We start from the raw sequence: 72,089 nt of genomic DNA on the forward strand, positions 1-72,089 counted from the left end.
TTAATTGCTAGGCAGTGTAAATAAAGGATAACAGTTGGTACATTTATAAGTATGTTTGTAGGGATATTCTAGCGAAAGTGTATGTTTCCAAACGTGCGACAGTTAGTTTTAGTTAGCTCCAACATAACACGACTTTCGTTGGATTTCAGAAAATTGGCGTTCTACGATCGAAAAAGAAATACGTCACAAGCAATTGTATCATCGATGGTCATCTACCTCGAATAGACATTTAGATTAAATTTCCTATAACTTGTACACCCTATCTTTGCAACCCTAAACAAGAAGAGACCTAAAAGCTATTTCAATCCAATAAGACACAATTCATTACCCATTCGATCTCTTGAACGACCCTCGAGCCTATTTTCAAGCACACGAAACCCAGCCTTTAACCATTATAAAAATGTTTCAATTCCGTAAAACGGCGCTCATTGCTCCGGAACTCAATTAATTTCGATACGCAGCGAGACATTCGTGGAACGCGGTGGTTCCGCCACCCCCATGGCCTAGTCGACCGCGGTTCGAACCACGGCGGTGCAAAAGACCTAAACACCGCAAACCCAAACGCTCACTAATTTTCTGTTTAGTCGTAAAATAAATTCTCGACGTTGGGGTCGGGTGGGATGGAAAGTAGGTGGGGGGAGAGGATAGCAACGAGTTCGAACCGTGGAGAATGCTCTCTCCACCGGCGTATTTTCCACCCTTGGTGTAAGGGTGAAGGTGCCGATGCCAGCATTTACCGGGGGCCAAGGCAAAATTTGGAAGCAGAAGTAATCGAATTTGTTGGCGTCGTTTAATGAGAGCCGCACAATAGTTGTGTCTGTATAATTGGTACACACCCCCGTCGCTACGAGACCCGAACCCACCCCCTCGGCCCTCCATAGCCTTTTCCGACACTCTAACTGCTCTACCGATGCAGCCGTCAGCGAACAGAGAAAGGGAAAAGGGGATCCTACGGCGTAACTATTTGGCTCGAGTACCTTCGCGAGAGACCGCATACAGTGGTTCTCGATATCTCCTCATACTCGATCCTCGTTACAGTAGATGTAGCGGATAAGCGTATCGTTTGACTGGTGATCTTGTACGTGTTTGTTTTTATTATAATTTCATTTTATATTATATAATTATGTTATATATTTACTATAATTTTGGAAATAAGTCATTTAATTCGTATACATTATGTGTAAATTAGCGTAGGATATTATTTACATACACACGATTTATAGAAATAGTGGAACTAGTAGCTACGACTGTCTGATCATTGTCGACTGAATGTTTTTATCTGAATGTGCACTTCAATTAGTAAGGAATATACTGTAAGAGAAAAGTCGTAGATGGATGAAATCAATGAAGTGCTATTATATGAACTGTATTCATTGAACTTTTCGTCTTTCCAGGAGTTCGAAGTTTTAAATGCAGTTCTACTGTAATTTATTAAATCGCAATATATGAAATTTACAATTCGTTTGGTTAAAATGATCGATCTTTCGTAGCAAGTGCGTATATAGTATAATAATACGTCGATTTAGATACATTTCTTTTCGTATTTGAATCTCGTGTTTCTTCGTCTGATCAAATGTTTCGATATTAAATTCCGTCCGAGGCATTTTATGTCAATAGATATACTTCTATACAAAAAAACTGCCACAAAATGATATTTCCGAATTATTTGTATTATCTTCAAATATGCTTATACACTATCTTTGTTTCAAACCTAATTCATCCTACACAAATACCAAATAGAAGCCCATAAATTCTCGATGCTCCATTTCAAATTCTCTTCAACGATCGTTGAATCCTGATCGTGGTTCGCACGCATCAGCGTCGAGCAAAGCAACGGAATACCCTTTGCAGTCCAATGTCCGAGAACCCCTGTTTCGGCTATTTACCAATATAGTGATTAAATGTTCCATGAAATCACGAGTTCCACGTCATAACATTTTAAGAGTACTCCTCCCTTGGTCACGCGGTGGCCCTCTTTTACCAGGACAACGATGCATGTAGCTTTAATACCGGTGGCCGTGCGAGGTGCGTATAGGTATGCGACGTGGCACGCGTGAACACGCGTCTCTATACGAAACTTCGACAAGCTCCCAAGTACACTATCGTTCAAAAGTAGACACTCGGTTATTTTCAGTCACAAAGTACAGATAAACCGAACTTTATAATTATCGTAGTTACGATTGAAGTGTTTTTCAAAAGTCAATATGCAACAATAAATCTGGCGTTTATAGTTGTGAAATCTTGACAAGCTCTTTATTTTCAGATTCTTTAGTTGTTGAATTACAAATCAGATCACGAGGGTTCCCCTAAACTGATAGAAACTGCTGACTTTGACGCGAGCAATGATATTTAAATAATAAATATATGTAATAGCATGTATAATAAATAATAAAATATATTACTGTCCTGTTGATATTATAATAAGGTGATGTTTATAATTAATATTTGTTGTAATAATATTTCTGATTAATATTAATGAATTAATATTCATCATTCATTTGAGCATTTTGGTCATGTTCGACTGTTACTTTAAATTGAACAAAGTATTCAGATACTTATGAAGGGTAGTGTACTTATACACTGCATAGTAGCTGGATTCTCTTTGCCTACTGTTTAATTACAACATACTTAGTTGCACAATTGTCTCTTTTACTCTTTCCACGTTGCTTCTAGCTGGTTGGTCTGTCGCTTCCCTTTGACCGTGTCTCTTCTCTCTTCGGCCAGTATCTCGATACTAAAAATAACGAGGCTGGGACAGGGATCACGGTGTAGGACATTTCTGTTCATTTTTCCCGAGACGGTTCCGCTCCGAGAGAGGCGTAATGGTAATTAGTTTTTCGCGTATGCGCTCGGAACCAGACCGAACTCTGGTACCGTGTTCGTCGTTGGGTCGAGGTTCCTTTTCGAATGGCATCCAAGATGGTCTAATTACCCTGCGTTCACTTTTCATTTTCGTTTTTTGGAAATCACGCTTTATGCTGTCTCAGATGTAAGATGGATGTATTTTAAATGATACCAGTGGTATTTATTATAATTAATTACAATTTGTTAAATTCTTAAATACAAAAAATGATTGTTCCGCAAGAATGTTTAGAATTTTATTTGTTAATTTTACAATTTATTAATTTGAAAATGCGTTTATTAATTTCGTAGCTCCGTTATTTTTCATTTTTCTTGTCTTACAATAGTTATAATTATCAAATTTTCATTGACGTGTATGCCTTCATTTTCTTTTCTATCGTTTCTTCCCTCGTCGATCATTTTTATCTGTAATTATCTTCCTTACAAATTTCCCAATTTCGCAATATTCTCCTCGCGAGTCTGCTGAAATCACTCGAATCGCGTGCCCAATGTCTTAATATCCTACGTTCGTAGCAAAAGTTGGCGATTTAATATTAGAAGGGATAAAAACGTTTCGAAAAAGATTGGGAGGATTAGACATTTTTAGATCTGGTTTCCTTTCACAAATTTTTTAACCCTCTTCTCTCTTCACGCCTTTCTTCCTTCGACGAAAGAATGTCTGCGATGGTGGAGTATCGCTTACCCCGTTCACCGGCTCTAAAAGTGACAGAGAGTCAAAACACATCGGGTAAGTTGTTTTGCACTCACCTCCTTTTGCGTAGCGCGCGACAGCTGTATTTATACAAGACACTTCCGGCGAGACTCCAGCATGATAATTTCTTTTCCTTATTTCTGCCTTCTCGTACACGAACACCAAACAAGAAAAACAATAATTTAGCTGGCACGTGTACACAGAATTGGTCAGCTACTAATCCGGCTCGTCTTTCCCAATCAATGGGTAGAACGTTGATCTGAAACGTGAAATGAAACTTCCGGTTACCATCTATATATATATATGTATCGTGTAAAGAGGAAGGAAAGAGATTTAAGGGAGGATTAATCGAAAACCGAGATGTTACAAACAACTTTATCGAGGAAAACGAGTTTCAACCCTTAAATTCCTATTAACACTGGAACTACCGATAGTTAACACGAAGCTATTTCTATCAAAACCGGTGAAAATGACTGGTCTTTGAAAAATACGTAATAATAGAATATTTTTAAATTTATTGATTTATTACTTTCTTACAGAAGGAATTCCATTTTATGTGGTACATTTTTAGTATTATTAATCCATCTGCGACTATGATCCTTAAACGAGGGTTGACACATTTATAAAATTGTAGAACCAGACATTTTGACTGGCGTGGTATTTCTAGTATTAGCATCTAGCGATCTAGCGATCTAGCGATCTAGCGATCGATCCGGAATTTTCCTGGTAACCGATATCGTCATATCGAATGATACGCAGTAAAAATTTTAAAAACCTGTGGGAAGTCGTACAAAACGAGGAAACTGGTTAATTGAGGTTCGATAAACAGATTGCAGGACCCTTTTACACTTTGACAAGTACCAGTCATTGTGACTGGTATTGGTACAAGTAGCCTTGATACAAAATTATTTTCGATTTGAATACATAAAAAACAAAATAAAATTCATTATATTATTCTTTTAGTTATCGTTACGAAAGTCATTACATTATTGCGGAAAAAGAATATAACATGAAGTAGGAATTTTGAAATAAAATTGTAGAACCAATCAATTTGATTGATGTGGTAGTTCTAGTGTTAAGAAGATTATGATGTAACGCAGGAAGTTCTGTTCATTTGTATCTCTATCGATACAAAAATCAAAAGTTGCGAAAGTCATTACATTATTGCGGAAAAAATATAACATGAAGTAGGAATTTTGAAATAAAATTGTAGAACCAATCAATTTGACTGATGTGGTAGTGTAGTGTTAAGAAGATAACGACGCAGGAAGTTTTGTTCATTTGTATCTCTATCGATACAAAAATCAGACTCATAGATTTCACGAATTTGTAAGAAATGAATGAAACTAAAAGTGCCATCGGTGAATTAATATTCGAACGAATACTAAATTTCTCATTAGAATGCACTAAAATATGTACATAAACTACTAATTTTATTGCACTGCATGTGCCTATGGAAATCGAAGAGTTAATACCGTAGTCTATCGGTAAACAATGTTCAGTGAATTTGAAATGTATACTTTTATTAATGCGGATTTTTATCCATTTATGCGAAAATGTACGCAGCGCATATAACGCGCTAGAATATAAAAAGGCATGAAAAGTAAAGTAGTCGTTATGATATTTTAATGGATAAAACAAATTTTCACCCAAATTCTGCTGTTTTGTTTAATTGCATTTATGAAACCCCACAGCCTGTTTGTTAGGCTTGAAAAATATCATTTTCCTCCTGTTTCCATTATCATTCAATTAACTGACGAGACGACAATTTTCACAATAATATCGCGATGTTAATGCGAATCCACGAGTGCCAATCGATTGTACGAGAAACACTGTTTTGATTTTCGCAACGTTCGCAATTGAATTGATAATTTTTGCATTAAATGCCGGGCGCGGTTTAAACGAGAGGAAAATCGCGCGCACACAGTTTGCGAAGTAGAGCGATAATTCAACTCAGATTCAACTATAAATAATTATTGCCTGGCTCGTGATAATTTCCCGTTAATTTAACTACGCTTTTTCTGTCGTTCGTTCGTGTTAAATACGGATGCCACGGGCAAGTACTTGAGCCACATAAATGACAGCGTTGATTAAAACGTATGTACACAGAAACGAATTGAAGTTACTATTCGTTTTATCTTCGCGCGCGATTAAGCTGTTCGCATAAGTATCTCCTCTGCGCGATACTTCGAAACAACACAATTAGTATAATGAGTTAGTACTAGTCCTCTAATTTACAAATCCCCCAGTTTCCTACTTCACTAATCCCGCGTCCTCGCATTTCGTGAATTCTCGACTCGTCAAATATTTCACTTTTCCTGCTTCTTCGCCTTTATATATTGTAATTTCATCTCGTTTCTTCGACCGTTTCTCTTTTGCATTGGTCTAAGTTATAAACTGTTAGATGTCTAACACTCTTGACGATTCTTTATTTCCTGACTTTATTGATTGTCTATGTTAATTAAATTCACGGTTCCAAGGATCTATAAATTTCCGGCTGTCTAATATTTTATTCCTTAAAACTTTCCAATTTTCTCTATTAATTTAATTTTCAACCCCACCGATTTCTACATTTCTATAACACACGACGAATATTTTAATTTTGTATTTAAAGAATTTCCGCTTTCTAGCGCGCAATTTTACCACTCTTTAAATTTATATTACAGAAATTTGAGAAAATATTATATAAATAACAATCAGGATGTCTAGGAGTGACTTCCAGCGAAATAAATGCATGATTTTCTAGCAAATAACTCGCACCTGGTCTAGCTGACGAAATGATCTAGCCAGCACACGGTTTGCCAACTTCGATATCAATCTTATTACGCGTCCCTACTTAACTTTCAAATTTGTCTGCTTCTTTAGCTACATCCTGCTTAATATATCCGTTAATCCCGCTGTACGTTGAACAAGGAAAACAAATGTTCGCGAGTATCCGGAAACGTGGTCGATTTGTAGTTGTTGGATATCGTTGACTGACGATATGTAAGATTGTCCAGCAGACAGTGTAATTATTTAACCAGAAGCAAAGTCTTGTTTAATATCGGATATACATTTTTTTTTTTTCACTAAATCATGGTTTTACGAAATTCGATCTTTTACAATATGTACTGCTGCCCTTCAAATTTCCAACTATAAGTTGCGATCAGTTAAACTGCAATTCAGTTATCATATGCATGTGCTGACGTTTGAGCTAAATTTCGCTCGTTTCAATCGGTTTGCCAGTAAATCTTCGTAGGGGCTTGCTCGATCGATATTGCTATATATCACAGCGAATGAGTAGGTGTGGAGGGCCGAAATGTCGTTAGATTATACCAAAGATGTTTATTGGACGTGGGCCAACCTTCGAGATTCTCAGTCGCTTCCTGCGCAGATCGCAACGGTGCGATGCCAACAGTCAACGTGACGATGAGACAAGTGTGAAAGCTCGACCGTTTTGCGGCCTCTATCGCTTGAAGTACCAAAAATTCGCCAAGCGTACAACACGTCCGACCAGAACCTGGCATTTTGTAGCTCTATTCTTTCAATTTTACTGGACTTCCGTATTTGTTTAGTCTCCGTTCGAAAATTTCACCAGGCAATTTCCCTTTTGTTTCGTTACTTATTAGAGTCTTGGACTTAGGAAATGGACGCTTTATGATCGATTCTGTTTCTTAGTTTCCCATTCTTCGATCTTTTCACCGTTGGTAACTTGTATAGGATAAAAGAACGAGCACGAAAATTGTTGCTTATGACAGACACAATGAATGTTATCATCGAGCAGCTGCAGATACCAATTTAAGTAATCAAAGGGTTTCGTTTTGGAATTATCTCGTGCCATATTACTCTCTCTTATTAAACACGACATGGTACCACGACAGAATAATTTGCTTATAATTCTCAATGAGAATTGATTGTAAAATACATATAAATAAAAAAAAATATTCCTCTCGATAAATCTACCTATTCCTCTGTTCTATCCTCGTCTTTCTCGATCACAGTCTAATCTATTTATTCACGGGCCAATTTTGTTGTTAAACTAGGAATTTTTATGTCTTCAGGGGAAATTTCGAGGTGCGAAAATGCAAGCAACGCATGTAATATGCAAAGATGTAAAAAATATTCAAAATAGAATGTTCATTATAATATTTAATACATGAAATAACATTTCTATAGTTACGTCCATAAAAATATAAAAGTCTATAAAAATCCTCGATCTGTCAGACATAACCATAACACCATCTCGTAACAGTTTTAAACATCAAAATAAATTATTTCATCACCTATAACTATTTCCACCATACTTTACGCCAACTTTATATCCTTTCCCTCTAGAAATATCGTTTTGTATCTTTCTGACTTTCAGCCGATGCCCAACGATCCCTCAAGACTGTTTGACGAGGAATTTTTCCTTTCGGTTGCCAAACAGCGGAATCCAAGACACATCAGCCCCATTGGAGCATGTACGTGCAGACGAGCGAACAGACAGAGTTGTTAATTAATATCGCTATAAATTAAAATGTATTATGCAAGTTAGGCGGTCTCGTCCGCAGGCTCTTCGGGACTCGCGGTGTCTCGGCTGCGGCCGTGCTCGAGGAACCGAGTTTTACGCGGTGTGCGAGCTTCCACGGGCGAAGGGAGGACGATGGAAAGGGCGAACGAGCGAAGGCTGAGGCAACGGGACGCGGAAGAGGGCGGCGCGGCGTGGCAACCGGCGGGCAAACAACAAGAGGTTTTCGTAGCCGGCTAACGGCAGAGTTTCCTCATAAACTCTTAGGGAAGTTCGCAGACAAACACAGAAATATTTTGTAATGGAAACACGTCCCTGAGAAATTAAATATGGCAATGAAGAAGATGAAGTTGCGTTTGTAGCCGAGTGCTACGAGGAGACGACTGCCGGCGAATCCAGAAGCGTATTACGTGCGACGAACAGTCATTAATTGCTACCGTTTTCGAACGTCGTGAATGTCAGTCACCTGATCTTATCCTCTTTCGATCTATTGGGCTGGCAACTAATTGATTGCGGACTTTGTCATTAGGTGGTATTGACAAAATCCGCAATCACTTAATTGCCAACCCAATAGATAGAAAGTTATCGCGTTGCTCATTCGTCCAAAGTATGGAGGATCTGTGTTATTCAAATGCGACTCCATTTCACTGTGTAAATCATCGATATTAGGAGAAATTGAATTTGCATTATTTGCTTCAAATTCAAGGAAGTGATCGTTAAAGAAAGGTACGTTTCAAATTTGCTACGAATTATAAGAGAAATTGCTAAATTCAAATTCAAATCATTTTTTTTAATCTAATCGTTCCTGCTTATCATTAAGAAACTTCTTAAGTTTCGGGTGATTTCTTGTTTGAATTTGCAAAATTTGAATATAAAAATTTAAGGACCTTGGTGGAACTGGAAGTCTAGCAAATACAAGACAGAGCAGATCCACTGTCAAGACCGAATATTGCGAACAGAACGTCACGCGAAATAATATTAACTCACACGTAATACGTATTAACAATAATGATTGCCCGAAATTCCTGAAGCATCTGGTCACGCGTTCAAGGAACATTCGCGCTATTAATCGTGCCAAGTTGCCAGTGCATCCCACGAACATTATATGCCGGTACGTTCGACGGATTATTTATGTTATTTATTTGCGGACAGTTCTCTATTTAATCGTACTACAGTTTTCGATAATCTCAGTTGGCTCTGGTTCCCGAATCTCCAAAACAACTTAGTTACAAGTTACAACTGGCCGATTGCGCAAGCAATCATGCGAATTAAAGAGATCGATCGCTGAAGTTCCGTTTGGTGGAAATACTTTGAAAATTACAGAGAGAGAACACGACAAGTGATATTTCACATTTTTTCCAACATAGTTTTATAATTCGATAAGTTGTTACTTAATTTGACATACGTTATCAAGATTGTCGTTTTATTTGATTTTATGACTGCACGCCTATTTATTCACATGTTTCACGACGCGAAAAATACTGCTTGTCGTAATAGTAAAATATTGGAGAAATTAAAATATTATTTAACAATTACGAAAGTATTTGAAAACTCGCGAAAGTACTTGAAAGCTTAGCGTAGAAAACTTTAATGTCCATATGGTGGATATTATCTGAAACATTTTGAAATTTCGTTAACACTGTAATAAGATTAGATTGTCAGGATTATATTGGTAAAATTTGAATGCCTATAAATGAGACTTATTGCAAACGTATATGTAGTGAAAAATTATTATACAGTACGAACAGTCATCTCATCGTATCATAAGCGTCGCGAATATGATTTTACTGGATACTCAGGTTTATTAATGTAATGAATAATTCACTATTCGAATACATTTGTGATAGTTGCGAACTTTATCAATGTTAATCGCGATAGTGGAGCGTCAGAAAAGTGCTAATGAAATCTCAAAATGCTTCGTATAACACACGTAATATATTCATGAGACGTGTCCAGAAGTGTTCAAATACTTTCGTGAGTCTTTGCATTTTTAGCTATTTTATATCGAAACGTTCCCCTTTTATTATAAAATGACAGTAAAATAAAAAGATCAACAAAAATCGTGTACCTTTTTCTTGCGATTTTTTCTTTCTTTGGGAATTCTACGAGGGCCAGCGGCCGATCGCTGCCACATTGGGGCGGAATTAGAAGCGAAAAGCTGGTCGTTGAACGGCAGAGGAAATCGAACGAGCGGAACGTTTGATAAGCGCGCAAATTGGCCGGGACAGATGACGGATTTCGATAGTTAGAAACGGCTGCTCGTTAAAACTAATGGCAGCAGCGGATTTAGAACTTGGCAGTGTTAATCATCAATTATATCGACCTTATTGCGGCTAGCCCACAGCATGTGACGTGCGTGACAATCGTTGGAACGAAACGGCCGCCACGTGTTTTCGCATCACGCTTTGAATCGATCGCGATTCGCTCAAAATAATTGTCGCGCCCCTGTCTCGCTTTAATTAATCATTAACCTACCTCGACCCCGGAGAATCCTTCCTTCCGATTTAATTAGTTATTCGTTAATTTCGTCTACGACGAATTTGTTACAATTCCCCTGTAAATGCATTATTCTCCGGTTCGTTCGGTTGTCTTATTTTTACACGTTCTGCAGTCGCATTTTCATCCCCTCTTGAGCGTCTGCAACGGAAGAACCGAATTGTTCGTCGTCCGTTTTATTAGAAATTCGATTGCGTTTATAGTTAGCAGCTTGAATAGATGTCGGAATAAAATATTGAAATTTTAATTGCACCGACTGAACAATAATGGAAGTTTAGTATTATTTTATTAAATTAGAACAAAAGCTATCGTAAGAATATACAACACGTTTATTTTCTTATATATATTCCAACTGTAACTTGCATCACAAAACTTTGAAAACAAGGGAATACATAATTTTTAAAGAACGATAAAGAATGTATAAAATGTAAAGATATTACAATTTGTCATTAAAGATCAAAGGTATGTTCCTTTTAAAGAAGAAAGTATCAAAAGCGTATCCACTAATTAATAGCAAAGGTTAAGAACATTAGAACTTATGAAACTTCTGGTTCCTCGATTGTCACCAGATTTTTCGTCGGTCTAATTATTGTCCCCGGGGCAACTACAACCCTCGATATGCCAGCCATAGTCGAACTACAGCAATCAACGAGATCGCAATTTCTCCCCGTTCTCTTCAGGAGAACCTCGAGGACTTAGCAAGTAGTTAGTCCTCCGACTTTGTCCGCCCAACCCCCAAAGAAACGTACTACGCATTCTGAACCTCATCCAGCAAACATCCAGCTGGATCGCGTGTCCTTTTTCTCGAGACACGAAGTGATACGAAATCATTACAAAGATTGCGATGTCAAAGCATCTTAAGTTCAAATTATTTCAATTAGACTTTTTATTCATTAGTCATTTTTAGAATCGTCGATTACATATTTCTGTCTTCGCACTTTGATTGAGATTTCTTTCGGACATTCCAATTATCGCAATTTAATTATTTTCGATTGTTTACATATACTGAGTATTATAATTACATAATTCCTAATTTTATAAATATATCTACCACCATACGTATTCTCAAACCTCCCAATTTTCCCCCCTTCAGATTCCGCAATTTTAATTTCTTAAATATCGAATATCCTATTTACCCAAATTTCAATTTTCCAAATATTTATATTTTTCCCTCTTAATTTGATATCATTCTCTATATCTCTTTTTCCTCTTATTTTTCACTTCTTCCATACATTCTGAAGAAACTAATTCTTCAATACATCTCTCCCTATTACATTTATTTACCGCTTTCCCTACCATTTCCGCGCTCGACTTTTCTCGTCCGCACTTACCTTAATTTTTCAATCTACGGTCGGTTCGTCGGTCGAATTTTAGCGTTTCTCGAGTATCTTTTAATTCGCTGGCCCTCCATTTTCGAGCACCAGAGCGCCAATTCGAATTCCTAGCCAGCAATCTCTATGATAAAACGGTCAAAGATCGCGCGATAAATTTTTTGCGCGCGTGTTCCGCGAAATACGAAGTTGGAAAAAGGGTGCGCGCACTTCTGGCTCATCCCCGTTCCGTGCCAGCAGCGGTCGATTCATATCGTCCGTCGCAATAGCGCGGAAAACACTTCCGGGAACCATCGTAGACCATCCACCGAGCGGAGCACTTAAACTCCAGGCGCGACCAGCGTGGAGAACCTGACGGATAACGAGCGCCCAGAGATTAATCGGCGGTCACGGATTCTAAATTCTGCCACGCGGTTAAACCGCGATGATCGCCGCGAACTGCGTGTAACTTCGATCATCTCTTTTATTCGGCTCTGCCCTTCAACGACTAAATAATTTTTTTCGTCTAAATAAACGTCTAAATAAATTTTTCACTTCCTCGTAGATCGATAGAATTGTAGCGTGATAACGTGAAAATACATATAGCGCTCGAATATAGCCGACAAGATTAATTTAGATATCATTTTGTTAAGCTGCAAAGTAAATGAATATATAATTGACGTGCTTGTTAAGCAGAAAGCAAATCTCCAGCAGCTATTGTTTATTATAAAAGAGTACGTGATTGTTAAACATGATGTATGAATGTAAAAGAAGCATAATATCATCATCATATTTTCTTTAGAATTTGTGAAACTGCTAAATCTCTGGTTTTTGAGAATTTTTACATCGATATCGATCGATAAGCGGCTCCAATACACCATTATAGTGGATCTTCTGCTATCAAAAGGTTTGCTTCATAGATTTATTTATATTAGGTTGTACCAAAAGTTTCTTCCGTTTCATAAGTGAAATAATAGATGCACAACATTTTTTATTTTATATTATTTTATGCATTTATGTACGATCCATTTTGTAGTAATAGAATAAAGTGGATCAAACATAATTCAATAAAATAATGTAAAACAAAAAATGTTGTGCATCTGCCACTTCCTTATAAAACGAAAGGAACTTTTCGGACAACCTAATACAATATAGTCCTCGTCTCTTTCCCACACACACCTATATAACCATGATATATGTATACGTGCACGGACTGTTTTCTGTTTAACCGAATATTTTATCTTATTTATCTTGAAAAAGATATATCAGCTACGTGTTACCTGTTTTATCGTAAAAGGGTTTAAGCGTTCTCGCTATACATAGGAGAACAATTTGAGCGTAAAATGGTTAAAGACAGCGAAGTTACTTCTGAAAAATCAAAAAATACGCAACATCCCCAGCAAATAACTATCTGCAATGGAAAAAGAAACAAATGAACGTGCATGAAAATAACTATGCAAGTGAATCGTTGCTAGACCAAACGATCGTTGACGCTTCGCGATAAACCGGTGAAATTATTCGACAAAAGAGAAAAAGGAAGTTTCACGGCACACCGAATATAACCGCGGGACGGTTGTCATTTTATCGATATCAACAAAGAGGAGCTGGCCGTCGTAGAAAACGCTTCTGGCATCTATACGGCTAGCTATGGTGCAAGGGGAAGGCACTTAAAGTCAAGTAACTCGACCAGCGTGGAGAACTCGACGGATAACGAGCAGTCGGAGATTGATCGTATTGCGGGCGCGAATTCGAAATTCCGCCAGGGCCGTGCTTTATTCGCTGAGAATTTCGCTATGTTGCCCGGCATTTCGACTCGGATCGGCCAGAGAAAACGGCAATGCATGCCGACACACGCGTCCGCCATTTATATTTCCCAAGTCACACGCGCGATTCCGATTTCAAATCAGAAATTCCTCTCGTTCTACCGATTCATACATTCTTAGCTTCTTACTTGTTTTTCTGGTTTTCTCATTCTTCGTGATTTCCACGGCTGAACCTTAATACTAGAACTACCGATAGTTAACACGAAGCTATTTCTATCAAAACCGGTGAAAATGACTGGTCTTTGAAAAATACGTAATAATAGAATATTTTTAAATTTATTGATTTATTACTTTCTTACAGAAGGAATTCCATTTTATGTGGTACATTTTTAGTATTATTAATCCATCTGCGACTATGATCCCTAAACGAGGGTTGATACGATTATAAAATTGTAAAACCAGTCATTTTGACTGGTGTGGTATTCTACTATTAGCATCTAGCGATCGGTCCGGAATTTTCCTGATAACCGATATCGTCATATCGAATGATACGCAGTAAAAATTTTAAAAACCTGTGGGAAGTCGTACAAAACGAGGAAACTGGTTAATTGAGGTTCGATAAACAGATTGCAGGACCCTTTTACACTTTGACAAGTACCAGTCATTGTGAGTGGTATCGGTACAAGTAGCCTTGATACAAAATTATTTTCAGTTTGAATATATAGAAAACAAAATAAAATTCGTTATATTATTCTTTTAGTTATCGTTTCGAAAGGCATCACATCATTGTGGAAAAAGAATATAACATGAAGTAGAAATTTTAAAATAAAATTGTAGAACCAATCAATTTGACTGCTGTGACATTTGTAGTGTTAAAGCTTCGAATCTACAAGTCGAAAAGTTTCAACTTCGTACTCTGTTAATCGCAGAAGACGAGCCTTTAAAGTTCTCCTTGAAAACTTTGAAAAACACTTTTAGATACCTTTCAAGTATATGTACTATGTGTGTTATACGAAACATTTCGAAATTCCATTAACACTGTTACGAGATTCCACTATTATGGTTATACTGGTAAAGCTTGAAATCCAAGTGAAAATATATAGATATAGAAGTTGCAAGGTATTTAGTACAAATATATATTTTACAGAGATCCGAAGTTTTCAACTTGTTTGAACTTATCGTATGTTCATGAATCATATCTTGAACATTTACATTTTTACATTTACAAACTTGTCACTCGATTTACTTTTTCAAGAAACATCTTGCAATTTCTATATACATTTTCAGTTTTCAATTCTGACCAATATAATCATGGTAATCGTGTTTCATGGAAGTGGCAATGAAATTTCTAAGTGTTTCATGTGTATAACACATACGATATGAACATAAAAGTTAACAATATTAATGTGGTCAAATACCTTCGTGAGCCAACGTAGATGACTGTACGGAGGAAGATAGTATACACGGCGGATGATTCAGCGCGTGTAATTTCCCGGTGAACGATTGACGCGGACCGCGTGGACGGCATATATCGCGCGGCACCGCGCGCCGCGACGATTTCGGTAAAATGTGTGACGGTCGAAGCGACGGGCAAAGCCTCCTTTGACTTCTCTGCCGTGACCATAAACCTCTGATTTACGCCGTTTCGAGGCGAGCATGGGTGCCGTTCGGCAAACCACGCGTGAGATCGACCTGTCGCGAAAATCGGATTACCGACTTTTTACTTTGTCTCGTTTCTACGCGCGCGAAACCAGACGCGCAGAACCGCACAACAATGCGCTTTGCGCGCGCCAAATTGATGCGGATACGCGAACTCGCGTTTCCATCTTCGTCTTCCTTTTTCTTTTGTCCCTTTGTCTTTGCATACTGCAGCTCTGTTCAAGCGAATTTCGGAACGCGATGGATTCGTAAAAAGAGAAAATTAGTTTGAACGTCGCGAATATCGAAGTTCGTATTTTGCATTTAAAACACGAGGTTCGATAACTTCTGGTCCGTGGGGGCAAAGTATTGGCGATGCTACTTTTCAACTTTTATCTTGGACACTTTCTCTGATATTTTTAAGTTCACCGAATTCTTGTATACGACACTGATGCTTTATAGTATTTGGTTGTCCAGAAAGTTTCTTTCGCTTTATAAGGAAATAATAGACGCACAATGTTTTTTGTTTTATATTAGCTCATTGAATTATGCACGAACATAACAATACAAATATAACGAAATGGATCATACGTAATTCAATAAAATAATATAAAATAGAAATTGTTGTTCATCTATTATTACCTTATGAAGCGAAAGAAACTTTTCGGACAACTCAATATTTCGATGACATTAGTATCTATAAAGTTTTTATTTTTCCGTATTCGTTAGACTTTGGTTTTTCTTCTTTTAACTATTGAGTTGATTAATTAGTTCTTTTCATACCATTAATTATCACTTTTTAAGTTGCACTGTCGCTCTTATCGTTAATGTCGATCCATTAGTTAAAGATTTTTACGATGATGTATCAGTACATCGGAATAAAAGATGGTCTCTATGCAAACATATATCTTGTACTTAAACGAATTAAAGACAATTTTTACATTCGTTGAAAAGTATCTGGCTTTCTTTGAATAACTTTAACCTCGTTCTATACGTTTCATGCGCGCCATAGACGTTAAATAATTCATATAACACGTGCAACACCTTGGAAAGTGTAGCAACATATAAGTATTTATCCGACGTTTCTTTTTCATTTATCTAAATTTATTCCCCGGTTTGCACTCTGCGTATGTAGTAATAAACACATTAGCAAGTAATCAACAACAATCATTGCGATACTATGCGAAAAGAAACATTAGGTTTCTTCAATGAGGCCATTTATATACATCTATCAAAACCAATCTTAAATTCGAAGAAGGAGAAACAGGAATGAGACAGAATAAACTCGAATGATAAAAATGTAACAATTACTAGACCAGAAAGTTATTTTTAATTTCAACACGCAACCTCTTCAGTTGTTATCCGGGAAACGAACTTGTCACTCGCATCTCACTTTTTATCTTGTCGCATCACTTTACTTACATTTTATATTACACTGTATGGTAATTATATTAAAATCTAATTCTTCTTTGTTAACGCCGAAATCCGCATACTGTGTCTTTCATGGGCCAAGTAAGATTCTCTGTACAGGGTGTTAATAATTTTGTCAAAGAAAATTTAATATTCTGCTAAACAGTTAACCACGATTATTTAAAAAAAGAAAAACAATTTCTTAAAATTCTCATTTCAATGTTATGGAAAATTCACACAACTTTGATATCGACGTAGTAAAGAATTCCTTCAGAGTTTTGCTAAACATTGGTAACTAACTTATTCATCCATTTCGAAGTTTCCGTACTATAGGTGTCTATGGAAATCGAAGGGTTGAATATGCAAGCATATTCGAAGTGATTCGAAGTTTTAGCCGCAGCGCACTAAATTAATTATGCTGTGAATTAATTACGAAACTAGAGGAATGATACTTTTAACGGTTGAGGTACGTGATTAAATCGAAATTTTCAAAACCTTAACTTTTCATCGCTATGATTCTCGGATTTCCATATGTAAGACGATTCAAAGTGTTTCAGTGCCTATCCACCACGTAAATATCCAAGCAAACGTTCACGCTTCGAGACATCCTGGCGATCGACCACGAAAAATCGAGGCGATCGCTCTCGATCGTTTGGATCGCGGCTTCCTGAACTTGGTTTGGTTCGTTCGGTTGGTTCACCGTGTATTTATAGTTTAATTTGTGGCCTAGGGCCACGTTGAGGGTCGCGGGTATATTTACTTGGCCGGCCTGGCTTTAGGAGCCTCGAAATCCGTTCGCTCCCGGTCTTCCTCGCCACGGTGGCCGAACGAAAGAATTTTTATGAGCACGTTAAACGAGCAGCCGAATGTATCTCTGTAGGTCCACGGCCTGCCGCGGTACGATCGGTTTATCGTTCACCGAACGATCGGACGTTCCCCTTTCTTCGCTCTCGCGCGACGCTTTCGCGCGACTCATCGAGGAACGACCGAGCTTCCCGATCCTCCCCACCGACCAACTTTCTAATTTTGGCCATGCAAACGAAATTTTAAAGATCAGTTTCGCCAGTTTCGCACCGTATACTATATTGTGCAAGTGATGCTCTTTAATCCTTTCGATGACAATTGTGACGCGATTTTCATATCATCTCTGTTTTGCAATCGTCGTATAGTGGAAGAAGAGACGCGGAGACGGTTTAAATACAAGTATTTCTGTAGAAATCAGTAGCAAATATGCCTTGCGCAATTGTTTAAAGCGTTAATTGTGCAGGCCATAAAAGAAAAATCAAGTTTCATTATTTTCTTTTATCGTTCCGATAGACAGATTTCGAAATCCTTAGTTCGGTATCTTTTACACTTTTCATTTCTAGTTTAAATTATTTATGACGGCTTATTTGTACGTATCGTTACGTACAACTATGTATCGACAATGTGCTAGGGCGATGTTTATCGTTATACTTAAAGACTAATTTCTGGTCTACGATAAGAGGAAATTTTCCGTTTTCAAAATTTGCTTCCTGAACTCGCCATACGTGAAGTATTACGCAATACATAATTGGTGGTAAAAGATTAAATTATGAATTTAGTTGAACCTCAATTAATGCTTTATCATCACTGTGCAACGATACCGGTAAATATTAAGGAGAAAATTGGAAATTTCAAGAAGTACTCGTAAAGCAATTTAAAGAATACAGTGGGAGGAAGTGAAAAAGAAAAAAAGAAACGTGGGACGAGTTCGGAGAAATAAGAATATGTAGAAACAGTTCAATCCGTGCGTTCACGGTAACTTACGTTCCGTTCAATTCCGTGATGTTAACTTCCTTGGAGGATCACAAATTTATCATTATTCCTAACCAGGAAGGAATTAAGTTTTCCGTCGACGGCGACCATTAAAACGTCGGTATTCTTTTATAAAATACGGAGAGCAATTACACTTATCTGTTTGCAATTAATTACGAGCAAACCAAATCGAAAAACAGCACACACGAATTAATATCACGTAACGATAGTGCGCCGCATTAAAATTAATCAGCAATTGTTCTTAATGGGCGCGAAGGGGAAGGTTTGTAAGGCGTCTCTTAGCCTCTGGTTCGTTTACGTGAATCAAGGATCCGTGGATCTTGCATGTTTACCACAATTTATTTGTTAATAATTACACGAGTCCTCTTACTCTATTTTCTATCTTGATTTTTTTCTTCATTCCAACAAAATCGCGCGTAAGCAAGCAATCTTGTTTGTATTGCATATGCGCATACAGGGTGCTCTATAATTAGTGGTATCAAAACTAAATTGAAAATATGAAAGAAAATGTTTTTACAAAGAGCTTAGTTTTTTGAGAGAATTTATTTTATAATTTAAAATTTATTTCAATTTATTTCAATTTATTTGAGCTATATTAAAAATAAATCTTGAAAATTTATTCTGCACTTAATTATTGCACTATGTCTCACGTTAATTGGTCTTGCTGTAGATCGATATCTCTATTTATATTTATCTCAAGCGTATGGTTAATGGACACCTAACAGCCGATAAAACATAATCTCTGAACACTCGTGAGTGATAAATGTTATTTTATGAATGAAAAAATATTTTCAATAATTTTCTATCTCATTCTATGTTGTCTAATATCCAATACACAAACATAAATACTTAGAGATATCAGTCTTCAATTCCATTAAATTATCACGTAATTAATTTATCAGGCAAACATTCAAAGTGAATTTTCTAAAAAAAAAAAAAAAAAAAACACAGACTCGTATAAAAAGATCGTATTCCATTCTGTCGACTTATTTTTTCCTATAGGAGGAACCTGTTCTAGCTATACGACACCCAGTATATCTATACACACATAATGTGTATATAGTTCGCGTGCAAAAACACGGATAATTTGTGGCCACGATTATGCAACGTTGCTCGCGAGCCTGCGTGCTCCGCTTTTCTGCTCTGCTCTTCGTTCCGCGTCGAGTGATTTCGGTTCGTACATCGCCGTATCGCAAATTTGTATCGTGCACCGAGATTTGTTCGTACCGAGAGCGACGAGCCAGGCAGAAACGGCCAGGCGAATCTTGTCTGATGTTTCCTTGCTTCGAGCCGGGATTAATCGCCGCTTCTAAAATCAGCCCCCGGCGTTTATCCTTTTCTTCGTCTTTTTTTCTTCCGTGAAACAAGGAACACCGAATCTGTTTTAATTTTTCGAATTTTGGATGAAGGGATGAGGGAAGAAAGTTGCGCATCTGTATATTTATAGGGAACGATTTATCGCTTTCGATTACTTATAGCGGACGTTTTCAGTATTTTTCTTTTACATCATTCTCTGAATCATCGTCAACGTGGCGTTCTTGTTACTAGCTAACATCACGTGACTCACAGTTTCATTAAATAACTGCTTACTAATGAATTTGTAATTTGTACTTAATTTCTTAGATACTCGTATTACGTAAAACAGATATCGTTCGAAGTTTTTACTAGTCTTTCGTCAGCCACTTCTTACGTCTCTTTGACGTAAATGGTGAATAGAAAATGGATTCTCAGGAAAATTGAAGGAAAAGTAATCGTTTGCCAATCATAACGCTACAATTATTCGAAAGTTTCCAAACGAAGCTTAGTATAGGTTCATTTATGTTATGCGCCAAGACTGAAAAATATAACAAAACAATTCGAGCAAAGACACCGAATGCTTTCACAGATATTATCGACATTGTCAGACAAGAATAGCAATAGTCACTATTTAATAAGAAAAATCATTCTGCAAGAATATGTCACGACTCGGCAATGTCGTCGCGCTGGCGTAATTTTCCTATTGCAAAACTTAAGCGTACACCTTTGTGTGAAAATTCTACGACGCATAAAACTATCCATTACAAATACTCCATTCTATAAAACTCCTAGAACAGCAAAAGTTTCCATAATTGCGTTGTAATCGGAGCAGTGGAAGTCAGAAGATTTAACAGTCGGAATTCGCAAACTGTGTGTCCAATATGCCGCGTTTCGCACAGATCAATGCACCTGTCGACTCCCTCGCCAGACGCGCTGGTCCGCGAGAGAAAAAGAGAAGAGAGTGAAAAGACGGTGCAACGTACTGGCGCGTTTCTGGAAATCGGCTTTCCGCGGCGCGGCGGCCGGAAATAGAAAGAAGCCAGCCCTCTTCTGAGATCGAAGTGCAGGGAAAAAACGCGGGTCCCGTTTATTTTTACAATCGGCAGTAGATTGAATCGTTCGGCGGTCGTTCTTAGGGCTCTCGGGCGACGCCGACGAAGAGAAGAACGAGAGGCAGAAGAGAACGGAAGGAAAGAGAAGCATGTGCGATACACGCGGCTCGCTGTACGCCGCGTTTGCTTTTTTGTTCGTCTCCACCGCGAGATCTGTTTCTTCGTTCGCTGCTACCGACGTTGTTGCTTCGGCGAGCTCAGCCTTTTGCCTCGGAAAGCCGCGCGTTCTCTTTGAATGGATCGGCCGCGATCTTCCTCCTCTTTTCTCCTTTTTATTTCTTCTCTTTTTCTTCTTTTGCTTTCTTTATCCTGTCTTTTCTGCCAGCCCATCGCCGTCCATGGTTTTCCGGGCTCGATTTTCAACGCGGCGAGAAAACGTCGACGCGCACTGTTTAGCGCTGGCCTCGAGAAGATCAGACGCAATGAGGCTGATCTTGCGACGCACGGGAAAGTGCGGTTGCACTGCTTCCGCCATGCACGAGAAGGGGGTTGTTGCGCGATTCTTCGCGTACAAACGGAGCGTAACCGATGCCTCGATGGAGAAACGTCGTTTCGCTCTATCGTTTCTAACGTTTGTCACGGAAACGAGTTTGGAATGAAACTTATAGTGATCCTTCTGTAACTTGTACTTTACGAACGTGGGTTTCGTACTGCATTGTTTGGAAATTGTGGCAGTATGACACAGATAGAACACAGGTCTAGGAATTGGTAGAATCCTTGTATTGGGTTGTCCGAAAAGTTTCTTTCGTTTTATGAGCAAATAATAGACGCACAACGGTTTCTGTTTTATATTATTTTGTCGAATTACGTACGATCCATTTCGTTCTGTTGATATAAACACCGCGACATTTCACGGACTTGGTTTCACGTTTGTATGAAGGTGCACTGTTGTAAAAAACACGTTTACGAAAGAAAGACACTTTTTGGGCAACCTTATATAAGTCGAAACTGTAGGAAATTAAAACTAAGAGAGAAGAATCTTCCAAATGTAATAATTTTGTTATATAAGAGAAGAGTAATCGATCGATAAAGACTTCTCCGTCATTATAATATTTCTGTATGATACTTGTAACGAAAATGAGTAAACTTTTAAATCTTAGTTAACTTTTTTTTTAACGTCTGATATCAATTTACCGTCACAGTTATCGCGATAAAACTTCACAAAATAACATAAGCGCGTAACATACAACAGGCGTACACGCGTAACATTCACTTGCAAATTCAATAAATAACAGAATGCGAAAGTTGGAAAATTTCGAAATAAACGATATCAAAATAGCTGGAAATTAATGATCCGATAACTTATAAATTTCGAAATTTCACGGTACGGGAATTAATCGGATAATTAGCAACTATAAATCTACGGGACTCGTTGAGATAAAAACCACGAGAAACTTTGAGAGATGAAAAATTAGAAAGATGCTCGATCTTAATAGGAAATTTTCGACCGTACGATATATAGGATTAAATGTTGGCATTTATTCATGACGTCTGTCGACCAGCGTTACAATACTGAACATGTACAGTATCCACAGAACGTACAGTTTATTCGCGAGACATTACGAGCAGTCGTGTTATAGAAAGAGTTAAGAGAAGCAGCCAGGAATTGGTGGCGGAATCGTCGAGATTTAGAGGCGTGCATGTTGTTGATAATTAATTGTAGCGAGAGCGTCGTAGAACGATGCTTCGCGGCTCGTAACGTAACTGTTAATGGATATTATCCGTGATAGAACTATTCTAGTTTTCAGCCGAGTAATCCCGAAGTAAAGCGCAGATAGATCTAGCAGTTCCAAGTAACAGCGTAATAAGACAAGGTGGAATAGTCAAGTGGAGTAATCGAATAAGCTGGCTCTTTTAACTGATAATAAAAAACAGCGATAAAAGCGATGAAACGTTCGCGCGCATACGTCAAACTTGAGTTTCTAGAGCTACGTGTAAAAGACGTTCACGTTCAATTAATTATGAGAAACGCAGATATGTAAAATTTCAATGCCAATTACCGAATAAAGAAATCGTAACGTACAAAAATGTCGAGGAACAAAAAAGAACTGCGAAATCAATTACGTGAACGACGAATGATTAAAAACTTGGCGGCTGTGCGAGACTAAAATAGCAAACGTGGAGAGGGAAGAAATTAATTGATAAAAGATCGAACGATGAAAAATTTGAAAGCTCAAGAAAAACTGCGATATCGTACAATGACACAGATGCAGAAATTGTAAAATAGTGAAAATAAATTCTAAAGATCTAATGATTTCTTGCTACAAAGATATTTTCAACATTGAATATACGTGACTTATAGCAAATTTCCTTAATAAGTCGATCATTATTAATGGGACAAAGCTTAATAGATACTATTATACTGCGCAATTAAATGTTCAAAGAAATGACACTTTATACAAACCGAGATAATACATATCGTAAGAAGAGAGAGATTTCTAAATTCGTGAAAACGTTTCGAAAATTTGCTGACCGATCGAGAAAGCGGAGACTCCATTTTCAAGGAGCCACGTCACCTCGTTCGCGTCTAAACACATTCTCCCTTTCATCGTCGCCAGCAGCTGTACTTACGTCGTTTTCCCTCCGCTACTTCAAATTACCACTCAATTCCTGAGCAGCGTTCGGCCGCAAAATTCAAACAAACACAATCGGTTAAGTACATCGTCGCTTTGACGCACTACCGCTGTATCCCGTTCCAATAAAACGTTTACCGTATTACAACGTCAACCGCGGCGGTTCGCCGAGAGTCAGCGTGCTGTTTGCTTTGGCCGCGTCTCTTCATTTTCCTCGTACAGCCAGCACCAGCTTTTCGAGCGATTTCTTGCCGGTGATTGCTTTGACGGGCGGTATCGGTTGCCTGGAAATCGAACGATCGCTTGTAAAAGGCATAGAATCGTGGCTTTCAACGTTGATCCCTTCATTACGCACCATGAAGAGCTCTCTGTGCTCGCGTTTTCAGTATTTGACGCTAAAACTATTCACGAGAAAAGCACGAAACTCGTGCCAAAGAGATCAGAATGAAATGACGTGCAGATAATGTAGAGCAAGAAAAAGGGCTTCCATTTATCTTTTATACGGAAAATCATTCAAATTCCTAAGAATACACCGTTGAAAATCAGAAAATTTCTATGAGAAATTACGAATTAGTCGTATTCGATCCTGTGTTATTTTTTAACCCTAATACTTCTAAAAGCAACGTATAGACCTTTGATAAGTCGAACGTGAATTCGAAGGAAGGTGTATAATTTCTAAGAAGATCAATATTTAGAAAAACCACGAAGAAGACTAAGTTTGGATTTCTAATAATTTTGGTTGAATTTCTACTAATTTCCATGTGTCTTGCGATCATAGTACGCCTCGCTTCTTCAGATTCTATGGACTCGCTCATTAAATTTTTAACAATAGTTCAGCCTATTTGTGCCGTGATTGATGGTGAATGATCATGAAACGCGTTTTACGAGCTTCCTTTAAGGAGAAAGCTTCGGTGGCTGTATTAAATGAAGACATTAACATCAATTCAAACGCTATAACGCCTAATATATTGAGAAACTTGGTAAACACCAATTATCAGGTGATCTTCTGTTAATAACTAATTATTTCCTGTTTCAAAAACGTGCATAAAACTTTGCTAAATCGGACGAAATAACGGGAATCAGTTCGTTACGATTATTCTCATCTGTAGCGCACCAAACAGATGAGCAATATGCGTATTGTAAAATATGAAACGCATTTATTTGTTACAATAAAATTATATACGCATGTATATGTGGTATATATTGTTCGCGTGGTCCAATTAAAATTCAATGATTTGATTTTGAAAAGAAAAGTTGGTCTACGATTTTTGGGTAACTTACGAGAATTACCAAACGAAGATTACAAAAGCGGAAAAATCTCGCATTAAAGGAAATTCGCGATAGGATACCAACAATAAGTAAAATAACTCCGAACATTCGAACTGTCCATCTATGTGCATGATAATATTCATTTCCGACTTCATATTTATACAGAATCAAAAAGTTTCCAAGTATCAAATTTTAGTCAGACTTCCGCAGAGCAATAAGATGCACGAAATTACTAATCGCCGAAAGTAACACAGAACCTAGAAGGCTCCAAGAATTTTCTAATTACATTCCCACAAACCTATAAGATGCAAAAATTACACAGAACTTACACAGAAATTTTTCAAAATCTACCTTCTAAAATCACACTTCCGTAAAGTTGGAGGATCTAAAGATTGGTAATCATCGAACTTACATAAAACCACCAAATCCGCCAAGTACCAGACGCGTTTACTTTCTACGAATCAGCGATCGACGAATGTCTAAGATGGAAAAATGACTAATCGTGTTACAATCGGAAGTCAACGAACGCTGTCCTGACCCAAGAGAAGGTGAACGCGTGGGTGTAGCGTCGGAAAAAGAAGCTGCGGCCTCGTAGAGGGGCGAGGAGGCTGCAAAAGAGGTTCTCGTTGGTAGGTAGCGTGGTCTCTGCTCGTCGTCACGCTGTTAGCGCCGAGTTAATCGGGGCCGGAAATGAAGTGAGGGATAGAGGAATATTAATAACTGAATCTAATCAATTCCATGAAACGATGCTGGCCACCCCGCGCAGACTGAAAGAGCAAACCGTCCCTCGTTCTCTCTGTCTCTTTGTCTCTGTCTCTCTGTCTTGCCCTAACTCTATCCTCTCCTCCTCCTCCCCCTCTCCCTCCACCCTTCGGTATTTCCTCCTACGAGCTCCGGCAGCGATCTAATCAAATGCATCGCATTAAGCTAATTTAGTGGCGCTGCTAGCGTGGCGAACCGCTCTTTGCTCTGTCTCTGGCCTCCTCTCTCTTTCGTCGCCCCTGCAACGAGCTGCTTCGCGGTTTAACGCGAATTGTGCCGCTGACAAATTTTCAATTGCTGACACCGGCGCGCTCGCTAGCTACACGCCTTCGTTTTAGACACCAGACTCTGAGCAATATGTGACGTCGCCCGGCGACGTTCGTCACTGAACTCGGTTCAAACGCGGCAGATTTCCCGGAAAGTTTCCATTGTTCTTCTGAATCTACCTTCAGCGCGGATTCGTTATGAGTATCGTTAGGCTATGGTTCAAGCAGATGTGTGTTCCGAACACGTCAAAACGGTCATACACAGTAGCGGATAGGAGAAAGTTTAAAATCCGTGAAATTCTGTGGTATATGTTGGGTACATCTATTCATCGCTCTTATTAAATGTAAATCCTTTTTGTGAAATTACGGTGTCTTTTTCTGCTTCTTATGTTACGAACTTTCTTCCGTCCGTCGCTGTATATGTAATAAAATGTTGAGATGTTTCATTACGCGAAACAGCCTCTTAGAACACGCATCCACTGTAAAGTAACTACCGAACATAGGCTTACGAGTATTTGACAGCCACAGTATAGAATATCGAACAGACATTATGTATTGTGGCAGGAAGTCAAGATGGTTGTCTTTACAGGTACTCGAGATATTGATTAAGTACAAAAAGCAGTCAGACGTTTCTAGAACTTTGCACACGGTGAACGTACCGCAAGAATTTCTATTTAAGTCATTCGAAAGACACATTGATCAATTTCGTAAATTGAAAAGTACAGACAAGTTATGTCGCACAGTCTTGTAACTTTGCCTTAGGATCCATCATTATCTTGTCATCCTCTCGCGACTAATGAACCTACGGAAGTAAGTCATTTGTTTCTCAAGAATTAAATACTAAATGTAAGCTTGTGTAATAAACAGATGGCGGATATTTATGAAAATTCATATCTTTATAAATACGATTAAAAAAATGGAATAAATATTATAACGAGTACCGTATTTTGGATGTTTTATAAATCTTTGACTATTATGTGAATTATGTGAATTTTTGCACCTTTAAATTTCCCATAAGCGCATAAAATTCCGCAGTCTAACGACGAGATTAAGAAAATAGTAAAATGTACAGTTAATCAGTTTCACCTGAGATTCATTTGCTTGTGGCCGTAACAGAAATGGATTCTCTAATCGACCAGTGTTCTCGTCTCGAGTAGCGTATTTTATTTAAAGCGTTCGCCAAAGGAAAGCAGAGTCGTCAACGCGCCAATGTCTCCGCCGCACTTGCCCCAATATTTTCCATTTCACTTCGCGACTCGCATATACGAAAAAATTGGCGAGACGCGGGTGCACGTTCGATCGGACAGCGAGACGTTTATTTTCGTTCTCCCGAAATCTGACTTTTTCTTCGGCCGGTATAATGACACGGCTCGTTTCTCTCCGCTTGGCGAGGAGTTATCGGTTGGAATCGGCGCGCAAACGAACCTAAATCCCGCGACAGGTCGCGCGGCTCGCGGCCCCTAATTTCGGGGATAAAGAGCCGGGGAAAAATTGCGGGATCTATGCCGGCGATGGACGCGAGTAATCGCCGCCACATTTCACCGCGGCTTTGCGCGTTATTTATGCGGTCAAGCAGTTATGCCACTTTACAGCGATCGTCCGAAATAAGGCAACCGCGAGTTTTAAGACGCGACCTCGGGGCCACTGAGTTATTGGCCCCGGCTGCATTTCTACTCTTACTTTGTAACTTTGGATTTGTCAGCGAATCCCCCGCCACCTGCTTGCAAAGGCATTAGGCGCTGCGTGTAATTATCCTCCTTGCTGTATTATTTCACAATGTACGTTTCAACGTATTAATAACGCGCAATATTCACGTAGGAAATTATAAAATCCTTCAGTGAGATTCTTCAGTCAGAATCTTCAAACGAACCACTTACGAAAATATAAAGTCGTGGTCGTAACTGTTGCACGCCTTTTTCAATTTTACGGTGTACTTTTTACGTACGAAGATCACAGGTTCATTTTTGTTAATATTTCTGGACGTTCAAGAAAGTGATACATATTCAATTCTATAATTAACACAACTACCGATAGTCAACACAAAGCTATTTCTATCAAAACCAGTCAAAATGACTGGACTTTGAAAAATATGTAATAACAGAATATTTTCTATTTATTGATTTATTACTTTCTTAGAAAAGGAATTCCATATTATGTAGTACATTTTTAATATTATTAATCGATCTGAAACTATGATCCCTAAACGAGGGTATAAAATTGTAGAACCAGTCATTTTGACTGATGTGGTATTTATAGTGTTGGCATCTAGCGATCTAACGATCGATCTGGAATTTTCCTGATATCTGATATCATCATATCGAATGATACGCAGTAAAAATTGTAAAAACGTGTGGGAAGTTGTACAAAACGAGGAAACTGGTTAATTGCGAATCGATAAACAGTTTGCAGGGCCCTTTTACACTTTGACAAGTATCAATCATTTTGACTTCTGTTGGTATAAGTAACCTTGATACAAAATTATTTTGAATTTGAATACATAAAAAACAAAATAAAATTCATTATATTATTCTTTTAGTTATCGTTGCGAAAGTCATCACATCATTGTGGAAAAAAGTATAACATGAAGTAGGAATTTTAAAATAAAATTGTAAAACCAGTCAATTGGACTGGTATGGTAGTTCTTGTGTTAAAATAGATTAGGTATAGTACTAATATATGTAGAATTGAATAACGACATACTAAATTCTGAAATTGCACTTCTACAAGAGATTGAAAATGTGATTCGTTCTTTCGTTTATCGTCTTCGTGTTATATAGTGTCGTGTAACATTGTGCAGGAAATGATAAATCTAACGATGTAAGATCCTTTAAATAGAAGATTTTTTAGCTTTCCTCTTCCTGGCTTTTCGTCAGAGTCTTAAAACGAACCAGGATTACTGTCTAGACAGGGGAAATTATGATTCCCGGTATCTCGAAAGTGAAATTGGTCCGGTAATCAAAGAAGAATACCCAGAAGTTCACTTCTGCTGAAAGTGGATCAGTTAACAGAGAATGTGTTATAAAGGCGGATATCATTAATCGCGAAAATTTTCGATGTATAAGCGTATAATAAAATAATAATAGAATCTTGCAAATAAAAACTCATTTAACCCACATCTGCCCCTCGTTTTCATAATTTAATTCACCATTTTGTCATTTTACGATTAACACGAAGTTCCATAATCGAATCGACTTTTTAGAAAGCTTATTTTCTTTCCAGCAATCTGTTCTTTATCGCGAAGATTTGATTTAGAGTCAAATAAATTTTGCAAGTCCGAAATTATTTTCTATTTCATGCTACCATTACTTTCAGCTTAAATTAAGAGAAAATTATTGGAAACAAGCGAGACAAGGGATCGTCGTTGTTTCACAGAAAAAATCCACTGGGTCGATAATAAATTTTCCAAAGTGTACTGGCCGTTTAATGGCACCAGAAGAGCTTCTCAATCTTCGTTCAATCGGAGCAGAGACACGAAACTGATGGGTATCACACGGCGAGTCTTTAATTCATATTATAAGCTACTCGAGACTAGTTGAAATGACATTTACGAGCAAAACTCAAACGACGCGAACCTTCAGAGGTCTTTTACCTTCTACGTATGCGTGTTGCCGAACCATATTCGCAGATCAAAAGCCGATTCGTGGAAATTGCCAATGTGGAAATAAATTAATGCTATCGTGAATCATTCGGTAATTCTATTCGTCCTTTTACGTAGAGCTTAAATTTTCGATCATACTATTATCCATTCTTTCTTTATCCAATTCTATTAGTCATCCACAGAAATAAATCACCGAACTGTAATTATCAAATAACTATTGTACATTTCTATTCATTAGGTAACCATCTCTTACCTAATTTAAAATTTCAATACGTTTAGTCAGTGAAACTTGAGAAGAAATATGGAACTTAAATAAGAAAGCTTCTGATTTACAGGAACTTGCATAAAGCAATTTACTCATAAATTAACTGTATTACAAATAGTATGGTTTCTAGTTTCTTCTATAATATAAAATCGCTATAAATATCACGAACAACTTGAAAATGTTTATAAAAACCAAGTATCGATAGAACGTAAAAATAACCAATTCTAATAAATAGAACTAAATTCCAATAATTTCCCAAGAAATTAGAGACCAGGCTTGATATATCATTTTCAAGGAACTGTTAGGCCAATCACCGTAATTCTCGCGATTGCTACACGTTCTAACGAGTCTTTGAAAGAGCAACGCGATTTAGACACGTTCACGTGTTACAGTGGCATTGGAAAATTAGGCAGCTCGACGTTGGTGGCCAGAACCAGCGATTTTTCCAGCGCGAACGCTTAATATCGGCATATCGCGGGCCGTGTTCCTGTTGTAAATACATCGTCTATATTTACGGGACGTATATTTAGTGTGTATTCGCGTGCAACGGTGCCGCGAACGAAGACAAGGTGGGTGTGTCCGGGGAACTCACACGCTGCCCGCGAGACGATCAGTCATTTTGAAGCTTCAGCCCTCGTCAAAATTGTCGCGGATTCCTTCCTCCTGTCTAGCGTCTGTCGCGCTTCGAACGAGCTTCATTAACGGGGGGACAGGCAAACCGGGACGGACACGCCGCCCGAACTCTTTTCGCCTCCTCAAAGAAACCTTGGGGGCGTGTGAACTGCTAAATTGTTCGGGGAACTTACGCTCCGCATATGAACATTGGAGACCAGGGTAAACTGCAGATTTTGTTACGAATTTCTAGCGACATTTACAGAATTATACTTATGAATTGATTTTAGATTTTACGAATTTAAAATAAAATCAAGCATTCCTACTATCGATGGCTATTCGAATTAAAAAATGCCATTTAATACATACTTTAGGAATTATGTAAAAAAATTCGTATTTATATCTTTTAAATTTTATTTTGTTTCCTTATCACGCGCTTGCTATAACGTTGTATTAAGAGCAAGCAGTCTGTCTACAGTGATTATCATCTTTTATCTTTCCACACTTCAACGAGATTCTTCCTTTTCACGCATAGAGAGGAAATGAAATTTTATTTCACATTCAGATGATATACTAATTTAATTGCTTAATCTTTCCCTTAAAATTTCGAAAAAATTAATTTACCAAGATTTGGCAATACGATAACCGAGCTACTTATGCTACCATTCAATATCGTTTACGCAAATATTACCATGACCAGGATATTAAGCTAAATTGCGTTTCAAATCCGATTTCCTTAAAAAAGGAGCTTCGTCAGAAAGAATCTCATTCTGCTTGTTTCGCATACAACCCTACCATCCATACCACCCTTGCTATATCTATCATTCCGCTCCACAAAAGCCATTAAACAAAGCCAAATATCGATCGAGATATACTACAAAACATATCACTCTCAAAGACCTGTAATTCATTTGGCTCGCAAAAAGTTTTCCTTTTCTCAGACATTCGGTTGGTTCCATCGAACGCGCGAACAGCGAAAGAGCGGTGGATGTGTCTCAGGCCGAATCTGATAGCACTCGCAAGTCTATATTAAGACGATGGCACGCCATGAAAATAAGCCGGGTTAGTGCGGCGAAGTTGGCAGTGGCGGAGAGGGACGCATTAAACGAGATCGGTGTTTCCGACACAAAGACGGGTTCGCTTTGGCATAAGTCAAAATCTTCGGTATGCGAGCGGACACGCGTGGCCGCGACCTGACTTCTCAACCCCCGGGTTTATTTCCGAGTCAATTAGGCTCGTTTGTTTGGAAGGCCGCGGTCCACCCGAGCAATTACGGCTCCGTTAACGCCGCATTTCCTGTGGACAGGTGGCCGATCGGTACGGCAGCCCGGAACGCGACACAGGAATCGCAAATATCTCGAGACTTCCGGCCCTCTGTGACACAGCTCCTCGTCGACACGTTACGCGTCCAACGATCGAACTGTGCGACCGTGATACACTTCTCGTGAATCTGCTTAGATTTGATATACGCGTACGTAGAATGTCTTGCAGAAACAGGACTAGGGATATTTATTGGACGATTATAAATTGAAGGAAATATGATGGATAAGTTGATACTTATGTAAATTCATACGGCAATAAACGCAAGATAAGTAGAAATGTAAAACGCGTACGAGAAAGCAAGAAATCTTAAAAAGTCATTGGAAAGTTATTAAATTTTCTAAGAATTATTATCTAACGTTACAAATAATTTATGTATTTAATGTTGCGATACAAATTTCGCAAATGACTTTCAAGCTTTGTTTTAATAAGTTTACTGTTAACGTTACGCAAAGTTTGGTGAAATGGCACACTGCACGCAACAAACGGTAAATAATATTTTATAACGATATTACAGATCTTCAAAGGCATCAAGCGATTGATATAAAGCGCGTGAATCACTGTTGGCATGTAAAACCACTTCAACGATGCGTCAAATCCGTTTTCCACCTAGTTCCACATAAACTCTAAATCTGCCAAAATGCTGTTAATAGCCTCGTCTTCTAAAACTTTTATTCACAACCGCGATAAAATATTTTTCTTGATTTCGATATTTCCTATATATTTCCATTTACCTTGCACGTTTTAAACTTTTCGTTCTTTTTGCCATCCCAAGTACAGCAAGCAAATATACAAGCGAACCGGGCGAAATTCTTATCGCAACAAAGATACCATATAGTTTATTACCAGCAAGCTACGAATTTCCCAGCAGACTTTCTACCATTTTACAGGAAGTCGTGCCACAGTTTCGCCGGGCGTAAACGTCTCACTTTCTCCAGCGGGAATAAACGTCGGCACGGGGTGCGGCTTTCGACCGTCCGAATAATTCTGACCAATTAACCCTGCGAGCACAAAGAAGCACGAAAAGAAAAGCGAGGCCGACCTTGACGCGTACAAATGCGCCGATGAATAACCGAGTCATTTTATTTAGAGAACCGATCCGTCTTTTCGCGAGCAGGAACGAATCGGGAGACGGAAACTGGGGAAAAAGAAGCCGAGAAACGGTCTCTGCCCGGTTGCTCAGAATAGCAGCCTAGTCACCGTGGTTTTTCGCTACTTCGTCCGCTTCTTCGCGGTCGGTCGATGTCGGAATATGTCGACCAATTAATTCCCACCCTTTGATTCCGTACTGGGGCTCGCTATATAAATTCCTGCTTTTCTATTCCTTTTACGTGTACTTCTAGTCGGCTATTGAAACATTCGCTGTAACCAAGATTTTAAAAATTAATTATTATGACGATATAGTATTCTTTTTTTGAACGTGAAGATGCATGCAACAGCTGTGGATGTTTAACAAAAACAAAGACAGTTACATCGATATCGTTATTGAAATAATTCATGGAATCTTTGTATTGGCGCACAAGGTAGATCGATAGAAAGTATTGCATTATGAATGATTTTAACTTTGAAGAAGAAAGGGCTGATTCGATCAATATTTCGCGCAATAAGAACAGAAATAAATTGTGCGGTGAATAAGAAGCAAACGTATGGACTGTCTCCTTAAATTTTGTTCAAAATAACGAATATTCGAGAAGGTATTACGTTTATGACGTGTATAAATATAATATAACATATAAAAGTAATACTACAAAAGAACATATTGTACCTTGCAAGATATTATCGCATATCTCTAAAGGGTTAAAAATATATAATATCCTGCAACACCAGAAATATTTACCCAGTCGAAAATTAATTTTTCTATTTCTCAATATTCTGCCAGAAATTCTTCATCCTGTTAAGCTTACTGCTTCATTCAGGTGTTTCAGAATTTTCGCAATTTTCCACACATCCCTATGCAAAACCAATTGCCTCCAGTAGTTGCATTAATCGCGTATGCAAACATGCTAATTAACTCGTCTATAGATTACACTTCTATATTTGCTATATTTAAGAAAAATGTTAAAAATAAATAATTACGTGATTTTCTGATACTGCCGCACCATTTATGGCTCGTTATTATTACCAATCGCAATTATTTCTTCGTTTGATTATTCTTTTCGTATCAAAGGATGTCACTCGTACATAAATAAATAAATAATAATAATAATAACAAGATTCCACAACGACTCACGAAACAGCAACGACAACGGAACATAAAAATTCGGGGGTTAAGTCAACTGAGCAGCGCGTTGAAACGCTTGTCCACGAAGAAGAGGAATGCATTCCGCCCGCAGTAGGCGCATCGCCGGTAGCACTTTTGGCAAGTATTCAGCTCGCTATTTTTTCCGCGTGCACGGTTCGCGGGCTCCTCCGCGTGACGTCCTCGATTCGTCGAAGAGATTCATGGCCGCTGATCTCTCAGCGGCGATCTTCGAGACGAAGGTGACGGCTCGGCCGCGTTTCCGAGAGTTACGGAGACAACCAGGCTGATTTAAAGCGCGCTTAAGCGGGGAATAATGCAAGCCCTGCCAGACCGGCTGTTTATATTTATCGTTCCAATGAAGGGAAATTATGATCTTTTTTCGGGTCCCGTATTTTGTCTCGCGAACCCACGACCAAAGGGTGCTGCTAATTGATCATTGCCTCTTAGCATAAAGCTTCACGATGCGGTGTTTTCGGTTTCCGGGAAGATTTCGCGAAGATTTTGTGTTACCGCTTGATGTGCGTTAAATAGTTGAATTTAAATGAAGAATCTCGTGAACGCAGACTCTAATAGATTGAAATCTTCTTTTAAACGTATAGCAGTGTTTCTTAGCTATTTTACTAGTAGACAAATAACCTACAACCAGCTCTTTCGTATTTATGTGAGAACATATTTGTAATATGATAAGAAAAGTAGAATATTTAAGACAGTTTAATAGGTACTTTTAGTTAGACTTTCAAGAGACTAGTTTTCTTTTCTGGTTTTCTTTTATTTGTCGAAAATGAAGCCAACTAATAAAGTATCGCAATGTAGCCAGATAGAATAAAAGAAAGGTTAAAATTATTTATAGAAACCTATTATTTTTGTTATTTGTTACTAGTTTGTTTGTAGCTGCTATTTACGTTACTCGAATAGAAGCTACTTCTTAAGAGCCGAAGTCTGTTAACGCGGCGAAACAAATGACCCAGAACTCGCGGTGCTCGCGCTAAATACGCAGCGACTGCAATGAAATAACATCGCTCGTACGACATTTACGAGTCGGCTTTTCCGATTTTTCCCTACTAAAGGAACGTTATTCGAAATGTTAAATTTTATGTCAAAAAGTGGCCGACGATGTGTATTTTTTTACGTGCCGCCGCACACGTTCTAACTACCTGTACGTAACTGCTAACGTATACTGTTACGCCGCGGCTTCATACGGCGTTATGAATAAAATGTTAACTGTTAATTAAAATTGCAAACCGTGTTCTTTATGTTACATCGTATAATACCTAATATAATACTATTATGTAATATCTCGTGCGTGTAGAGATAACGTAGCGTTATATATCGTCGTACACAATGGAACGAGTGTGTTTGCAGCTCGAAGCTGTTTCGACGGGAAATTATCCCTTGAAAACGACGAAATTGGAACTAACCCATCGACGCTGAAATAGCTAATAAAAATGGCGGATGAATAGTAGGGGGGGAAAAAAAGAGGAGAACCGAAAATAGCAGTCGGAACTAATGTAAAATAAACTTGTACGTCTCCGAAAACGAAGATCGATAGTCGCGGGCGAAACAGCCACTGGGAAGCATGGTCGTTTTATCAAACTGGTCGGGACATAGAGCGGTTTTCATAACACAGAAATCGTCACATTCGAATTTGCCACTGGAGAACCTGTGAAGTAATTGCCCGGCCGGTTTCACGATGCTCGTAAACGTCCGAGTAGATCAAACCTTCATAGGTTGTCGCGCGCGTGTTTAGCTGGTTTTCTCTGGCGCAACTGCTACTCATGAAATTCCACTGCGACTATGACCTGTTAATGGCACGGCGGACACATGCAATAAAAAACGTCTGCTTAAAATATATCTACCAGCTTTGCTGAATTTTAGTTGCTTCATGACGTATTATATTATTATATATATATATATATATATATATATATATATATATATATATATATATATATATTTACTATCACGTAGGGTTGTTGACCTGATATTTCATAGGGATTAATGTGGGTCATTTTCTATCTCTCTTTGTATCGATCGATATTCTGCTTAATCCGACGAGGAAAAATAGAAGAAGTTGTATTTGACATTTCTAAATATAAACGTTGCAGATGTAGGATAATTATTGACCGATGATTAATTATTTTGTGCCAAGTTCGTCTTTAAGATCTATATTTATTTAGATTTCTCGATTTATTTATTTTCCAACAATTTCTTAGCGTCCCACTTTTCATTCCCAGGTTGATTCTTGAGATTAGAAAGATTCTATGCTGGAGCAGAACAGCGTCCGTTTTGTGCATCTTATTTCACCTCTTTCAACAAGAATATTCCAAAATATCTTTTACTTTAAACTCTGTAACTTTTAATTTCCCAATTTTCTCTCATTCCGTTAAGCCTCCCCCTCGCTCACCAATACCTTCAGCTCACATTTCTCTCAATTTCCCAAATCCATATTTTCCCCATGTCCTCAGCGTCGTCCCACTTGCGATCATTTTCCCAAATTCCAAAAATCTTCTAATATTCTAATGCCTCGTGCTAAGATCGCAGATTTCTCAATTTTCAATTTCAATGGATGCTTTTGACTCCGTTTGACATATCCGAGGAACCAACCCCGAACCGATACTTTCTCCATTCGACAACCCAAGGAAACTCACCCCTTCCGTCTCGCTAATAGCCAGAAAGCGTTGTAGACACGACACCTAAAAATATTCGGTGCACGCGATCGCCTTCCTCCTCCGATGCTGGTAGTCGTCTTCGTTGTTCGTTGACGCCAGCGTCGACGATAAATAAGCGTGTCCCTGTTGGTGCGGTGGGGCCACGGGGGCAGTTAAGATATGACGACACACTTAGTGTCGCGAATAAAGCAACGCGGTCTGTTGCACGTTGCACTTTCCAACGTGCGTCGCATCGAACCGCACACACCAGGGGCGGTTCTATCGGCTCCGACGCCCACGAACCGCCCCGCACCGTTTTCAATCGGTTATCGATCAGGGGGTGGGTTTCCGTGGAGATTGAATGGCGATGTTATTGGCTGCCTGTCAGAATTTCACGGCAAATCAAACGTGATCAATCGGACAAACAGACTGGCTGGTCGTCGACTGCGCGGTGCAAAGAATTCGACTTGTATTCCAGTGGAGGGTTGCTGATCGTTGCTATGCATAGCGATCTTTTTTTCATTCACGGGTTGCAGTAGGACTGCTGTGACTAGAATTAATCGCTATTATACAGTTATTGGATATTTTTCCAATTAGTTTCATTTTAGTATTTAAAGGGATGTAATTAGCGCATTGCAACAGTAGAGCGATAACGTGCGCTATTAAAAATATTTCTATGAAAATAAATAGGTATATATATATGTGTGTGCGTAAACATGTTTCTATGAAAGTCAGCATTACTTTCGACAAAGCACTTACATTTTATCGATAATTGTAAAAGCAGAGAATCGGTATTCTTCGCTTTAGTGGATTTAATTCAACAAATTCTGTAGTCTTAGTGTTAATCATTACACCTTCTCCGCATTCATGTCGATGCTTGTGTTTCATCCACTAAACATCATCGCTACTACAATTTGAATATTTCATCAACTTTTGTGTACCCATTGCACGCGTTTTGTACATCTTCGCGGCTTTCAATTTTTCATAGACATGCGTAGTCTATCGATCAATCACGTTTATATCTTCCACACGATCAACCATTTTATTTCGTATTTCACGGAGGACCGTCCTGAATTTGATTCTATAAAGGTAACAAGATCCATTTCGAAAGTTTTGACGAGACGAGCGACGTTGTTATTGCGCGGAATTGCTATGCACTTAATTCGGTGACCCGCACGTCGCCGGTAAATCGGCCGGAAAATAAATTACCGATTGCCTTGGCAATAATCCCGGCTGATTTTCAGGAAAACACGGCGGGTTAATGCGAAAATCGTCGCTTTTTTATTGCTCGGGCCTGAGTTTAACGTCGCGTGACAATGATGCGACGAAAGTGATAACCATAACTCTGTCAAACGCTCGCCGCCGACGGTCCTATCTGGAAAAACGATAATTGCAGAATCAAATTTGCCCCGGGGGACCTCTGTCAGAAATAGACACTGGCTGGTAACACAGGCCGGAGGAGGAGCGCGGTGACAAAAGGAGGTGAAAAAAATTTTTCGCAGGAAGTTTGACCAGTTTCGCTTGACAAACGACTTCGTCAAACGGCGCGGTGTCTCCTTTGCCGAAATGTTGCTGCGTCGCGTCGCGCTAAAATTGTCCTTTGCCGGAAAATGACGGAGATATTGCTAAATCTGATATCGAAGTTATTAACGAAATATGAATCGCGTCGCGTGCATTCATCGCTCCTCGGAAGGTACGAAGTAACGTTTTGTTACCAACTACAATTTCTACTTTCCTCATAGACGTTTGTCGATCGAACGAATTAAATCTTACAAATTATAAAACCTGCTACTGTTTTGCACGATACTTATTTAATATTTATAATTCGAAATTTCAAACTTGTAAGACTTTACTAACGATATTAGTTCGATTTATCGTAGAAACACCTTAGTGGCGGTACGTAGGATTTACCATTTGCCAAATAGTTACGTTTTAACCGACCTGTGTACACATATGGTGGCTACAAAGAGTATCTATATAACGAAACGTCTTTTTATCGAGTTCTATACGTAGCCTTCAGTTTCGTAGTATCACAGTTTTATAGTCGTACAAAAGTATTAGCAAATGATACGAAATTTCGTGTACTTGAAGCACACATGACGCGTAAATAATTTTTCTGGCCAGTGTATTTCGTAATCGAAAGATACGAGGTATACAACGAGCTCGTAGCATAATATCGGAATCATCAGCATTAAAAACACGTATCCTGGCGTATCGTTGGGGAGAAGAGGGCAAAAGGGAAATGGCCGATCGACGAGAGCGTCGAGGCTTCACTGAGAGCCCGGCTACGGAACCAAAATGGAGACACCGCTAGGCTTTGTCGTGCCAAAATTCTCTGCGACACAGCGTTGAAGAGGCAGAGACAAAGGCGCGAAGGCATTACCACGAAACTTCGACAGAGGCCGCGGATTATATGTATCTGGCACAAAGAGAAAAACGCCGTATCCATTATAGCCGAAACGCCGATGCAACGAGAGGATGCATTAAGTCCGGCACCGCAGCCACCCCCGCGTTGCGTGCATCAACTTCGGTTATAAATAGATCCCATTGGGGTTGAACCGTTCCGCCAGAGGATGATCGACTGCTGTTCGTGCTTCGAATATTTTTCCCAAGGCCGATTTTCGCGGAAACAACGAAACTTGCGTCGTTAGAGTCGTGGAATCCGTTCTGCGAAGTGGCTAAACTTGGAAATTGATTTGTTTATTTTACCGTGAATTCTGCGTTACCGATATCGAGATTCTTCATCGATCAATCGCTTTAAGCTTCCTCTGGAGCTTCTAGAAGAAGCTATAAATTACTTAATATTTCCAAAATAATTTGACAATTATTGAATATTTCTAAATAATTTGACAATTGTATCGATAATTTTATTGGTTCCATGGAAAAGTAGTATTCGAGGCTCGTTTTGTTCGAACAATGACTTGCCCGTCTTTCGCAACTGCGTGTCTTTCAACAATAACGCATTCGTCGCCAGGGAAACTAGCCGCTAAGCTCTTCACTCGAGAACTAGTGAGGTGTGACGAGAAGCTGCAACGATACTGGTTGAGCTTTTTATTAGCTCCGACTCGGTGGGATGTTCAGTGGGAGTTCGGATATGAAACCGAGTGCATTGGTTTCTGAGAAGGCGAGTAAATGTTTAACGATCGTGTTGATTAGACCGCATTGCCTGGGGATGTTTGAGAAAAAGAAAGATGTAGTATGATTTGTCATTACTATGGCGAACAGAGTAAAGAATATGAGCACAACTTTTTATAACAACAAAGCAGAAGAAAATTTGTTAGTATCACATCGGTCATCCAACGGTTAATATTTCGTAGTTTTATGAAATTTTATTATAATAACTTTTCTTAAACTTAAATAAGAAACTGCGTTCCCTATCTTTAACCGTACATTGATAATTGACAATTGAGAAAATTTCTTATTTTTCCACTTGCAGTTTTCAACTGACAATAATTATTTGGTATACAAAAATTGTATCAATATTTTTGATTAATTATTGCAACACGTCCCCATACTACAATTGCTCCGTAAGCAAACATAAAAATATCGTGTCAATGTAAACATCGTTAATCAACTTGTTATTACGTTAATTACTAGCTCGTAACGAACGTTAAAAGGCGAAAAGTACTGTAAATTTCGTTGAAATCGAAAGATATGAATTTCGCATGGTAAAAATTTACCAAGAGCAAAGTCCACTTTCTCGGATAAAAATTGGGACACTTTCGTGGATCTCTTTTGTCGTGAGGCTGTTCGTTGGCTCTGTTTGTACAGTTCTCCTGCGACAATGCGAACGTAACACCGGACTACTTCCATCTTCTGTCGGATATGTTTGCCGCGCTCTCTGAAGCCGGCTGCTAAAACAACAAACCGAAGAAGAGTAGCCAGCGCAGGACTTAGCTGACTTAAAGCGCGACGCAGATGTTACTCCCATCAATTTGGAACGAGCAAACATTAAAATCCCTCGTGTAACTGATGCACTACGCTCGTTTTCGAACTTAATTCCGCGCGCATGGAACAATACTTACCACGCGAAACGACTGTCGAGGACGTTCGGCCGCGTTTAAAATGGACGAGAGACCTTCGGCCGATGAAGTGGCCGATTCACGTTGTCCAACAATTCGTGATACGTACAGTTAAATAATCTCCTGAACTTGGAACTTCGTCTAGTACGTTATAATCGTGCGACATGAGCATGTAGTCAATATGTAAAAGGAATTTCTAATCGATTGAAATATCTAAATTGGAAAATGTTGTAGAAACTTCCATGATCTTTCTAACAAAATGAGTAACGTAAAAAATGGTCGAATTCAAGAATTCACCTCTTTTTTTTTTGTATCGTACGTTGCACTTAAAAATTGATGGGTTTCCTAATTGAGAATAAATATTTCTTTCGGAGTATTCGTTCTGTAGTTTAACAAATGCACTATATGTAACCAATTTATTTGAAAACGGAGCTAAATAAAGCTTCAGACATTAATAAGGTACGTAAGGTACGGCAACAACCTGAAACATGGAATTATAGGAGAAAGTAAAATACAAGAAAATTTTAATGAATGGAGAAAGTTGCAAACTAACATCGAATAATACAGATGTAAACATGGAATAGCCACAAGACAACATTAGAAAGGCAAAGTATCTCTCAACCTACCCTCTCTAATTTAAAATTATTTAAAATCTCTCAATCTCAATCTCAAACAAAAGAGCCACGTATACAACCCGTGAAAGCTGTCGTAGAGAGCTTTAAATGTCGCAACCATCTATGTTGACAGTTTCTTCCGGGTCACAACGAACCAAGTCAAAAGTCACGGAGCAGTTCTACCCGTGTCGGAGTATTTCAATTCGTGAATCGTGCTCGGTCGCGAGTCGCGGTCTGCGTCGTCTATAGAGGTCGTGCATTCCAGGAATAGGCTGTCACGAGCGGTGCCAATGCAGCCACTAACCTATAACTTATTTCACGTATCGTTTGACGTGATGCATTCGATCCAATAATATCCGCCTAGAATCGAGAACGACGTCGGCGGGGCGCACCGGAGCAAATTCATAACGCTACATCGCATCGTGCCGGCACCGTCGTTGGATGTTCCGCGAACCACGGCTCGCGACGTGGATATTAATTGATCCCTAACCGTTGCCTCCATCTAAAGAACAACTTCCTCGATCGTCGCCAAGGGAACGAACGATGTTTGTCGTTCCGCGAAAATTCTGCTCCCGCTAAACGGACGATCGGCTCTCGCGGTCTCGACCTCTCGTTGCCGCGCGTGACTCACGAAAATTGTTCGTGACGCCACTTGTTCCAGGAAGGAACTTTAATACGGTCGATAGTCGCCATTCGATGTGATTTTGTTTCTAAGGCGAAGCTTGCAACGTCGATGGAGATAAGATTTTGAAGAGGAATCGATCGGAGAGTACAGGGCCGAGGCCGAAGTTCAGGGATGCTTTGTTTGCATGATGATTAATTTCTGAATCCGTGTATATGCAAATAAAAATATTTCGTATATGTACAATTCTATGAATATTTGCAGAAGAGACGATTCCTCTGTCTAATTAACTTCTGACTCGCTTCTCTTTCTCTAGAATGCAGCTGCCAAGGGTTAAACACCGTCATATAGAACTTTTGAAGACTTCCGAATAATCATCGTTAGAAAAATAGGGAAATTTCTGTCTCAATGTTCACCCACAAACAACTATCCGAAAGTACAAAGGAAAAAATGGAAAGAGACAAGCTTAACGGTTCCATTTCAGATGATCCGAGTGGAATTCTACAGAGGAAGTCCCGCCCAAAAATACGCTCTGCAAGCTGGAAAATTTATATCAAATCACACACAGGTTGTCAAGAATAAATGGCCGAGGCAATAACGTGTCCAATAAACAGTCACTCGAAAGACCGCTTATTTACGCGGGTAAATAAACAATTTATTTCTCTCGTTTCATCCGGTTGTTGCTCGTAACCGCCGCCAACTGAACGAAATCGTCAAACGAATTTAGCTAGCGAAATAATTGAACCGATTACGACCGCCAAGGACAGGGAAATTGAATTTCACGTTGCATGAAATTCAGACGAGTCTTGGTCGCGTCGCGATGCCGACGAGCAGCGTCGTCGGCCCTTAGGTTCACGAATGGATCGTCGATCGACAGATCGTGGTTCGTACAACACGGTTCTAACCACTCGTTTACCAATTCGAGGCGTTGCTACCTATTTTCGACGACCAACGCCGGGTCATGGCCTATTCCTCGTTCACGGTGGGCGTCGTCGCATCGACTTGGTGATAAATTGGACCCGATCACACACCTATCTTCGCACGTTCGCACCTTCCGGGTACTGGCCGCCAACCATCTCACCTCTTTGGAAGAGTAGCCTCGATCTAAAGATACCGCGGGCCATCGAAAACGCCGGATCATCGGTTGCCAATGATCCCTGTTCTCGCAATGATATTCTTGCTGGTATACTGTTCTTCGTATAGTAGTCGATGGGATAGCGGGTGAGCATCTTTGCCTTCGACGAGTTACTTGGTTTAACGGTAACGTGACCAGAGTAAGCTGTATGTAAAATGATAGAGAAGTAGTTAAAAATGAATTAAAAGTATTGAATTAATGTACATGAAACGTGATTTATCCGAAGTTTAAAGTTGACTGGTCGATACTATATCTACGGAATGTGATCCTATCGTCAAGTATCAACCACGGTGAAGAAGAAGACATTTCTCATAAATTACGTGCATATATAATGAGAATATTCTTGTGATTTTCTTACGTGAATTTCAATTTGAAAAAAAAACTGCCGCGAAAATATTGATATAACGATCACAAGCTGTACATCTTTTATCCAGAACTCGATATAGCTAATGATGAACCGTAAGGATAAAAGAACTAGAGATATGGAAAGCAAGGAAGAACTACAAAGAACAAGTAAAACAACTACGGCAGCTTGAAATCGAAAGAAAAGAACGAAGGAAAAAAAATAGAGAAACGACCTATCGCGAAGAACGAAAAGTTCAAGCTCGCTTTCAGTACTTGTTGTTAGTTAACCAGCACAAAAATCTTTAAAAACTCAGGTAAATTGCATCTGTAGTTGACAAATCGACGCAATCTCGCGTGTTGTATCTCGATTTGCTTATTGGTTTTCCGTTACACGTAGCAGCATGGAGGAGCCGCGAACGGAAGCGCATCCACGAGAATTTCCCATGATTTCCAGCAGAAATAGCTCACCACGGTAATGGATATCTCGCATTTTATCACGTTTCGAGCGTGAAAGAGTCGTCTTCGATTTCCACTCTATTTCCTGCGTTTTCCACGAGGAATCTCGAGCCGGTTTTATATCCCCTCGACGGCCGACCGAAAATAAACGTCCGACCATTTATATCGGGAGCATACATTATTCGATTCTTTACGAGACCCGCGTCTACTCGAATGACTAATTGGAACAACAACAATGGATATATTTTACAGCGAAAGCAGCGGAGGTGGCCACGGCTCGAGCGGTTTGAAATACATTTATTGCCGCAGCCCGAGACACAATCGAATCCTGTCGGACAAGAAGAGGACCCCACCGCTCTTCCTTATCTTTCGTCGTAAATTAATCTGCCGCGTTTCACCCTCCGTGCCGGGCTTTCGTCCTGACCCTGCCCTCTCCCTCTGTTTTGCTCGCTAATATCCCTAAAACATCCCCGACTACGGGGGTCTTCTTAGAACCAGACTCTTAAAAATTGTTTTCTTTCTCCTCGGATAACCTTTTGTACAACAACCTCTCTGCTTATTTTTCTTCGCGTCCACGGATACCGATATTCATTGTCGCTCTTCCTATAACTAACTGTTGATGGAAATATCGTAATGTGTACATCGAATTAAATGAGTTTGTTGCTCTATTCATTTAGATGTTCTCATGTACTTCTTGTTATTCTTGGTTATTATTTGCTGTATCATTAGTATGTTTCTGTTGCCAGTCAAGCGAATACGACGGTGTTAATGAGTTTGATGGCAATTTTTTCTAATAATGTCGTAAAACACTCCTAGATGGAAAAAAGCTTATTTCGATATGTTACGCGTAACTGTTGCCATCGGTATATTAAATTCCCCTGTACGAGAAAATGTTTGGAACGAAAGATTAGTTGTATTTCGGAGCGTGTACATTTTGAGAGTCAGAGTTACTTTCGAGAAAACAGGCAAGGATTACTCTAAATGTTATGATACGTATACCGTATTAAATAGCTTATATATTTTTTTACATCACAGGTATTTATTTTATGCATTTCTGCTAAATATCTCTGATGAATGAATATAAATCCTGATAAATAATGTACAAATCTCAACATAAAAGAATCTACTGCACAAGTATTTTCATGCATCCGCGCTTAGTAAAACGCTCGTTGCACGACAGAAATCATCTTTAAAATCACCTAAGGAGGTGTGTAAATTGCAAGCAAACGAACAGCGGAACAAGCTATTTCCGTCTATAACCTTTCGGATCACGGAGAAGCATAAAATTGTGCAATTAATAAATCCATTCGTGCGTTCACATCAAACGAGATGTTCGTCCGGTCGCACGTGCAAGCGTAAAGGATTTCTTTGACGATTTCCATTCCGCGAATGGCGGTCTGCGTACGGGAACATAACGAACCGTGTCCTGGCAGTTGCGGCGCAGGAACAAATGCGGCGTGTTAGCATAAATCTCGAAATCCGTTTGAAAGCGGGAGCCTATTATCGCTCCCGGACGACCGAGATCGTCTTTCTGTGACGGACGCTAGCTAATTAAACAAATGCTTGGCCAGGCCGGACCTGGATCCCGGGTTTAACCTTTAAGCTCCACTCTATTGTCCGATATATTGCATTTTTTAATTTACGGAAAACACTTTACACGTTTGAAACGATTCTTCGGGCCGATCGAAATTATACGAGCTAATTAGAAGCCGCACTGATCGACTCTGTGAATTAAAAGGTAGAAAAACATCAGGATGTTAGGGGTATTACTTTTGAAAATTCAACTTATTTACACGATATTCTTCTGATCGATACGTGACAGGGAATTTCAAACCAAATTCGTTTGAACTGTATGTCTATTATGATTTTGGTAAGCTAGAACCAAGCAACAATGACGTAAGAACTTGTCGAAGAAGATCACCGAGGTTTCGGGAAGGAAATGTTAATCAAAGATCGTCGACAAAATTCCAAATCACAGAGATCTGACGCAATTTCGAGATGGAAAAGTTAGTTTCCAAACGATGGGAAGAAGCGATAGGAAATGAACCCTGTAACTTCATGTCAAACTTCCCATAAGACGAAACAATAAAATTATGAACCCTGATAACTGGCGCCAGCGTTTCTCGTCAACGATTTCTGGAAAAATACGTTAACGATCAAATTGTATGCCGTGTAAAACAGATCCAAGTTGCGAATCAGAATCCCGCGGAAGCTCGTCGTATTTATTCTGCATCGTCGTAGTCGAAAGTATCTTCCATTTAAGAAGCGTAGACAATCGGGATTGCGAATTCGCTGTCGACAAAGGCGGGATCGCAATCAATAGGTCTTCTCAATGGAGGCCGTCTATCTCTAATGCCGTACATAATTTAGGCATTAAAATACGAGCAGCCGGTAGCGGAGGTGCTATTAGCGTGGGGTGTGCGAAAGCGGATGACGCCACCCGATGCAATTATACTTTATGCCCTCTGCCACCCCCTGCCGACGTCTCCTCTCTATTTCAAACCTGCCTTCATCCACGAAAGAGCCACTGCTCGTCTCTTCTTTCCTCTTCGACTGTGTCTATCTTATCCTTTCCCTCCGCATCATCCCTTAGTCATCCTCTTCTTTCCACCCTGGTCCTTGGTCCACCCTGTTCTCGCTCCACGGCGAGTATAGATTTATAACTACTTAAACTTTCGCGATTTATTTCCCGCTTATCGTTCGTCTGGATATGTTTACCCAAGTTTACTTATCACTTAGTGAATGCAAATGAGAGATCCGAGGGGGTGGCACCGGGTCTGACTTGAATTAAGCCGGAGTCGATCTTGTTTAAATGTGTACATCCAGCTGGCAACGTTATCATCGATCGTTCTGTTATTAATTTCTCGATTCTGGCCATTTATGGAAATTTGCATTTTTAGAGATATGATTAAGAAAACGGTACTTTGGCAGAAAATTGTTGTACTTGCGATTAGTAGATATCGCAAATATCGCAGAATTCTTTGCATATTTCTTGTATATTAACGCATTATGTGCATTATTTGTATTTTTGCATCTTGAAAATTCCCATAAATATAGAGATCCGTGGTCTATTCGTTTCTTTGAGCAACCTTCATTGCTTTCTACTCTTAAACGTATTACGCTTACTGTTAAACGTTGATGAATATGAAGGTGGAACTTGAAAACCGGAGAATTACTTTTCTGTATTAAATATATACATGCAGTAAAAATCTATAGTGTTGCAACTCCGATTTTGTTAGCGGAGAAAGTAACGAAGTACCAAAAGTTGGTGATTCTATCGATGCGAACAAAGTTTGAAGAAGAAACAATAGTGTCTGTTCCAAATTCAACAAACATACACGTTCGGAATAATTTGAACTAATTTTGGTGTGGCGTGCAATATTTTAAAGGACAGTGATCGAGTGTACAGAATATATCATGACAAAGCGACGGGTGCGAAAGAATGAGCCAGTCGAACGCGTTAACTGTTTCAACGCAGTGAAGTCATTTATTAGCCGTGTAGACTAAGTTGCTATTTTCGCGAAGCTGCTATGCCGCGTGTGTTGGTTTCGACTTTTGCAAGCCACGGTTGCAAGACGGATTTGATCGTGCCAAGCTGATGGCGATTTCACAGTGTATTTAGAGACGCGCCACGCTAAGGGCTCGATTAATTGTATTTAACTATCAAGTTTATATCGTGCTTATTTTCATCGTCCTATTTGCAACGCTATAGTATTTCACGCGAAACTCGCGACGATATCTTTAACGTTGAAATTACTGGAATTGTCGAAATGACCAATTTATAACTTTTCATAAATTTATAACGATCGTATCGGGGTGAATTTTTCGCGATTTTAATAATTCTTTGCAAAGATTTATCTTTCCAGCCGAACTCGCCTCTCGTTTCTATTTTTTTAGTTTCAGTGATAAATGAAAAATCGAAGCAACAAACAATGTGAGTATGAGAAATTCAGGTTTCCAATGGAAACAGAAAAAGCATTCTGATTAACGTTGAAAAAACAAAAGAACGTTATCTTTTTAAATTATTGATTACCCAATCTCTACCAACTTTCAACCCTACAGCAAGCAGCCAAATAGTTTCTGTACCAGAATGGTGCCAAAAGGCACGGTACAGAAATTAGATCGGCTCATAATTTTTAAGGAAATCGAAGCTCTTCATTGGGCGAACCTTCTATAAATAGTAGGAGGTCAGACGGTGCTACTTCTAGACTAATTACGGATGTCATTGAACTGGCTGAGAATTAGTTTTAGCGCTATTAACAAAGATTCTGATAAAATCTTCCTATATTTGACTCGGATTTATCTCACAGACCTTTCGATCTTTCTTTCGGTAACCAGCGTGCACAATCTAGCGTCGAATATTCTCAAAGTTTTGGTACAAAATAAAATTCTTCCTTCTACTTCAACTATTCGATTTCAACTAACAAAATATCCGTTCACGCTTGATTTCGATGTAATTAATCGATTTTCTTTCGCGCAACCCAAACTTAATGAATATTTTATAAGAATTAAACGTCTGTCAGGAAAAGGATACAGAAAGGGGGAAAGAGCATCGAGAACATTGATCGTTCACGTACATCTACATCGTGGAAATTTTCGATCGACATCAGCGTCCAATTATTTACCGGAAAATTCCAACCAGCGACACGAGTTAAATGGCGCAAATTCAGACAGAGGCTAGGGACGGAGAGGAGGAGGGGGAGGGAGAGGAGATGAAGCGGGAGGGTAAAATCTACTTTCGGTTCGCGATGTGTATTCGAATGCACGGGCTCACCTTTCGCGGACTGAAGGGATGCCGGCGGGGATAGGAAAAGGCGGACGAGTAATAGCTACGGAATATTGCAATAATATGCAAAGTATATGAGGGATATATTAATTTCGCGAAAACGGTGGAAATGTAGAGAGTTGCTGAGCCCGGTTTCTGCGGGCTTCCGTGCCCAAAAGAGGCGGCACATCGGAGTCTGGGGGTGGAAGGTGGTCGAGACGAGAAACCGGGGGCTTCACAGACAAATAAATACACGATATTTCACCGGATGGGAAATGAGAGTTTGCTTCGTGGCTTGCTTACCGGCTAGACTCCGCGAAACTGAATTTTAATTCTGAGGAGCGTGTATCTACATACCTCGATTACCTACTCCGCCATATAATGTACGACAGATACGCTTTATTACGTGCGGCGGATTCGTTGCCCTGTAATTCGTCCGACCGATGGAATGTCGTATTAAGTCGAATATCAGCGACAACCTTTTCCGGTAATGTTCCAACATGGAAATACTTTTAACTCTTCTCTCGCTATTTTCCGAGAGATTGCGCAATTTTCAGGACATTGGTTTGTGTTCATAAAATGGGATTATTTTTCATATTTGAAGAGTGAAAATACATGTGAATTTTGGTATAGACTATCGGTTCGAAAATTAGGTTTTGGAGAATCGAAGGATTGATCGGAATATTGACATCTATCAACGTCGATTGTTGTTCGATCCTTCGGAGAAGGAGCTACTCTTACTGTCCACAGAGGAATTATCCTTACGCTTGCATCATGTACAATTTTTTCTCAAGTATATCACAACTAAAGTATTGCAGTATGAACTTTCTATCGAGGAAATAAATAAAACTCAAGTGTAAGATAACTTCCGCGAACTTTCTCCTCGAACAGCACCGCGACCAGACTCAAAATTCTTGGAATAAAAAAAGAGAGATGGAAAATGATATCGCAAACAAAACTTGCAAGTTTTCCGAACGTGAAGGGAGAAAGTAGAAGAAAAAAAAAAAATAGAGGAAAACGGTAAACTCGGAAGGGCTCGTTTAGTAACCACTGTTCGAAAGGCCAAAGGCATCGAGGTTTGGTGACGCGGAGAGGTACGGGACCGAGAGCCGGTCATAAGTTCAAGCCAAGAATTCGCACGGGAATGAGGAATTGAAGTAAGTTGCGGCTTTGCCGACTCTAGCACTCGTCGTCGTCGTCGTCGTCCTCGTCGTCGTCGTCGTTGGGGCCGGCGATGGTGTGGTAGTACCGGTCGGTTCTGCCGGATAAAAAGTTGAGAAAAGCAAGAGTTGAGATCAATACCTCCGACCGACCGCCCCATCACGACCCCCTGGCTTCTCCGTAGAAGTCGCCAGACTTGTGAGACCTCTCAGAGACTTCGAGCACTCTTTCTCTCTTTCCCCTTTCAGTCAGCGTTTTCTTTCGTCAGGTAACACGGAGAAATGTGGAAATTCTCCTCACCCGGCCGCGGAACCTTGTCCCGAATCCTCGTAAGTAGTTCCTCTAACGCCACTTGTACTGAATTTATTCGATGTCGAGCTCGTTGTCATCGTTGCCAGCGATTATTATTGACAACACCTTGGTGACAAAACTGTTCGTTAGCGTGGCTCTTCGTTTATGCGTTCTTCTTCGTGATGTATCGATGATAATACACGTTTGATGCCTTAATTTGGTAAAAATTAAAAGTCGGAGATTATAATGATCCGAGATTATGATGATTATAATGATGATGATGTAAAGATGAGATCGATTGACTGAATTTGGAATATTACATCGGTTGGACCAGGTTCTATCGTTCTCGTGCTTTGGAAGACGTCAATTGTTTTAATCGAAACTTCGATATAATACTTGTAAACGTGTTTCACATATTTCCATTCTTTTAGTTATTAGAATATTTCCCCGCAGTTTGGTCCAGCAAGTTTACATGGAATTTATTTTATTTAAATACACGATGGAAGCAAAAATAACAAAACTATAGCATTCGTCGGAAATAATCCAACGAACGTTCCGATCTTCCTTTCCAATTCCATTTCTCCAAACTACATCCGAAAAACGAAACAGATCGCACTCCTAGTCACATCCGAAGACGTTTTACCCCCCCGTTATAATTCACGGTTAATCCAATCTGCCTGTTAGAAGATCGCTACGTTGATCCGCAAGAATCCTTCTAGTGGCGCGAAGATACAACAACCGGTGACAGTTGCCGAAAAAGAAAACGTGGGTGGTTGAAGAAGGGGATGGACGTGCAGACGTTGAAAGCTTCTTGGTCGCAGCAGGACGAGGGTTGTAACTCGCGTATATCCATAGCACATAATCTCGGATACCGCGAACGAGAGAGCCAGCTGGGAACGCGCGAAAGGAGAAGAGAGAAAACGAGGTCGTTCTCCTCCCCGTGACCACCCTCGGTCACCAACATTCCCCATTCCGGTCGGCTTCGGGCCGAGTTGTAGCTGCTAACTTAGTTTGTGAACTGCAAAATCCTCCGCCACCCACGAGGGCATACAAATAATAATTCTTTGTTTCGCGCGAGCACGGAGACGTGTAAATACCGGCGTAGCTCTCTCCAGCTCGCAGGGAGCCCTGCCAGACGCGGCAGAAGCGAGAAAGAGCTGGCTCGGGGTTCCAGGGAGGAGACTATTCCCGCGGTAACGCCTAAATCGCTCCAACAACTCATCCGCTGAAAGTTGCGACGAGCTTCGAAGATGTACGGCGGCAGGGCTTCACGGCTCTTCTTCCTCGCGAAACACTGCTTCATGGCCTCTTATTCGCCGCTCTGTCTTCTGTCTCTGTCCCTTTGTCCCCCGTTTCCTTGCCCCTTCCGTCCTTGATGACCATCAGACCGGCCCTCGGCTTAGGTGTTCAAGCGGTGTCTTTGAAGATGGGACCAGCTACCGTAATGCTGACATCGACCGTTCGTCTTGATTGAGACGAACGGGGTGCAGCAGTTGCCAGGGTGAAATTGGCCCCATTTTCAGGTGCGATTGGTCCCGCTCTTGATTGTGTTATGCTTGAAATTGCCTTCATAATTGGATTCATAAATTTTGGATTGTTGTCCGGTTCCGAGGAACTAATTCTATTGGTATTTTCATCGTAACGATCATGATTTTATTGAGGATATTTTTACGTTCGTTTTAACGACTTCCAGACTTTTTTTTATTTTTTTTCATCTTCTTAACTTTTTCGCCACGCGTTTGGCTATATATCTGAGATTGGTAGTCGTTCGGTTCGACCACAAGTTATGGATTAAGGAAAGTTATTTAAATTCCAAACGTCAAACTTCAAAAACCAAAACGATAGTTCGAGTCATTTCGATCATCGAATCTTCATCGATCGATCGCTTACGATCTATCGCTTAGAGCATTCCAGCAACTCTAAAAAAAAGGCAAGAAACAAAAAAAAAAAAAAACAAGAAAACAGTATTCCAGCCGAAAGGAATGGGACAAAGTGCAGAGAAAATTGACGTGGAAAGTCCGACGCAGTCGTCCCGGACGGTCTGGCAATAACACAGTAAACTCGAAGAGGTTGGGAGGAAGGAACGCGGAGGCAGAGGAACAGAGAGAGAGAGAGAGAGACAGAGGGAGAGAGAGAGAAGGAGAGAGAGAGCGAGAGTCTAGGTAAGAGAAGCAGCGTTGGAAGGAGGGAACGTCAGTGGAACGGTCGACAGAGAAGCCGGTGAGCGGCGGCAGGAGTAGTGGGAGGATGAAGGTGAAACCGGCGGTGGCGCGAGCGAGACGGCGATCGGACACGAGAGGAGAAAAGTGCTGAAGAAAGACGAAGATGGTGGAACCGGTGCTCGAGCTCCGCGAAGAAAACGCTTCGGTTTATTTCAGTTCGATTTTTCCAGTGTCGCCGTCGCCCTGACGACAATTCGCAGGCGCGGTACACTCTCTGTTCCTCTCTTCGTCACACACCGCATCACCGCTCTTCTTCCGTCGATACCTTTCTCCCTTGCTCCTATCGCATCGGACCGACGGAACGAACGAATGGGTTACGCCCAGATGCGCGCATCGAACCCTGGTCAATAGAATCGTTCTGTCTCCTGTTCGTAGTCGTAGCTTTACCCTCTCCAACGACCCCTCTCGGACAGTCGACGGTTCGGCAGCGTCGAATCGGAAAGGGGTGTAGCGGCGCAGGGTTGAGAGAGAGGAGTGCGTGTAGGTGCGTTCGGTCCACCTATAGAGGAAAGGGTGGACCCTGGCATGCCGAAGCAGGCAGGAGTTCAGCAGGGTGCTCCGGTGGCGAGCATCCACTGCCGGAGGACCACCCCCGCGCGATTGGAAATCTATTCCCACCCTCGAAGTCGAACCTCGACCTATCGGAGGGTTCGGTTCGGAGATATTGAGTCTGCGCTCTCTCTCCATTGCCGATGCTCGTCGTTCGTTTCGGTAGTTACGTTGATCCACCCCTCTTGCTGTCTCTCCTGTTCGCACCTCGTTTCTTCTTTCCTTCGTCTCCCACTCTTTAATCCTCCTCCTCATCTCGATGCTTTTCGACACTGGAGTTAGGCTAGCCCGCCTTTTTTCTTCCGGCATTTGTCTCGTTCCGCCGACGACTTTCACGGTGAACCGGCTCTGTCGATCTTTAATGAGAAACTGCTGCTCGTTAGCGACCTTTCAGCGATGCTCCTCGATCGATCGTTTTATACCGACGTAAGTTTGTCTCTTTCTGCTTCTTGCCATTCTTCTTCTTCTTTCTCTTGTTCCTTCGTGGAAAACCAGGTGAAAGAAAACAGAGGAGGAGGAAGAAAAATGGGGAATGGTTAACGATGCTCGTCGGTAGCGCGTCGCATCGTTAAAACCGAACGCAATGCGAACCAGTGCGTCGGTGACATGGAACTGTCGTTAAGTGCGTTTATGTCCGTTTAGCGGTGGCCGCGTGAAATATTTTCACAGCACACGGCCGCATGCATACGCGTGCATTGTGCCTGACCCGGCGGCCCCGGGGTCAGCCATACCTCATTGCACCGGACAGTGGTCAGATATTTTCACAATAGGTTCCGCGCCGGTGCTTTCATTGCAGGAAACTTCGCGGCTTGCCTGGGTGTTAAATGGCAGGTCGGCATTGAATACGCTTCTACAATACGGCCAGTACGCGGCAACGTAACGCGTGGCTTTGCCTTCGCTCGTGATAGGAATATTCGAGAGTGGACGTCTTCTTGCCTGGAAAATTTCACCGGGACGATACGTAAAATGGGACGGAGTTTACTTGAATAATGGCCCATTGTACGCCTGGCACCCTTCGACATTTTCTCCGCGATTAGACCAAACTTCCTTCCTTCAGATAAAATTCCTATTATGGTAAAAATAGCTATGTCGCGTCACTAAATTATTCTTAATCTTTCAACCAACAATTGACAATCTTTCAGACAAGATAATTTCTTTATCGAAGGATCTTTTACGTGTGATTTCATCTTGGTCAAAAGTAAATTATATACATTTACGTTGAAATGGGATTTATCTTTATTTATTTTGAACTCTGCGGTTATGAAAATTTTCTCTCCATGAATACGATTAGCAAGTTGTAAAGTAAAAAATTGGAATCGAACGTACAAGAGAAATTGATCGATAAAGACAGTCATTTTGTTTGGAGAAAGCGAAGTTAAATCGGTTTGGTTCTGACTATGACGACTTGTTGATTATAAAACGAAAGGGAGAAGCGGTCGTACCAAACTAGCGTTGTTCAGAGACATAAAAACGAGCACGAACTTCCTCAAACTATCGTTTCCTCTCACCATATTTTAAGATCTTTCCAAGACTCGACCTACTTTAACCTCGTTAACATCACACTCTGTTACGGAATTACTTTACCAAATCGTACCAATGACCAGCGACAAACCACTAAGTATTTCCATAAAAATTCTCTGTATTCCTTAAAAGGGAAAAATGAAAAGATAAAATAATCATTTTATTTGATTCGCAACTTTCTCTACTGACCTTGATCGTTAATACAACAGTTCGTCATCGAGAGCGGAGAAGATTCTAAGAAATCGATAGCGGGATCGGTGTACCGTCGACCAGCCATTTCTTCGATAATGCGTTCATGCCCGACCGAACGAAGAGGCAGTGGCGCACGGCGCCGATAAAAAAGACGAGTTCTCCTTCTTTCTCTCTCCCGTTGGTTCGTCTATCGCACGCGATGCCGCTGGGGGCGGTGGCGGTGTGTCGAGGACCGTCGAAGGGGTGGCCAGACCGGTCGGGTGAAGGGTGGTCGAGAAAGAGAAAAGGAGAGGAATCGGTAGTGGAAAGAGAGCGCGGTTCGGAGGGAGGAGAAGAGGGCCGGGAGGGCGGAAGGAAGGAATGGAGGGAGTGCGGCGCATCGGGGGTGGGACAAGAGAGGGTATAGAAGCTATCGACGTTTTTACGTAACAAATCAGTCGTAACTGGCGCGCTCCGGTTGCGACCGTGCGCGGTAGAACGACCAATCAGAGAGCCAGCCGATATTCGATACCCGATCGCATCATAGGTTCCTGCCCGCTGCTCGAAACACCAAGGTAGTCCAATAGCCAGATGGGAAAAAGGGACGCGATAGAGGAGGAGAGAGGGCCGAAAGCCAGGGTGGGATGCACGGAAAGGGATGAACGCCGGAGGGAGAGGAGAGCACTCGCGCCAATGTCGTGGCGATGCGAGGGGGTGAAAGAGAAAGCGTTAAGCTTCGAGGGGGGAACAATTGCACCCAACCTTGTGGCAGACAATTCGTCGCTGGTCTCGCCATTTTTTCTTCCTTCCCGCCGCCTCCTCGAGACAAGCTCGTTGCTCCTATTGCACGTCTATCTACGTGCCAAAACCTTGTTTCCGTGATGGATTAGATCGTAACGATACGATACGTGAAAGCCAATGCATGCTCGAAAGTATCTCTGCGCTCGAGATTTATGGTAGATAGAAGGTGGTGGGGAAATGTCGCTTCTTACGAGGTCGTCAGTCGTGAAAATGCAAACTTTTCCTCCGCGTTCTTTAACGAAAAGTTTCGCCGCTTCTCAACTAACTTTTAAACTAATCAATGCTCTCAGCCAGATAAAGAGAACGAAAGTAACCGACTATACCCTTGAGCATGTTCGCGATGCTTAAACTGGCTGGCACTTTCACTCGGCGAACAATTCCTATTTATTATCTATGGAAAATGACGAATACGTCTCCCGGGATAATTAATGGATTTTCTCGTTTATCCTGCTTGGAGCACAACGCGTACCTGCCACTCGTTTACTCGAGTAAACGTTATGTACCGCATTCGCCAGCTGCAGGGGTCAATACCTCCGAGCTACTTTCGACTCGGTGTCGTTGGAAATAACTCAAATATCGATTGCACACAGTCCAGCCGGCGGAACCTTGGGCGACCTTGCCTGGTAGCGTTACGTCGTGCCGAAATACATACTCGTCCGGAGGAAACTCGATCTTAATACGAGCGGAGCGATGGAACGAAGGACGAAGGAGAACGAAGTTGGATACGTGATCAGTGAGAAGCGGAAAAATTGCGGGTAGCAGGGATAGGAGGTACGGCTACGGGAAGAAGACAAGCCGAGTGGATGGGATAGGTGATGCGAAGAGAGTGAACAGCGGGGGTGGCCGAGTGGGTGGTGATGGCGATAGGGGATGCCGGTGGATAGGGGTAGTTGGTGGAAGTAAAGGCGCTAGCGTAGAAGGAGCGTTTTAATCTATGGTCGCTCACAGGAGCGGGACTCTGGGGTCGGAGCTCACCCCCCGCGGCCGGATTATAATCAACCCTTTTATCCTAGGCTTTCCATGTCGCTAATTTCCATAATTACACAGACGCTAAAATCACAATATCCTCTGCCGGCAGAAAGGAGTAACCTACGTGAGCTTCCTCCTCCACCCACGGCAGCGTCACACGAGGAGAATGCCTGGTTCGGAGGGTGAAAGCGCGGTACAGAGAAAGAGAAAGGGACAGAAGGCGAAAAAGGAGACGAGAAGCTGCGACTGAAAGGAAAAGAGAAGGGTATACAGAGCAGGCTACGAGGAGGAGATGGGAGGAAGCGGCTGGCTAGAGATAAAGGTACTCTTTAGCTAGGATGGCGTTCGCTCGCATGTTTATGCACTCGTATCCGCGTGGCCGGGCATGGAAGTGCCTGGATAACCAGCCAAGTGACAACCCGGCAGGTCCCCGGCTGGCATAGACCTGCCAGCAAGAGCACGCCTCTCGACTCGAATTTTGAAAGGCAGCCAACTCGGAAAAGTGGGTTTAAAAGTCTCTCGATAAGTGCCGGCGTGATGGCCCGACGGGGACTGCCGTTGTTTCCACCTACTGCCTGTTAGAAACGTTTCTGTTCAGCGTAAAAGCGAGTTGCGCGCGCGAGTATGCGTTCAGACTGGCTCGTTTCAACTTCCCTAGCCGGTCTAATCGTGTTCAACTTGAAATTCGGTTCATAAGAGGCGGCGTCGCGCGACCATCGAACGCGCTGTCGAAAAACTGCGCGAGCGACCGTACATTCCATGTACGATGACCGAGGTCGGCCGATCACCGCAGGGATCACGAACGTACGGGAACCGAAACGTTTGCCAAAACGTACACAGACAGAGAGAGAGGGTAGTTACCTTCCGGATGATCGAGTCCCTGTAATCCTGTTCTGGTCGCGATCCTGTCTACCTCTCGATATTCCAGCACAGGAGGACTCACCGAGTGACTAGGGTTGACTTTTCTCACTTTAACCTCGCGATGCGATGCTTGGCTTCGGGAGAGGGTGGAGGAGGAGGTTGCTGGGGCTGTATCGAGCGGCCCTCCTACATACATCTATCTCCTCCGACTCCTACCCTCTCCTGGCCGTTCCTCTTACCCGCCTCCTCTTTCCCTCTTCCCCCCCCCGACATTCGTGGCCTTCCACCCCTTCCACCCCTTTCCAACCTTCTCTACCTCTTCCACCTTCTCCTCCTTCTCCGGCTGTGTGCCTCCCTCCGCGTCCTCTTCACCCATCCTTCGCGACTCACCTACCTAAACCCCGTCTCTCCTCGGCCACCCCCTCTCGCCACTTCTCTTCTCCTTCTCAACTCCGACAGACTCTCTCCCGCGTCCTTTCTCTTTCCTTCTTTCCCGTTCTCCCTCTGCGCCCACAGCTCTCGCTCTCTAGGCCTTTGCCTCGAAAACGCTCTCACCGACAAACAAACCGCAGACACTTTGCAGTTTTACGCAATCGTAAGTTCCTCCGTTTGTTTACTCGTTCAACGTTTGTGCGAATATTGTTACGCACGGGGGCCGAGATCAACCGAACGGGGTCTCTCCGTCGCGTCGTCATGTGCAGGATAATAAACACCAGGGAAAAAACGAACCAACTTCCCGGGAACCCTATAAAACTTTCCTCTCTTCTGCTGCCGCGTCGTCGCTTCTGTTTCTCACGTGTTGCCACAACGTCGATCATCGCACCCTTATTCTCGCGGTGGACCTTAAATTTTAATTAAAGGGAAAGCGTCCGTCCAAGTTCATCGATATCGGAGTGATCGCTTCGCTACCTCAGACTCCTGTGTAAACCTTCGTGAATCTTGTCTGAAATGGTTCACCTTCTCGAAGAGAAGACAACCAAGGCGAGCACAGGACGTTCCAAGTGGCGACACTCTACAGCTTTATGCACTTTCCTTTGCTGCTCGGCGCAGGGTTAGGTGAGTAGGACGCCCGGCACGGGGAAGGGGGATTGCTCGACGCCGAAATTGCTTGCAGTGTCGAGTTGCCGAGAAACTTTGGATTTCGGACGAGCGGCGAAAGCGGCGAGGGGAAAACCGAGTACAAGGTCACGCGTCGGGGCTGATTATTAACTTTTCCGACAAAGATCCTGGCCATCCCAGTGACTCTCCATCGAACCTGCGATTACCTTTATCATGCGATAGTCGTTCACTTCTTATCTCTGAATTTTTTAATTTGCCACGTGTTTGTCATGTGTGTCGATTTTAAATTATTCGATACGTTGCAATTATTAAAATACGTTTTTAACGTTTATTATTCGCAAACATTGATATTTCATGGTTTGTAGGGATATTTGTTTTTTAATTATATAGTAATGTAGATTGTGATCATTTAGAAGTCCAAATGTTCGATTCGTTCGACAAGCAGACGGTAGATGTATACCCATAGAAATTTAGGTTATATGTATGTCAGGTAATTAAGGGTTCTACTCTTGGAGAAGTACATCTCAGGGATTGTTTCAAGTGCAAGGGCACAACGAACAGGGAAACACGCAAGTTTGCTTGTGTTCAAGGTCACGCTCGTCCTAAACCTTCTACCTTGCATTGCTTGTTCCAAGAAGCAGGAGCGCTTCAAAAATAATATTCCAGATAAAAAGCTAATTACCACCGTCGAGGTAACAACATTAACCTGACCAGATTTTCCCAAAGTTCATTTCAAGTACATATCATCAAGTCGGTCGCCTTTTAACTTCTTTATGCTGCACGTTACTCCAACTACTTTCACTGCGACATCCGCGGTGAAAAGAAATCTACGATAACAATTATAAGTTAGTCAGATTTTCTTTTCGAAAGCAATTAATCTATATCTGGTTACAGAGAGTATCGGCATATGCCTTTATTTTGCAATGAAGCAGCTTTTCTCACATTCTATACTTTATTTTCATAATATCAAATTTACGTAATTAAATTAAAATATTAGTAAAGAAATAAAAAGAAAGAAAGAATGAAAGCAATCGGCGATGTATAACGAAATGATACGAAGTTTAACCTTATTTAGACCTGATCAATTAGTACGTAAATGCTGTAATAAACACAAATGTGTATCGATACTTTTTCTGGCCACTGTACATTGATTTCTTTCGAGTTTTTCAAATCAGAACGATCCAAGCACCGATACTTCGCAAAACTACACTCGACGTGACATCCACAGAGAGATAGACCAATGGCCAGTAAAAATATTTACTTGGAATTTCCAGAGAAACGCCAGTTCTAGCACCGAGTTATTCGTTATTTTCCATGGTCGTACGTATTAATCGGACCCCATGCACGTGTACGGAACGTCTTGGATGTACGACACGGTCGCGAGGGATGGCGGGGAACGTCGCGGGCGCGGACGGGGGCGTCGAACGGCGCGGTGGTGCTGGACGAAGAAGAGGGGAGGGGGCTGGTGCTCGGGTGGAGGCGGAAGAGCGCGAGGAGAGGCAGGACGGGTGGAGTAGGAGAGCAGTATCTTGGAGACTTCGCACTGTATCTTGAAATGAGTTTTGTTGGATCAATAAGTTCCACTATAAGAACACTCTCGCTCTGTCCCGGTATATCGGGGTGTTGGTTCTGTTCGTGTTTATCTGTGTCTGCAAATAGATACACGCCGTACATGAGTCTCTCCCCTTCTCCTCCCCCTCGCCGCTCTTCTGTCTTTTCTTCGTCTCTCTCGCCCGCCCTCCCCACTACTCTCTTCGTGGAACGAGCTTCTCTCCCTCGATCTTCCCTCTGCCACCGAACGAACGTCTATGTATCTGTCGCACCAGTCGACTATGTACGAATAGGATAGTCGCTACAAGCATTTTGAGATGAGTCGAACTCAATCTCGTGGCAGACGTGGCTCTATCCGGAACGAATCTACCTGCCGTGGTGATCACGTGAGCATGGATACGCGAATTTCTGTGATTGCCGGTACTCGAAAATGTGCGGGGGATGATGAGGCACCGGCGATGCGCTAGAAATTTAGACTGCGCCTGCGAGGTATGATTAATACGCTCGACCAAGATATAACGCGAAAATCTGTCTATTTTGGGGGGATCACGAGGCGTTCAAGAAGCCACCGAATGAGTCATGTGTGGTGTTTTATATCGCTAACGATACTTGTCAAATAGAGCAAGTCTTAGTAAAACATGTGTCACCTTTATATTGAAGAATTCATACCGCTCGGTTCAATGTCTGATCAAAAAAGATCCCAATCTATTAATTCCAATATACACGAACTCTTTCGCAAAATATATTACAGACTCATGTTATTTCCCATTTATTCGAGATCTTAATCGAACGTATCGATGATCAAATGTTGAATATCGATAGATAATTTTCAAGAAATGGTGCGTTCCAAAAAATATTGAGTTATATAATAATTGCAAAAACCACACAGTATAATAAAATTACCCTTAAAATCCACGCTCTTAGGTTAATAAGTATATATCTGGGCTAAACCTAAGAAATGAAGTCACATTGTTGCAAGTTTTTCCGCAAGCTTCCACCGGAGAATCGGGGTTTTGCAGTCAGGCTGTACCAATGCCAGCCAAGCATTACCGTATGTACCAATAGAATAGAATCTATATCGGGCAGCACCGTGGGGGTGGTTACATAAGACCATACTCTCTGCCTGGTGCACATCGACAGCGTTGCAAGCAGGTACACGTCGCACACGCATTCACGTGCACCACAACGGAGCCAGACAGTGCAACCAACCAAACAGTGTCGCAGTGTAGCTAGCAGATAGGGGAAACAATTGCTATCGGCCCGTAACAAATGCGCGGCAACCTGCGTTCGCAAATCAGCCCCCGTTCTCCTTCGTTCCCCCGCACCTCCTTATTGTACCTTTCGTTCGCCATGCGTCGACTACAGAGCGATCATTATATCTCCCGATTAAAATAACGTTAATGCCTTTCTCTCAAGTTTTGCGACTATCGTAGTCGGTACGTCTCTCGTTTCAACCCCTCAGACGCCGTTTCAAGCTGAGCTTCTTGGCCCCGTGCCTGCGTCCTAGCTCCGAGCGCCGGTAATGGCGCCGTAAATTAAAAGTTTGACTTATCGTGCGATTGATTTCACGGATGGCAATCCGCGGTGCCGAGGATTCGCTCAAATGGCGTTGATAATTTCTTGGATGACTAGTTGGCAAGTTTTTTCTGTGTTGAAATACTGTAGGGATATCTCACTCGGTGAATATTCGTGTTAATCGGACGATGCCAATGTACGGTTGAGTTAAAAACCTTACACTTTTTGCGAGTTGTTCTGACTACAAGCGAAGAATAAAGTTAAGTTTCTGTACGTAGAAGAAGAGACGTACGTAAGAGACAGAATTTTCTCCGGTTGAAGATAATTCAACTATTAATATCGAAACAACAGTAAAGTACTAAAAATATTTACAGCGAATGTAGTTTTACATTTGATCTATCAGAATAAAAATATATGATACCGAACAAATTTTCGTAACTATCTGACGAACAAACTCGAAGCTTAATACTTATCGTTATGTCTTCAGTTACTCGACCAACGTGAAAACGAGTATTCCTTCGCTTTCATTTTCTCATATCGCGGCTAGATTAACACGTCCTAGAAACGTGCTATCTCTCGGTTCACACTAGAGCGAGGAGGTAAGATTGCGACGTTCATTCGGGCTGATTCTAGAGAAGGCCCATTGCCTGATCTCGCCACAATAAAGCTGATCATCGAGTCACGACAACTCGGAGCACCTTTCCCCCCATTTTGGAATTTCTTCGTTCATAAATATCTAAATCTCCAGGCCCTTTTACCGCGAACAGAGAGAAGCCCTTTGTGCCGGACAATCTCGAATGATAATCAGAGTCTCTTGTGTCTCCCGCGTGTGGAACGGCGGTACCGTTTTACAACGAGTCCCGGTAAATCATTCCGGACCGTCGTGGAAACGTCTCGGCCACGTCACGAGATTTGGTACGCTCGTTCCGCGAACGCGAATTCTTCTTCTTCTTCTTCTTCTTCTTCGTACACCTCCACTCGATGCAGCGCGGTCCGCGATGCGCGTTTGATAACGAACTCCAGTCGGAACGAACCGTTCTAGAGATCCTGCCGCACTGTCCTAACAGTGGGAGAAAAATTAGTGCCACTTGTGGCCGATGTGGCAGGGGCTGCGTTTTATCGCACACTCTCTTATGGAGAGGTTTGCCTACGGATACCCGACATAGTAATGTTTGCTGACAGTCGATGTGGTCGCTTTTTACTACTTAAAAGGATTCAAAAGTAGCTAGGATCATTTTCCTTTTTTTGTTCTTTATTGGACCGGTTGTTTGGAAATTTGGTACAGTCGACAGAAGACAGGAATTTTGGCTATTTCTTTGAACATTGGACGGTGTGCATAGTTTCTTTTTGTTGCGTTATTGCATTTGGACTTATTATTAGGAAACTTGGTATAATTAGCAAGTGGCGAAGAAAGGAAGGAGTAATAAAGGTTATTTCTTGGAATATTGGAAGAGGTGCTTAGTCCCTTTATTGCGCTGTTACGATAGTATTACATAGTATTATGGATAAAAATGTTTACTTGCTATGGCTAAGTAAATATCGCTCGGTTGACACGAAGTTATATAATCGATATTAATAGAAAATTAATGGCATATTAGCTAGTACAACGCGTGCAGCGCACTATATGAACCACTCAGCCATACTTATCCATAAATTAAAAATAGAAAAAGCTGATAATGTTACGAACATTGTTAGAAGTAGACACCCCTTAGTCGGTAAGAAATTATATAATCGATATTAATGGCACTTTATATGGTATAACACGTGCAGTGCAGTATATGGGTCACTTAGTCATACTGATCAACTTCATTAATTAAAAATTACATTGATTAAAGATAGAAATAAGTGACGATGTTATGAACATCATTATTTTAAGTTCATTTTATAGTTTAATATTACTTACGCTAGTTTCTTACAATATACGAAGCGAAGGAAGCAAGTCAGTCAATTCAGGAAAACTGAATTCTAACTTCCTACCTGTTTAATGATATTGACAAATTTATTAAAGTTAAAATGTTCACCAATTTATATACTACAGGCTCCTGTATACTACAGTATATTGGTGTATTAATTCTAGATACGTCTATGACGAAAATTGAAAACGCAGGTTACCTCGCATTCTCTTCATTCCTTGGATCAGTAAGCTGATTCATATTTATATAAGTCTAAAAACTCACTCAAATTTCAACAATCACAAGGGATATAACCTAACAAACACGAACCGATGGTACCTCGCTGGGGGTAGCCACCCACACGATAATCAAACAGCTAAAAAATTTCACCAAATGTCCAAATTGGACAAATTGTGAATGTAAATTATTAAATAAAAAAAAAAATTTCAACAATTCTGATACATGTACATACATAACATAAAGAAGAAAAACTTGAAAATGCATCTCTACACAAGCCGATAACCATGAACATTATTTTCTAAGATAAAAGCAATTCGGATTGGAAATTGAATGTCTACGTCCGCGGTGTATTTCGAGAAATCTGTCGACAAAAAAAAAGCACCACTCCTAAGCACAATGCTAAGCATTCCACGGCACCGATTACCTCATTCCAACGCAGATTGCACGTAGCCTGAATAAGGTATGGCTGCTCGCGCGTCGATTCCTATCACGATACGAGGAAACTCGAGCAGGATCCGGATTGCACATGCGAAAATCCGATGCAGCGTGGCGACGCTGCGCTGTTGCGATAGACGCGCAAGCTACGCTGGTTCACGCGCGTAATTAGAAGCCGCCGCGAACAATGAGGAGTATAACTTTTATTTCGCTTATCAGACTAGCCTATCTACTCCTCCTCGGGCGGTACCTAGGCGCGTTTCGCGCCAGCCGCGCCATGCAGGAAACTATTTAACTGATTGTCGCTTCGAGGTAAACTTTGCAGTCACTTTTCCGCACGATACAGCTACTTCCTGCTCGAGTTACTTAGCTGTGTCGCGGGAGGAGCTGGCGTGTGACCGGAGCCGAGATGATTTAGCCGCTTCGGAAAAAAGCAACCTCTCTGGGAAACTTTCGGCGAAACGTTCGCGTATTTTGACGATCGATGCCTTGCTGTTGAGTAAACAGCCGAGTCATTCTGATAAAATCCGATTTCGTTGAAAAACCTATGAATTCGAGATTGATATAACAGTGTACATTATTATAATATATATAGTTTTTATAATTTAAAAAAATTTTATTATACAAAAATACATATTGCTATAATAAAAGGTGATTTTTGTGCACGATAAGTATCATATGACTTAATTCATTTCTCGAAAGATTTAAATTCTGTACAAATATCTATATTATACAGTATTAGTTACGACGAAGAATAACTTCCTGAAGAGCTGCAATTATTTTTCTGTAAGAAATATCAATAACACGAAAGACCAGGAGCAAACGAATCTACCTGAAATCGATAAAAATGAAACGGTTAAATAAATGTATAACTAATCGGAACAATTTAATCCAGTTTCGCTGAAGTAACCAAGTTTTGCCAAGACCTACATTCCTTTTCGTTACATTTTTCTATCGCTAGACAGAGGACAGCTCTGTACAAGGGTATCACAAAGAAATAACCACCGTCTGGCATATCCACCTACTCAGGAAACTTTTAATGCGGCTCCAAAGTTAAAGTCCACCTTTTCCACCTTGAACCTCTTACTTTCTGACCGTCCTGTTCCTCCCTCTCCCTTCTACTCACTCAGCTCACTCTCACGGAGCGTGGCTCACACCAGCGTCCCGACGCGACGTCAGAGTCCTTCGCTCGAGACGTCTCTAATCGTAATGGTCGTGGAGTGTTAATGTTCCCGTTAACACAGCTGAGGTGTTTAACCTTGTTAACTTGCGCGACTGCCGCGACTCTGACCGAGCATGCATCTCCACTTCCCGGTTGTGGTAATCACTGACGTGTATACGTATATGTATATATGCGCCTCGTAACTTCCTTTTCTTTTTCTAAACTTGCTCCCGTTTTCGATTTACAGAAAAGAGACACACCATGTAAAGACGTTAGCTGAGAAGTTGTATTTACTATTTGATATCTGCCGATTATGACTGTTTTAATCGTGGATTTTGTTAAAGATTACTTACTCTGTATTTAAGTTGTAGATATGTGAATTAATCCTCTAAACTGTGTATTGTCAATTTGTTCAGGAAATAGTAGGGAAATTGGTCAGCTGATTTGATTATCAATATTTTTGCTTTTCTATAAGAAGTAAAGTTGATCAATAACGCTAAGTCGTTAAAGTTAGACGGAAATTTACTTTTCTAAGAAATTGAACTGTTAATTTATTCGTCACTCTCTCTCTCTCTCTATTGCTGTATAAGTCAATTTAAATGTGTCATCAATCAATATTCGACAACTTGTACTCAAATTCCTTGAAACTAAAGCAATTTCAGTCTCCACAACCGTCCTCTACAAAGCATCTATTTATTCATCCTAACTAATAACAGCGTTCAGTTTTCGATCACGCGAACACGCGACAAGAAAATGGGTGGGCGATCGACATGGAAACGTTGTGAGGGTTTAGCTGGCCGATTAACGCGGGGGTTAGCAGCGGCCATAATCAGTTTCCGTGCTAGGACGGTCGGTCAATCGACGGAACGACAATTTCTAGAGGTATTTTCAGCTCCCGGCGGGCCAGTCTTCTGCAGGAATATATCGATAGGACGAGCATTATCATATTATGGAACTCTCCATACAGTTTCGGCCGACCTCCCTTCCTTAATTTAAATTCTATTACACCCGATCTCTATTCCCTCTTTCCTATGAATATTCAAACTCGACGAGACCAGCCTGCAGCCACCCCGAGCCGTCCTCTCTTTCCAGCATCTATCGAGTATCCAAAGAATTAAATTAATATACCGGGCAAAACAGCCCCCATTTCCCTTCCGACGTCTCCTCCGGGCCTCGTCGCACTAGAATCCACTGACACATCCCCTTAGAGGAGCTCGTCTCGACGGCCATTAACGTCATTTTCGCGATAAAGCGGGATAATTAGCCTGCAAAATCAAGATCCAATCGATCTGACCAGATTTTCACGCCAGCCTGCGCGAGCTTGCCGCCGGCAACTTTGATCGGGACTTTTGTCGTTCTCTGCTATTCGTCAGTTAACCATTCGTCGTACTTGAGAACCAAATTATGAAATAAATAAGTCCATTGTTTCTTCGACATTGTTTTATATGCGTTGTCTTACTGACCTATCTTCGTTTTATTGGAATGGTAATCCATTTAACTCACGCTGCAGGTAAACAAGATTTAATGCTGTAAATTATTTCAACTATTCTACAGTAAACATATACAGAATTAATGTGTTATAGTTGCTGGAACAATAAAACGTGCGATATTTAGGAAAAGATGTTGCGTGTATATGATGAATGTAGCTCGCAGGATCTTTGCAGGATTCATTAATATTTGTACAAGCTGTTAGATACAGTTGACCTAATTAGTTTTAATTGTGAGAAAAAAACAGCTCAGACAAGATACAGTCCATTTCCTTCCCTTCTCTTCCCTTTTCTTCTTCTCTGGTTTCTGCATTGCCAGGGTAAAGTATTAAAACTTGATTTCCTCAATAAAGCCGTTTTTATGACATTCTTTGTCCTTTCCCCCATCCCTCGTAAGTACGTAGTTATCATTATTATTACACTTATTAGTAAGAAATAAATTGTCAGAGGCACTCGAAGGTCATATATTAATTTCTCTCGGCACATTCTACAATATCATAGAATGAAAAATATAATATTCAACTTAGACAAAAATAAATAAAGACCTCGTGGTGCAGTGAAAAAATCATTAATCGGGCATCGGACGTAGATCCGAATCACATTCATAATATTTCGAAGCTGCGTACACACAAAGCATGGTTGGTAATGAATCACGCGAGCTTTTGTTGCAGACGCATAATGATCGCGCGAGGCGGACCGACCGCGCCATGAAATATAATAAATCGCTCGTAATGAAGCAACATTGTAAGACACCGGCCACTTAAACAGCCGTCGCTAACGGGCATAACTTTTCCACCCAACCAGAAGACGATATTAATCGCGTACATAGCGTTTAATGCGCGAGCTATGGCATTCATTAGGCGGTTGGCTTCGATCTTATCGGTTTCATCTTGCAGAGCTAATACACTCGGCCGCGCAAGGGTGCACCAGGAATCGCTCGTCACTCATTGTTTCGACGCCACCACTTTCGATTCCAATGGAAATCTACAATCTACAACTCTACAAGAGAATACACTTTCCCCTTTTTATATCATACAGACATAGAGGAAGCAAAAAGTCCATTAATGATTCGAAATATTTGTTGCAACGATCTACAGTAGAGCTTCTTTCATCGACAAATAAGTTCATATAACAAGAGTTCTCTCATTATTCTCACTCCTTGACGATGAAAATGTTTTTTCCTTTATATAATAAGAGATCACGTTCAAATAAATCATCACAAGCTCATCGAGCAGAATGGTAACGAAAATTTTGTCCTAATAAATAGCGTTACGGTATATTCGATTATTATTGCGCGACGTTTTCAAAAATATCGTCAAGCTACAGTATACCAGGAATTTTGTCGACAGACAAATAATTCATAAAATTGAAATTCGTATAATGGAATTTATATTCGCCGCTTTTCCTCCTTACCTATTATCGTTCGTTCGAATGATAAGAATTCACGTTTAGATAAACGAATTGAATGAGAAAATTTCCAACAAATGATGTTTAGATAAATGGATTTCTAGCGTATTTTTCCATTGGAAGCTCATTCGGTATACCGTGCAACCATGTTATAGGAAATAGCTTCCACTTCCCGGTTATTTGCAGTTTTCGCGAAAGAAACGGCGTGTAGAAGACAGAATCATTAAGGAAAGGAACATCCGGCTTCCATAAAGAGATACGTAATTCCTGCCGCTTTTGTTCAAGCTCGACTAATCGCTGGCATTATCGCCGGCTTCAACGAATCAGCAATGAAGTAACCACGAAAATAGTTTGTATATCTAGAATTGAATCGGTCTAATTAATGCTCGGAGTTGTTCGAGAATTTTATCGCTGACTGCTTTCTGCTCGATATTTGTCATAATTGGGGCTATATACAACCGTACGAATAATTTCGTATCAATCTTCCTCTTTCTACCTATACGCTCTAATAACACTACTTTTTTCACTCGCATCTCCATTTTACACTCTTAATTGTTACACTTTTAATTTACCTCTGAATAACTAAATAATTCGCTCATCTGATTCGTGTCTTATTATTATTTATCACCTGCTACACACTCAGAATCGGTGAGACAGTTTCAACTCTCTGTGTAACTTGGTCATTCGTGATTCCAGGATTCCCGATATCTGCCGTGAGATTCCCTAGTTCCAACAAAATTCTAATCAATCTGATTAAAGCAACTGCTGTCAACTGTCTGAATTTGAGCTCCTATTATTTGGAGGAAAGTTATAAACGATACATAAACAATATTTTAGAAGAAACTGTCAAAATCCAGAGAATATTTAACTAAATTGTAAAAGGAACAAAATGTCTCACTACAAACTTTCCATTTCAAATTGATTCCCTGAAAACCTAATTTCCTTTTTAAATGCGTTACTCATTCGGTAGACCACCAATACCGACGATTATGCGAATTATTTATCCTCTGACAAATTTATAAACGAACTTGTACCCCTAGCGCAAAAATTGCCACCTTATTCAATTAATATCAGATTGTATTCTATCAATATCATATACATATGAACAGTTATGACATGTGTATATTATTTATTATTCCAAAAGTTCATACATTCGCAAAACCTACGCTACTCCGCATTACAATTTCATTCCATCAATCTCTAAACGTCTGAACGTATGATTCAAAAAACTCTACAGTTCGCCAAAAAAGACATTCACTGTAACACGAAGGATCTTATATTAGCACAAACGTGTAATATCTCAAGTTTTGTCGTTCGTTGTATATCAAAGCATTATCGTGTATCATCGTTCTTTCAATTTCGGCAGGTCGATTATGATCCATAGACGATCATAGCCTCTCCGTTCCACGAACAATCCTGACACTAGAAGCACACGGTTGCACAGTTTTCCCGAACGCGATCCATCATCATTCGCGCGTAACGCATACCTCTAAAGACGCGAGTCGACCTCGGTCGAGGCAAGTAGACCGTGTCCTTATAGCCGTGCCGGGAACGCTATTTAATGATGGGATGGGTTCGCTTGTTATGTGATAAATTCGTTAGAAACGTAATTATTGATAAGTGTTAATGAGTACAAGCGTGCATGCAGGGTACATCATTGTGAATCATGCGGCCGAGCGTTTACTCACGCACAACAGCTTGCCCGTGCACAAGCCCATTGTTCGGCGAGATGCACGCGTGTGCACGGGGATCGACCGCGTTATCGAGCTCTCCTACACCAGCCACGAAGATCCGACGGTAGGGGTCGGAAAACTCAGTAAGATCACCGATAAATATAGCGCGTCGAATGAGCGGCTAGCCCTCTAGTTAGATCTTACGATCTTGATCATGGCCCGTCGTGCACAACGCCGCAGTTTCCTTCTTCTTTCCCCTTGCTAATCTCTTTCTTTTCTCTCGCGACCTCGCCGCAGACGCTCTTTTTTTCTTCCGATTGCACTCCTGTACTTGAATACTTTTCAATTTTTGTCACGGGGATAGTTATATTTGATGAATTTTTAAATGTGTACTTGGGCTTGTTTGTATCACGCGAGGCTCTGTAGTGACATAGTTTTATCATTCATACAATTCTGTACGAGTATGAAGCAGGAATATTACTTAAAAAGTGTAATGGCGATTTTATAGAGAGATACGATTAGCTCGTTAAGTTTCTTTCGTAACGTTAAACAACTTTCAACGTTTAAGAAACTATAGTATGTATACGTTTAAATAAGATGTACATACATGTCGTGCGTATATATTTTAAATATTTCTATTTGTTTAATCAAGAATATTTTGGTAATTGATATATCATTAATCTACTCGATATTTTACAATTTTCTGGAAACCTTTCGCTAATGATAATTCGATGGCACCGATCGAGAAATACCAGAAAATCCGGCTCCTGTAATTGGATTTAACCTGTCAGTTTAATTCTTATTAATCGTCCCATTCCGCGTCATATTCCACCGTGAGAATTCAATTAGATTCGATGGGGAAATTACTGACAGATTTGTCTGACGATCTGGCTCATGTTCCCGGAAGCGTAATCGACTTCGATCTACGACCTGTCGAAAACCAGGAACAATGCCAGTAACCTTAAAAGGGCCAAATGCGAATTCGACTTTGACAAACATTTTCCTTAATCGCTCTCTAAATCGAGATATGCCAGAATTCAAGAAGTTCAACGAAGAAGAATTAACCTCTGAACGATTGATCATTGGGGTCTATGAACTGAGCACTACGTGCAACGTAAAAACCGCAAGAATAAAGATATTTAGCGATATGTAATTGTTTGAAATAAAAGTTATAAAAGACGATCGATAGAAATGGTTTCTGTAAAGAAGATACAATTACCTATTTAATGTTTAATTGAAATAATGAATCTTTTGTCTGCTCTTGTTTAACCCCCCCCCCCTTGGTCATCGGTTAGTCTATGGTTGGTTTCTAGGTGATCGTAACACACACACAGACTTAGGAATACTTCGTCTTAATTTAAATTGATGGTCTTTAGCGTATAAAATGCGGAATATTAACTGAAATAGAGTACTCTAAAATTAAGTGATTTAACAGAAACTAGCGTGATTCACCCATGGTCCAATGATACCAATTGTCACGATATCAATTGATCAATGACAACAAAATTAGAAGATAATAAGAAGGCAGAATTATTTGTCAAAATTTACAAGTACATTGAAAAAGTAGGCTAAGCAATTGAAACAATTAACCGATCGATACTAATCTGTGATATTCCAAATTCCCCGTTAAGAAGCAAAGATATGTTGTTTATAACCTGCAGAATTAACCATACGAAATTCTCCTTCTTATTTTTAATCTTTCTTAAACAAAGGCACGCGATGACTTCATTTGAAAATATTCATAGGAATATTCACTTTAATAATTTACTTTAAAGAATTATTCGAGGCATATTTAAAAATGGTTTCGGGGCGGAGGAACTTCAGGGACACTTATTTCCAGTCTTCTGTGTCAGGGGATCGACGTACAAATTTCGGTGCCGGAGCGGCCGGGAGCAGCCGGGGAAAAAGTGACGAAGAAGATAGCATGGAATCTGGATCGGCACGAACTCGACGGCCCAGTCTGTCAACGGAGGTGAAAAAAGGGAGAGGCGAGAAGGTAGATCCGTGTTACCGATAGCGTGTCCAGGACGAAGCCAGGAATCCGAAAACACGCGGCATCAGGCCCGTAACCAGATCCCGTTAAGACTCTCGGTTTCTCGGTGTCGCGAGAGCGCAATCTTCGGAATCAAACGAAGACATAGATCATTCTAAAAATACGCTCCCACCACTGGGCCCTGACGGTGCCGCCTCCGCCTCGTCCATTCTCCCGAAGCGGCATCGTTCCGGCGGGTAATTCAAAGCGTCAGGACGATAAGGCATTCGCATAACTCCTTTTGAATTATTTGAGTTATTTCACTATTAGATATGGTATGCGGCTCTCGCGACGGCCACGCCGATGCAAACGTTCTCGAACCGTTTCACAGTTCTCTTCGATCCTTTTGGGACGCCTCGGCTCTTTCGGTCGTATTAATAGCTGACGAATCTCAGCCGTGATCGCGACAACGATCGCTTTGATCGAGCATCTGAGCGTTCTTTCTTCAATGACTCCATGAACCAACCGTAGAATCGTTCACGTCTATTTGGTGGTTAGACTCGCTGTTTCCAGTAGGAAGATACTTTTTGGCGGTTGGTCACTGAAGGCCAGAAGGAGTCTGATTAATTCAAATTTCCCACGGTCGTTTGGAAACGCCACGGCGTTCGTGTTAGATGGTTAATAATTGTAAGCGAGTGTTTCGTCTCGAGGCTCGTGATGCTCGTCGCACGGTGTCGTCGACGTGGTCGTTCAGACGATGCGCAGGCTCGAC

The 72,089-nt window shown here is 40.7% G+C and overlaps 1 protein-coding gene across 1 annotated transcript; it reads right to left on the reverse strand.

Moving 5' to 3' along the window:
- Nucleotides 1-3,126: 3,126 nt before the first annotated feature.
- Nucleotides 3,127-56,996, reverse strand: LOC122571245. Its single transcript, XM_043734793.1, has 4 exons — nucleotides 56,925-56,996; nucleotides 9,599-9,654; nucleotides 3,610-3,812; nucleotides 3,127-3,558 (listed from the first exon to the last, which is right to left on the reverse strand). The coding sequence occupies exons 2-4, from the start codon at nucleotides 9,638-9,640 to the stop codon at nucleotides 3,462-3,464; spliced, it is 342 nt and encodes a 113-aa protein (XP_043590728.1). The 5' UTR covers nucleotides 9,641-9,654; nucleotides 56,925-56,996; the 3' UTR covers nucleotides 3,127-3,461.
- Between the last annotated feature and the right edge of the window lie 15,093 nt (nucleotides 56,997-72,089).

Source organism: Bombus pyrosoma, linkage group LG9, assembly GCF_014825855.1.
Source record: "Bombus pyrosoma isolate SC7728 linkage group LG9, ASM1482585v1, whole genome shotgun sequence".
Classification (NCBI taxonomy): domain Eukaryota; kingdom Metazoa; phylum Arthropoda; class Insecta; order Hymenoptera; family Apidae; genus Bombus; species Bombus pyrosoma.

Coding starts and splice junctions, on each gene's coding strand:
- LOC122571245 (XM_043734793.1), bottom strand. CDS start 9,640: ATGGACATTAAAGTTTTCTACGCTAAGCTTTCAAGTACTTTC. Junction 3,813..9,598: donor CTAAGCTTTCAAGTACTTTC/GCGAGTTTTCAA, acceptor TTCACGTTTCAG/ATCAACGTTCTACCCATTGA. Junction 3,559..3,609: donor CGCGCGCTACGCAAAAGGAG/GTGAGTGCAAAA, acceptor TGTCACTTTTAG/AGCCGGTGAACGGGGTAAGC.